The 72,089-nt window shown below is 41.1% G+C and overlaps 2 protein-coding genes across 5 annotated transcripts; both read right to left on the bottom strand.

Moving 5' to 3' along the window:
- Positions 1-306: 306 nt before the first annotated feature.
- RAB4A (RAB4A, member RAS oncogene family) lies at positions 307-25,728 on the bottom strand. 2 transcript variants are annotated; one of them, XM_072141259.1, is made up of 8 exons: positions 25,483-25,728; positions 9,672-9,752; positions 9,237-9,374; positions 7,449-7,511; positions 6,141-6,295; positions 5,409-5,504; positions 4,834-4,971; positions 307-963 (listed from the first exon to the last, which is right to left on the bottom strand). In XM_072141259.1, the coding sequence occupies exons 1-7, from the start codon at positions 25,506-25,508 to the stop codon at positions 4,856-4,858; spliced, it is 675 nt and encodes a 224-aa protein (XP_071997360.1). In that variant the 5' UTR covers positions 25,509-25,728; the 3' UTR covers positions 307-963; positions 4,834-4,855. The 2 variants fall into 2 exon arrangements, with proteins under 2 accessions (XP_071997360.1, XP_071997361.1); XM_072141260.1 differs by having other exon boundaries at positions 9,237-9,351; positions 25,478-25,719.
- Positions 25,729-39,593: 13,865 nt separating this feature from the next.
- On the bottom strand, positions 39,594-71,610 carry TBCE (tubulin folding cofactor E). 3 transcript variants are annotated; one of them, XM_072141252.1, is made up of 17 exons: positions 71,453-71,610; positions 69,936-70,055; positions 66,874-66,958; positions 66,044-66,214; positions 64,927-65,015; positions 62,976-63,075; positions 60,757-60,859; positions 59,874-59,950; positions 55,849-55,944; positions 54,765-54,826; positions 54,615-54,679; positions 46,802-46,954; positions 45,751-45,904; positions 44,966-45,034; positions 44,458-44,517; positions 42,045-42,136; positions 39,594-40,682 (listed from the first exon to the last, which is right to left on the bottom strand). In XM_072141252.1, exons 2-17 carry the CDS (start codon positions 70,039-70,041, stop codon positions 40,590-40,592), a joined length of 1,575 nt encoding a protein of 524 aa, XP_071997353.1. In that variant the 5' UTR covers positions 70,042-70,055; positions 71,453-71,610; the 3' UTR covers positions 39,594-40,589. The 3 variants fall into 3 exon arrangements, with proteins under 3 accessions (XP_071997353.1, XP_071997356.1, XP_071997354.1); XM_072141255.1 differs by having other exon boundaries at positions 66,044-66,203; XM_072141253.1 differs by lacking the exon at positions 71,453-71,610 and adding an exon at positions 71,278-71,415.
- Between the last annotated feature and the right edge of the window lie 479 nt (positions 71,611-72,089).

The raw sequence follows: 72,089 nt of genomic DNA, 5'->3' as shown, positions 1-72,089 counted from the left end.
TGCTGTATGTGAATGTTTCTTAAAATTTGCCATCTGTTTATTTTCCTAAACGGTAGATTGTTCACCGCACATTATTTCTTTGGTTGTTAGACCTCCCCTTAATATACCATCTTTTTACAAACTACAAGAAATCTTCAAAAATCCAGGAACATTTATTGAATCGCATGCATGACATGGAACAGCTGTTACAAAAGCCAGACCACGTGTGTGTCACCAGGATTGTGATGTGACCGGCCACATGGCTGTGCCTGCGTTCTCAGTCACCATCTATAACACGAGCGTTGTCCGATAACTGACACAGGAGACTTACAGAGGACATTGATGTTTATTTATACATGCTGCAGGTCCTTCATAATACAGTAATGATTTATCACAAGCATTGACAAGCAAATATTAACAGGTAAAGGTATGTCACCAGAAGAGGGAGGCAAACAGGTTATCTAGCACAAATAAAATCTTAGCACTCTAAGGAATAAGGGAAAGCACGAATGATCCAGCGTATGAGACAACACACCAGTATTAATACTGTGGAAATGAGAATTCCTTTCAATATAAAAATATGGTTCTTGAATTTACTGAACCTACCCTAATGCATAATGTCCTGCAATAAAAACCGGATAGATTCATACTGAAGCTGGCAGGAATCAGAAATACATATAATGCCTATGCCATTATTTCCTGGCCAAGCACAGTTCTTATCAGCAGATGGTTACTTTGTTTAGATATTACAAGTTAGGTACAGATAGAGCAAAATGCAATACAAAAAATGTATAGATACAGTATTCAGTATAATCCAGTAAGTGATATCACTGTATTCTTGCAGTCAGCTGTACATTAGTGTGGACCGCACCACTTTGCTACTCTTGTGCTGTTCCTCAACAAGTCCTTTCTCATTCTGCAGAACAAGCAGCAGAGAGAACTGCAGAAAAGATCTTTAACTTAGTCCAAGATTCATATATACACCTGAAAACAAGACAAAACATGAGCAAAAAAGGTATAGCAAGCCATAGCCATTGAAACAGAATTGACATATCTGCAGAAGGCTGTATTACCCGGATGTGCTGGAAACAGCCAGGAAATATTAAGGCAGTTATGGCAGTTGGTGTGAATAAAACCAGCAACGTGTGCCTGCCGTGCTACGGCATCGGGGAAAGGAGGAGGGGGTGAGCGCCGCTCACCCCCGCCCCTCTCTGTAGAGAATCATGGGACATGTCCTATCTTCCTCCGAGCTACAGAACGGTGCCACACGTACCGCTCCCATACGGCGCCGTGCACCCATTGCCGCCTATGGGGGACGTATATACTCCGTATATACGTCGGCTAGGAAACAGGAGAGTGATCTCGGCACTAATCCGCAGGTTTAAAGGAAGAGACATGAGTTGTGGAGTCTTCTTTATTGAATGTTATAGAGTAACATGGAACACGTATCCAGAGAGAACAACACATGGACCTTCGCGTTTCAGCTATTCAACCTTAATCATGGTCTATATTCTGTGGCAAACAAACACTATTTAAACAGCTTAAAGGGGTATTCTCATCTGGGCATTCACATTCAGTTTCATTAATCTGCCATATATAAACAATTCTTCAATTAGATGTTATTAAAAAAATGTTCCTGTGTGAAGATAATTTCCCATAAATGTAGTCATATGGTCCCTTAGAAACAAGACTGACTCCTTGGGTACGGCCATCTCTGCTGGAGGGATTGCACAAAGCAACAAAAAGCTTTTGTATATGAAATGTCTGTCCCCCAGCCGTCCTGTGGTAATGATTGCTGAATCCAGGAGGTCAGGCAGGGCTCAATAGCGCATGTGTGGCCACTGCTCTCAGAGTGTGAGGTGGTCGTATCCGAGGACGAATCTCATTTCTAAAGGACAACATGGCTACATTTATGAGAAATTACCTTCACACAGGAACATTTTATTTACCAACATCCAATTGAAGAAACGTTTACATATGGCAAATGAAATTAATTAAATGTAAATGCCCAGATGGGAATACCCCTTTAAGACTGAATAGCTGAAACGCGTAGGTCCATGTGTTGTTCTCTCTGGATACGTGTTCCATGTTACTCTTTTACATTCAATAAAGAAGACTCCACAACTCACGTCTCTTCTGTTAAACCTGCAGATTAGTGCCGAGATCACTCTGCTGTTTCCTATCCATTGATGTGTTCAAGCCTCCACATGGACCTGCGAGCACCTACATACGTTTCAAGGGAACCTACCACCACGATTCTACCTATAAAAGGTTGAACAGGTGATAGGTGGATGTATGGGACGTGAGGATAACCCTTTTTAGAGCTAATCCTCACGTCCTGGCTATCTTTTAGAAAACTTTATTAGGCTAATATGTAAATTTTGTTAAGCGGCTACTTGGTTGTGGAGTAACCGGACATGAGGCTACACGTCGCAGCTACCGCCACACATGGGCAGAACACCGCCTATCGGACAAGGGTGCGCAGCTCCTCATAGCTGCGCGTCAAAGATGTGAGGGTAGGAGGAGAAAAGAGGCTACTGGGGCAGGGAGTAGCCGCGACGTGTAGCCTCATGTCCGGCTACTCCACGCCCCAGTGGCTGCTTAAAGGAAACCTACCATTTAGAATGGTAGGGGTAAGCTGTAAGTACCGAGCACCAGCTCAGGGTGAGCTGGTGCCGGTACTTACTTTCGTTAGTGTTATAAACCGCGGTATCGCGGTTTTAACACTTTTTAAACTTTAGAGCAGAAGGGGCTTCGGCGCTGCACAACATCTCCGCTATTTCCTATGGAGGCGTGCGCACGCAGCGCCGAAGCGTCTTCTGCTCTAAAGTTTAAAAAAAGTGTAAAAACCGCGATACCGCGGTTTATAACACTAACGAAAGTAAGTACCGGCACCAGCTCACCCTGAGCTGGTACTCGGTACTTACAGCTTACCCCTACCGTTCTAAATGGTAGGTTTCCTTTAACAAAATTTACATATTAGCCTAATAAAGTTTTCTAAAAGATAGCCAAGACGTGAAGATTAGCTCTAAAAAGGATTATCCTCACGTCCCATACATCCACCCGCCATCGGTTCTACCTTCATAGATAGAATTGTGGTGGTAGGTTCCCTTTAAGGATAGAGCGGCTGAAAGGGTGAGCTGGACGCGCACGTAGTACATTACTTTGCTTTTTGTATGTACGTCCCCATATGGCAGTGCGAATGTAGTCTTGCATGAGACGTATATACAGTCGCAAATTTGTGACCGGATATACGTCCCCCATAGGAGTCTATGGCGTCCTGGCTCAGTAAGGTGAGGACAAAGTGTGCCATGGCCACAAAAAAAAGATAGAGCATGCTCAATTTTCAGCCGCAAGAACGGCCGAGTGGCTCCATTTTCTATGGGGAAAGGAGGGGTGAGCAGCGCTCACCTTTCCTCCACTCCAGCGCGCCTGACCTATGCATGCTGCCATGCGGTGTATATTTAATAAGAAATATTTACTGCAATTTTCACTTTGTCCACTATGCTTCATAATTGACTAACACTTGCTTATTCTGTAGCGATATCTGTAAAGCAGTTACCTAAATTACATCATAGAGCGGACAACAGACCAAAAGAAAATGTCTTTGTAGAAAGCACCATTATTGCCTTATTATTGTGGAAATTGATGTCACAGGGCATTTACACCTCTCCATAGACCTCAGTGTGTTGGCTCCAAAATCATTGCTGCCTATGGCTATGAGGCTGTTTATATAGTAGATGATTTGATGGTGGTTCTGTACCTCTGGTTTACAAAAGCAAATGCCCTCAAGAAATATATAAAACTTAGCATTTAATTAAATCAAATTAAAAAGTGGTCTCAGCATGTACATGAACAAACAAACAAACATAATTGTAATGTATGTTGAACCTAGTCGGGGACAGTCAACATAAACCAGGACAGTTTATCATGAAAAGATGCATAGTGGCCCGCCTCCCGTAATATCTATGGACCGATGTCCATTTCAGACTCAAGCTTAGTTCCGCAACCAAACTTTTCCCCTCAGGAGTGTACTCTTACCGGTACACGAAATGCGTAGGGAATTGATCTTTTCATGCATCCTCTAGTTTGAGGGCATAATAGCCGCATTTAGGGGCAGACTGGGGACCGCCCTTGTAAGGGCCGGGAGCTTTACATCTGCCATTGTACATGCTTTAAGCACTTGTATGCCCTCAAACACTATGCATCTGTCCAGGATAAACTGTCCTGGTTTATGTTGACTGTCCCCGACTAGGTTCAACATACATTACAATTATGTTTGTTCGTTCATGTACATGCGGAGACAACTTTTTAATTTGAATTAAATGCTAAGTTTTATATATTTCTTGAGGGCATTTGCTTTTGTAAACTTGACTACTATTTGTGCCTGCTCAAAAGACTGGTTCCCTGTGATTGACCAATCATTTAGTGTGGACTGGTTACTGCTTGGTACTGTACCTCAGACAAGATAGTAGCCTCAGTAATGAAAATGGAAGAAAAATCTACAATTCATAAATAAAAATTGGTGACACATTCCCTTTACGGTGACCAATCAGCTCTATACACGGATATTGGGCCAGAATTAACAAAAGTGTTTTAAAAGGTAGTGAACCAGTTTTCACAGATCACTCAGACTATAGTTTATGAGAATCCATTAAAAACAGGTGCCAAACTGATGTAAATCAGCCACAAAAGTCTGAAGAAAACATCTATGTTTCACCACCTATCATTGGCTCTTTTGTAGACCGTGTCCAATTTTGTGGACTGACAACACTGGGGGAACAGGACTCCTTTTTTAAACCAATGATTTCTAAAGATTAGAACAAATCATATTTTCCATCTGGTACATTTTACCTTGAGTCTTTGAGAACAAATTCTAGCAGCCACATTCTTGAGCACTTTGGGCTTGTGCGCGCCGTGGTGATCTCAGCTGTCGCAAAGCAGCGTCTCCATATTGAATACCTGATCCCATTCTTTCAGGATCAAGCTCACCTTATAAGAAATAATCACACATGAAATCCTTATATGCAGCAAACACATCACATTATTGCATAGCAAAGTGTTGCATTTACATGTTGCCTGTACCATTTGCTCAGCTACATGTGAGGAGAGGTGTAACACGTGGGGAGCTACCCGTGTGAGAGGAGGTGAAACCATGGGAGGCTATCCGGGTAAGGAGAGGTGTAACACATGGGGGTTACTTGTGTAAGAAGAGTTGTAAACATGGCAGGCTACCTGGGTGAAGAAAGGTGTAATTTTATTTTAAAGGTGTTAAAACATAAAAAACCTCTATAATTTATATGACAGAACTGGCCCAGAGAATAAAGGGGATGTGAAATTTGGACTTCACCGTAAAATCCATAAATACAAATTAAAATTTGGAAACTTTTTCCTGCTTCCCAGTACATTGCAATTGGTTTCATTATTACCGGATTCAATCTTGTTTAGTATTTTCCTAGCACATTGTACAAATGCTTCCTCTACGTTCTCTCCTGTAAGTGCACTTGTCTCCAAAAACATCAGTTCTGAAAAAAGAAGAGAAACACATGAATCAGAGTAAAGACTGGGAAAGGCTATATACATTTTCCATATCCTTGCCCTAATAATAATTTGGATGAAAAGTACAATGACAGCCTCCATAATCCTGCGAAGACTGGTTGTAGAAGAAAATCTCCAATGAAATGGATTTTCATGCCAAAGTCATAGGGCCAATGGGTAGCACTGACAAATATGCTCAGGTGTGTCCTGAATTATCATCTCCAGGATGTTCATGATCCATGTAACGCTACTGTTATCCAGCCACCTATTCACCCCTACAGGCAATGGGTAGGAATTTAAAGGGCCAATGTTACTCGATTCTACACCATTCATCTACTTGCATCCTCAGGTAAGGAAAAAAATGCCCTCTTACACAATATCTCTCCCATTTACCTATTCACACAACATTGGTGGAGAATTATTTTGCCTGAGATAAGTCACTTATAGAGGCTGAAGGAGCAGATGCTCAGAGGCAGTTAATTACCTCGTTGGAAATGCAAGCTGCAGATTACAATCCAGTTCCTATTTCTTAAAATCAGAAAACATGAACGCAGGGAGTCATTGTACTGTAGTGATTTTCTTCACAGCCTTCAAATATATTAAACTAATATACTGATATTTACCGTTTTCCTGTGCAAATCGAGAAGCTTCCAAAAATGTAACTTCACGATCAGCATCCAAGTCTTTTTTGTTCCCACAGAGGATTATAACGATGTTCTGACTAGCCAGCATTCGGGCATCTGTAAGCCAGTTGGTGAGGGCATTGTACGTTTCTCGACTGTATTGGAAAAAGAAAAGTTATGTCTTAAAGGTGAAATGAGATTAACCTGCTAATATTATCAATTTCAGGCTATATAGAGCACCATTAATTCCATGATGTTCACATACATTACATAAACAATAGAACAATTAAGTAAAACACATACAAAATTAGATGGAACTGGCACAAGTGGAAGAAGGACCCCATCCTTGGGGGCTCACTATCTATATAGTGTGATCTAAAAACCTTTATATGCAGAAACCTTTGCACCTCTGCAGAATAATCTGGAAAGAAGGATACCTGTTGGCCATCTATGGTTAGGCCTTCCATATCTCTGGCTTTGCGCAGCAGAATGTCCCGGCCACAGTAGTGTAACACTTTAACCAACACTGATCCTGGTGCATTTCCTGGCCAGAGTGGTCTGGTGGGGAGCCTATGAGCTCTTTCCACCGCAAAGAGTGGGTGAGTAAGATTGTCCCTGCCAAATTTCTCAAACTGCCAGGCCTCAAAGAATTCAGTGGGTTGAGCGCCCTCTACCTTCTCAGGCTCTCATAATAGGCTGACATTATTTCATCGTAGACAAAGTTTATTTTCCAGATGATGCCATCATATACTGGCCATAAAAGAAACATTAACTAAATAGGTGTTAGTACTGGCAGTGCTTCTTTAGGCAAATACATTTTTGCTGAAGAATTCAGGGGTTAAGGACCACATAATGGTTATTTAGTGTTGCATTTATCACAATTGTAAAAGCTGAATGTAAATGATGGAGAAGAACAGTTATAAAATAGTTTATGATTAAAGGAAACCTACCAGTTAGAATGGTAGGGGTAAGCGCCGAAGCGTCTCCTGCTCTAAAGTTTAAAAAGTGTTAAAACCGCGATACCGCAGTTTATAACACTAACGAAAGTAAGTACCGGCACCAGCTCACCCTGAGCTGGTGCTCGGTACTTACAGCTTACCCCTGCCATTCTAAATGGTAGGTTTCCTTTAATCTTAATTGACTACATCATTGCCATAAAATACATAGATTTACATAGATACACTTGTAGGAACATTTGGACAGTGTACTGGATCTCACAGAGGTGCACATCTTGATATAAAATGAAAATACAACAAAGGGTTCTTTTTTACCTGGCTAAGAGCCCAACAAAATGATTTAAGATATTACCTTGTGATGTCATAAACAAGTAAAGCCCCAGCAGCTCCTCTGTAATAGCTTCGTGTAACAGACCTATCAAACAAAAACTGAATTTAGGGAACATCTATATTGTGTGGCTGCATCTCATGTTATAGGTGGCACTCCAAACCCTCCTGTGGCACCTAAACAACCTCCCCAACACAAAGTACGCCAGATAGGACTTCAGGCATCTTCCAGCAGTCCAAGGAAGTCCAGGACATTACAAGCTAAATGCCATTTTAAATTATGACATCCTTGTCTGCCTGGGACTGTAGGAGGAGGGTGAAGGTGTGGACAGAGCTGCATTATTGGAGGTCCTGCAATTCTTCCTGTTCAGGGGACCCAGGATGAAATCTCAATTGCCCCTCCTCCTTTCTACTGTATTGGTGTCCCTAGGGAGGGGATACAAAGGAAAGCTCTGAGCATCAAGTTACTCCTTAAAATGTCATGTTGGCACTTTGCTATAAATAAGTGGGTTTTCATTGTAGTTTGGGCACCACATACAACAGTTGTAAACTATGTGGTCCAGTCTAGGCATCAATTCCTTTAGTATTTTACTGTTGCCCCATATGCCACCTGGATCTGTCAAAAGAACACCTCCTTCTATAATAGAGCGAGGGCCTTACAGAAGTGATATGATAATAGCACTGCCATTCAGGGGTTTTATGAATAATATAGTATATATAGAAACTTGCTGGTAAAGGTGTTTGATATGAGTAGGCTTCCTAGACTGCATTTTCATAGAAATCCGTTTTGTAAGCGGTAACATGAAATCAAAAAAGCAAATCCATTGCTTCTCTCTCTCTGTTGGCTCTTAGAAAACTGTCTGAAGACCAAAGCTGTTGCCAAGTAGAACTAAAAGGTAGACCCTGCCCCACCACCTCTAGCGGAAGTAATAACAATAAATGAAAACTGCCTGTATGAAAAAAAACATTGCCCACTGCTTGCATAGGATACCCAACTTTTTAAACAACCGGGACATATGGCTCAGTTCTTCATACAACACTATTAATGTCTAACTGTAAAATTCCCAGATTAATTAGATCTTACTCTTGTATATTCAATGAAGTCGCTATTATATATATATATATATATATATATATATATATATATATATATATATATATATATATATATATATATATATTTTACAAGATTCCTTATGTTTCCTTACAATAGAGGGCAGCAGCATATCCCACTCTCTGCTCATATAGTGGAAAACTTCCTCCATTTTTGTAATTGTAGCTCCACACAAAAAAAAGATATTGTCCCAGTGACAAATGTATTTTCAAAATTTTGGGCTGTAATGGGACCAAAGATTATCAATAAAACTTAGTTACAGATACTTTACAGCTGATGATTGCAGCCTGGGACTAAAGTAATAGCATTCAGAGATCTTTACCAAGAGTCATAGTGGGCAGAGAGGTCCGTCTGTAACTAGGGGTCGTCTGTAAGTGTCCTTAGGTAGGGGACCGCCTGTACAGTTGCATCCATCACCTATGCCCTATGCTGCACATACACTGGGCTCCCCAGCAGGATGATATAGTGCAGACTGCTACACTTTTTCCATTCAACAATTGGATGGGAAGAATTCTGATCCAAAAGAGGAAAAAAAAAAAAAAAAAAGAAAAAAAAAAGAGGCCTCCATCTGCCAGTCTAAATTTGTGGAGAAATTTTGAACACAGTCTAAGCAGCTCCTAGCCACATGAAATGTTTTACATTTTGATGGGTCACATAAAAAAAAAAGTATGATAAATAGAATGATACAAGTATTAGTACCTAAATCTCTCTTGTCCTGCGGTATCCCAGATTTGTAGCTTCACATATTTACCACCAACATTTATGATCTTGGAGCCAAATTCTACTCCTATAGTGTGATTGGAATCTTCTTTAACTAAAAACAAAATGAAAAGCATCCTATAGACAAAATGATCAGCCATAAGTCATCATGAATATGAACCTCCGGGCACCACATCTATAAATCTACACAGTACCCAGGTGCCCTAGAGAAGTATACAGGACAGTATGTAGGACAATCCCCTCATTGCTGGATTTTTTTACTCCACTTTACCAACAAGACCAGACACAAGGACACAGGTAACATGATGTAACATATACAAGCAAGTTAGATACATACCCCAGGGGGATTGCAAGTACAGGCACCACACATGAACACAACCAATGTAACAGGACAGAGGTTATGTATGGACTTACATTTCTTCTCTATAAACTGGTGCAGGAGGCAGGATTTTCCAGTACCAGCATTTCCAATAACCAGGAATTTGAAAAGAAAATCTGAAATGTAGGAAAAGCAGAGTTATTTATGAGAGACTTGTCACAACAAGCCAACATTGTAGGTACAAGATAATCGTGTAGGGAACCGGTCACTAAGAGACTACTGTCCATGTGCTTCAGCAGGTCCTACTGCATCATTGGAGACCTGCTATATTACACTACCGTATATATTCCACAGAACTGCTTCCTTATAGGAAAAATACTCAAAACACTGCACAACCTATAAATAAATATCTTCACAAGTTTTTTTTAGAAAGTTGTTACAGGGAAAGTAGAAGGCAAAATGTCAGATAAAAAGGAACCTGTCTTTATGATTAGGGCCAATAAGCTGTCAGCAGACATTTATGACGGTAAGAAGACCACAATGATGTCCTTCTATATTCTGGGAGATTCCGCATTACAGAGAAATATAGCATTGAAAAATGTAACATAAGGCAAGTATATCATCACAAGCTTTCTTCAGCCGCTGCCCCAGACATGTCAGGATATAGGGCATTATCTAAGCCAGAAGGGGACACACCGACATGACTCTTCACTGGCCCATGACTCCTTACAGGTCATGTGAATTCAAGACAAAGATTATTTCTGTTTAAAGGAAATCTACCATTTGCTGTGAATGCTGTTGCTACACTGATGCAGAAACATAACTTGTTTAATCCCTGAACTTCAGGACATTGGTAAAGCTGGGTGCCGTACATAAACACATTACTTCCATATTCATAGGAGCTGCCTGAACTGTCCAGACAGCACTAATCAACCTTAGCTGAATGACTCATACACAGCAGCTTGGGAATGGTGCAGCGATTGATTACTTCTCCCTATCAGGGACAACACAGTGATGACGTATTCACAGCTTGTGCTGGGCACAAGGCTGGAGCAGTGCATAATTAGGGTAAGAGGAGATGCACTGGGGGAGCGACAGAGCCTCATTATCATAATTTTATAATAGTTTTTTTCAGTAAAACCACTCAGTTCAGTGATTAAACAAGATATGTTTCTGCATCAGTGTAGCTACAGCATTTTCAAGGCATGTTTGGTTCATAATGCATATAGTGACCCTGGCACTATACTGAACAGCAGGGTGGTAGTGGATTTTGGGTCCAAATCCTCCAGTCAATTTCTACTTTAAAAGGGACACCAGCTTTTACCAGTCCCCACCTGATAGGGTATGAAATAGCCAAACATTCCTTCTTTAATGTAAAAACAGGTCAGTTTATCTATAAAAAATATAGCTTCCAAAGTCATGTGCAAATGAGCTGAGAACAGTCTTTTAGAGGCTGCAAGAGAAACATCACTTTAGATGCCCCTATTTTGGGTTCTCTAGTACCTAAAACCATGTCTTTGCTATCATATCCAAGTTACACAGCTCATCAAGCTTGGTCTGATTTATATAATGAGGAGGGCTTTACAGAGATGGGCTTTGCTGCATATCGCAGTGAAGACCCATTGCTAACACCCGTGGTCGCGGGTCGCACTGATCGCGGGTGTTAACCTCTTCTTTGCCGCCGGCAAAGTCACGGGCCACACATAAAACGTGGCGCGCCATGTTTCCTCCTATCGTCCCTCCCCTGAACATCATCAAGGGGGACGGGGGGCAGCGACGATCGGTTGCCATGACAGCCTCGAGTCTTCGTCTGACCCAAGGCTGAATGGTTTCTGCATATTTATTACAATGAGCCAGTGGCTCATTGTAACGTATACTGTGCAGAAATACCATATACTGCCATACAGTAGTACAGGCGGTCCCCTACTTAAGGACACCCGACTTACAGACAACCCATAGTTACAGACGGACCCCTCTGACCTCTGGTGAAGCTCTCTGGATGTTTTACTATAGTCCCAGACTGCAATGATCAGCTGTAAGGTGTCTGTAGTGAAGCTTTATTGATAATTCTTGGTCCCATTACAGCAAAAATTTTGAAACTATAATTGTCACTGGGGCAAAAGAAAAATAAAATTGTCTAGAACTTCCATTATAAAATATACAGTTTCGACTTACATAAAAATTCAACTTAAGAACAAACCTCCGGACCCTATCTTGTACGTAACCCGGGGACTGCCTGTATTGCAGTATATGGTAGGAATGATCTGACTATCTAGGGTTAACATACCCTAGAGCAGTGATGGCTAACCTATGGCACTGGTGCCAGAGGTGGCACTCGGAGCCCTTTCTGTGGGCACTCAGGCCACCACCAGAGATGACTCCAGGTATCTTCCTGCAGTCCCAGACAGCCCAGGACTTGCTGTGCACAGAGGTATTTTAAAGTGACAGCTTTACCTGGGACTATTTCCTGCTTTATTGGTGTCCTCAGAGTGCTGGTATCAATGAAAGCTGTGACAAAAAGGGAGTATAAATCACAAATTAAATTTCTGTGTTGGCACTTTGCGATAAATAAGCGGGTCTTTGTTGTAGTTTGGGCACTCAGTCTCTAAAAGGTTCGCCATCACTGCCCTAGAGGGTCTAAGAAATAGTGAAAAAAAAGTTTAAAAAATTTATAAAATATTAAAAATTGAAATCATCCCCCTTTCCCTAGAACTGGTATAAAATAAAATAAACAGTAAAAATCACAAACACATTAGATATCGCCGCGTCCCAAAATGCCCGATCTATCAAAATATAAAAACGGTTACGGCTGGCGGTGACCTCTGAGACGGGAAATGGTGCCTCAAATGTCTGAAATGTGACTTTTACACCTTTTTACATGACAAAAAAAATGTAATGAAAAGTGATCAAAATGTCGCACAGACCTCAAAATGGTAGCAATGAAAATGTCGGTTCATTTCACAAAAAATTACCTCTCCCGCAGCTCTGTACACCAAAGTATGAAAAAGTTATTAGTGTCAGAAGATGGCAAATTTTTTTTCCTTTTTCGTACATATTCGTTTAATTTTTGAAAATGTATTAAAACGCAATAAAACCTGTATAAATTTGGTATCACCGCAATTGTACTGAACCAAAGAATAAAGTAGACGTGTTATTTGGACGCAGAGTGAAAGTCGTAAAAACTGAGCCCACAAGAACGTGACGCACATGTGGGTTTTTTTTCAATTTTTCCATTTTTGGAATTTTTTTCCCCGCTTCCCAGTACACGGCATGTTATAATAAATAACATCACGGGAAAGTAAAATTTGTTACACACAAAATAAGCCCTCACACAGGTGTGTACACGGTAAAATGAAAACCTGTGTCCTTAAGGGGTTTTCCCACAAAGGAAAGTTAAGCCCTATCCCATGGAGCTGTGAGCAGACTCTGTGCACTCTGTAGGATGTTTTTTTACATGTCTGTGCACTGATAAATAGGAAGGACCTGTAGCATGCAGATGAGAGCTTAAAAGGGTTGTCCGAGAGTTGTCAAAAAAAAAAAAAAACTAAAAGGTGGCCGGAGGGGGCTGCTTCAAAAAATAAAGATCCACTTACCATTCAGCTTTCGGCCGGACCCGACAGCCTACCGGCCCCCATACACAATGCTGTGAATAGGGATGGATAGGCGTGGCCAGCCAGAGCTGGCCGGAAGCCGAATCCAGCACAGCTCCGGAGGCCGTGTTTGTTTACATGGCGCATGGGCTGGAGCGACGGAAGCGCGGGACACCGGAGGGTGCCAGAAGGTAAGTAGATTTTTATTTTTTTAACCCCTTAACGACTTGGCCTTTTTTTTCACTTCCATTTTTCACGCTCGACCTTCAAAAATCTATAACTTTTTTATTTTTCCACATAAAGAGCTGTGTTATGGCTTATTTTCTGCGTAACAAATTGCACTTCATAGTGACGGTATTTAATATTCCATGGCGTATACTGGGAAGCGGGGAAAAAAATTCCAACTGCAGTGAAAATGGTGAAAAACCACATTTGCGACGTTTTCTTGTGGGCCTGGATTTTACAGCTTTTACTGTGCGCTCCAAATGACAGGTCTACTTTATTCTTTGGGTTGGTATGATCACGTGGATACCAAATTTGTATAGGTTTTATAATGTTTTCATACATTTACAAAAATGAAAACCTCCAGTACAATTTTTTTTTTCATTTTGCCATCTTCTGGCGCCAATAACTTTTTCATACTTTGATGTACGCAGCTGTCATTTTTTTGCAAATTTCATTGCTATAATTTTTGGGACTGTGCAACCTTTTGATCACTTTTTATTAATTTTTATATATTTTTCAAAATGGCTAAAAAATGCCATTTTCGACTTTGGACACTATTTTCTGTTACGGGGTTAAACACAGTGAAAAACCGTTATTATATTTTGATAGATCGGACATTTTCGGATGCGGCGATACCTAATGTGTTTATGATTTTTACTGCTAGCACCGATCGCGGGTGTTACCGGTAAGCCTTTGCTGCAATATGCGAGCCCTCTCCATGCACCGGGACCCGGCGCGCGCCGTACTAGTGTCGGGAAGGGGTTAAGCAGCCCCCTACGGCCACCTTTAGCTTTTTCACAACTCTCAGACAACCCCTTTAGATGTTATACCAAGTAAATTCCTCAGACAAACTATTTTTTATGACATTCTCCATTAAACAAGCGTTCCATGTGTACACATTGTTTGTTCAGCTAAGGCTACATTCACACACATGTATGGGGGACGTATATACGGCCGACGTATATACGGCCGATATACGTCCCCCATACACTCCTATGGGCTCACGGCCCTGTACACGTGCACCGTACCGCTCCGTAGCACGGGAAAAGATAGGACGCGCTGTATCTCCCTATGGAGAGGGGCGGGGGTGAGCAGTGCTCATCCCCTGCTCCTCTCCGCAGCGCCGATGTATGCCCCTCGTACTACGGCATACATCGTGTGAATGTACATTAAAGCTGGATTATCCCATGACAGTTTGGAGAAGGTACGAAACACAGGAGACAGACTTGTAAAACACACCTCAAAATCTGCAAGGTGTGGACACGGCCTGGATAGGAAACAAGGAGTAAATCTAGAGGCCATGAGCCATGTCCTAGGCCCCTAGGGGCTCTGGCTGTATCCTCTGCTCACCTGGTCAGCATTGTCGAAAAATGGTAACTGTGCTAATGCTTGTGGTCCGCAGCCAACAGGCGAGACACCCTACACCTACAGGGACAAGGATAATGAAGCCCCTGTAGTAGGTTGGGAATATTCAGCTACAGTGACTACAATCTGCTAGACCTGATGACCTGATCTGATAGGGATCTCAACATCCACTGCTAAATGTCTAATGGCCTGTGGTTTCATCTGACCAGCAGAGACTGATCCATGGATGTCAGATTCCAGCTGCTCCGCATTGATCTGTGTCTGCAGAGATGGCAGATGATAAGGGGCTACTAATACATAGAGGAGACACTACTATACTCAAGGCATAGTGATAATTGCCGTATATACTCAAGTATAAGCCACAAAAAAAAAAAAAACTGGGAAAACTTAAAGGGGTATTCCTTTAGGGGTATGTCTGATACAAAAACCCATAATTATATAAATAAAGGAATAAAAAAACTCAATGTCATTAGTCCCAAAATGGAGCTTAAATAGTTTGATTTTATGGTCTCTCTAAAGTACGTAGAGTTATCACCAAGATGGCTGTTATCTACAACTACAAGTCCCATGATCCTTTAGTTGTCAGTAACTACTCCTCCCTCTTATACTCTGCTCCCAGTGATGATGTAACAGACTGCCCTACTCTGTTACCATAGTAATGATGTGTGTAACTGCTATCACTGCACATTACCTCACTGAGATGACGTCTCACCACAACACTGGTCACACTGGACGCACTGCAACCAACCGACTACAGCTAAACATAGTGATGATCACATGACCCTGCCCAGGCAGGTACAGGACATGTGATGTGGACATGTGACCAGCGGCCATCTTCTGTCCTGTGTCTTCTCCGCACGGAGGAAATTATCCAACTGAGTAAAGGGCCAGTAGCATTTTAATTCTCCATTACAGTGTATGACAACAGCATTTTCAGCTAAAGGGAGCAAAATTTTACATAACAACTAACTACATATTAGCTTATATTTTAAGGACCCATTTGTATATGAATTATGCCGATTCCTGGAATATCCCATTAAGACTCGGTGGGAAATGCAGTAACTACATTTTAATAAAATGTCATCAATAAAATGTCCAGCAAAGCATAATTTTAATAATTAAATGTCCAGCAGAGCTCTCCTTAACCCCTTAAGGACCAGGCCCTTTTTCGTTTTTGCGTTTTTATTTTTCACTCCCCACCTTCAAAAATCTATAACTTTTTTATTTTTCCGTGTACAGAGCTATGTGATGGCTTATTTTCTGCGTAAGAAATTGCACTTCGTAGTGATGGTATTAAATATTCCATGCCGTGTACTGGGAAGCGGGAAAAAAATTCTAAATGCAGTGAAAATGATGAAAAAACACATTTGCGCCATTTCTTGTGGGCTTGGTTTTTACAGCTTACACTGTGCGCCCCAAATGACAGGTCTATTTCATTCATTAGGTCAATACGATCACGGGGATACCAAATTTGTATAGGTTTTATAATGTTTTCATACATTTACAAAAATTAAAACCTCCTGTACAGAAAAAAAATTCTTCATTTTGCCGTGTTCTTGCGCTAATAACTTTTTCATACTTCGGTGTATGGAGCTGTGAGTGGTGTCATTTTTTGCGACTTCTGATGACGTTTTCAATGCTTCTATTTTTAGGACTGTGCGACCTTTTGATCACTTTTTATAGAATTTTTTCTATTTTTCAAAATGGCAAAAAAATGCCATTTGCGACTTCGGGCGCTATTTTCCGCTACGGGGTTAAACGCAGTGAAAAACGGTTATTATATTTTGATAGATCGGGCATTTTCAGACGCGGCGATACCTAATGTGTTTATGATTTTTACGGTTTATTTATATTTATATCAGTTCTAGGGAAAGGGGGGTGATTTGAATTTTTATGTTTTTTTAATATAATTTTTTTTTTTTTACTTTTTTTTATTTTTTTTTTTCACTATTTTTCAGACTCCCTAGGGTACTTTAACCCTAGGTTGTCTGATTGATCCTACCATATACTGCCATACTACAGTATGGCAGTATATGGGGATTTTGCATACCATCTATTACAATGTGCAGATCGCACATTGTAATAGATGGCCTAAAACATGATAGCCTCGGATCATTGTGTGATCCGAGGCTGTCATGGCAACGGATCGCCGCTCCCCGGTGACGTCACGGGGAGTGACGATCGGAGCCAAGATGGCGGCGCCCACGCGCCGCCGGCTCTTTAATGCCGCCGGCAGCTTTGCCGGCGGCGATCAAAGGGTTAACACCCGCGATCGGTGCAAGCACCGATCGCGGGTGTTAGCGACGGGCATTTGCTTCATTATGAAGCAAATGCCCGGTGAGTATGAAGAGGGCTCAGCCCGTGAGCCCTCTTCATACTCCCCCATGCGCAGTAAGACGTAAGGGTACGTCTTATTGCGCTATGGGGTTAAAGATTAAAGGGGGCGCTGCTGGAAATTTTAAGACAAAATGTCCAGCAAAACCCTGCATTGTAAAATAATAAACTTAGGCCCCTTCCACACTTGCGTTGCAGATAACGTCAGAGTTTGATCAGGGTGCGATCAGGGTTTGGTCAGTGAAAAACGCACATTTTGCATCAGAGTGCAATCAGTTTTCAGTCAGAGTTTGTTCAGTGTCTCAGTTTTTCACGCACGTTTTCAATGCAATTTCAATGCGTTTTTCAGGCGCAGATAATGCACGTGAAATGGACTCAGGACTGAGCTCTATCTTTTCTATGGCAATTGATGCGTGAAAAACGCATTGCACTTGCATGCGTCTCAGAGTGCAATGCGTTTTTGATGCATCTCCATAGACTTGTATGGTGCGTTTTTCATGCGCGTGACTTGCAAAAGTAGAGCATGTCGAGATTTAAATGCGAGTTAAAAAAAAACGCACGTGTGTGCGTAAAAAAAAAATGCAAGTCTGAAAAGACCCATTGGTTACAATGGGTCAGAGTGCAATGCAAGTTCTGCGCGTCAAAAGCACGCGCAGAAAACGCGCGTGAAAGACGCAAGTGTGAAAGGGGCCTTAGTAGTCACCTCTGGCGCTCAGCCCTGGCGTCCTCTTCTCCCTGCATCTTCTGGATTCCCATCAGTGCGGGCAGAGGCAAGTTTATGCTGGCTGTGCACACATTATGACGTGGCATGTCACCACCTGATGATGTCACGTCACGTCATAAACGTGCCTCTGCCCGCACTGGTGGGAAGCAAAGTACTGTAATTCTTTATTAGAATGACAGGTATGCAATGCTTCAAGTAAGATTGTACTGTTATTTTTATGATTGTTAGTGTGTAATCTCTAGAGCCCTGCAGCTATAAGTGTGCATGTTCTATCCATAGGATAGCGAAGCAAGACAATTCCTTAGTGAGACTCTCTAGGTTAGCCAATTAACCCCTTAAGGACGGAGGGTTTTTCGGCTCATTTCTCGCTCTCCAACTTCAAAAATCCATAACTTTTTCATTTTTCCGAGTACAGACCTGTGTGAGGGCTTATTTTGTGCGTAACAAATTTTATTTTCCCGTAATGTTACTTATTTTAACATGCCCTGTACTGCGAAGCTGAAAAAAAATTCCAAATGTGGAAAAATTGAAAAAAAACTGCACGTGCGTCACGTTCTTGTGGGCTCAGTTTTTACGACTTTCACTCTTCGCTCCAAATAACACGCCTACTTTATTCTTTGGTTCGGTTGCCATCTTCTGACGCTAATAACTTTTTCATACTTTGGCGCACGGAAATGTGTGAGGGGTCATTTTTTGCGAAAAAAAAAGTCGCATTTCGGACATTTGGGCGCCATTTTCCGCCTCGGAGGTCACCGCCGCCCGTAACCGTTTTTATATTTTCATAGATCGGGCATTTTGGGAAGCGGCGATACCTAATATGTTTGTGATTTTTACTGTTTATTATGTTTTATATCAGTTCTAGGGAAAGGGGGTGATTTGAATTTTTAATATTTTATTAATTTTTTTTATTTTTTAAACTTTTTTTTTTCACTATCTTTTAGACCAGGGGTCTCAAACTCAATTTACCTGGGGGCCGCTGGAGGTAGATTCTGGGTAAGGCTGGGCCGCATCAAGTTTTCCACACAAAATGCGCTTACAAAATATCATTATTCAGATTCAAATGTCATGGCGTCTCCCAGCGCAAGGAAAGCCCCATGCTGGGAGACGTGTTCTCTCTATGAACGCGTCCTGTGCACCGAGGGGTCCCAAGCTCCTACCGCACTGAGCCCAGGACACTCCATCCCCCCCTCCCCCCCGGTACTTGCCTCCCATCGAAGAAGATGAAGTCGCCGCTCTGACCTGCACCAAGTGCGTTCAGAGCGGCGACTTCATCTTCTTCAAATACCGGAGGGAAGGGGATTCACCGGTTACGGGCCTTTTCCTGTTTTTTCATGTCCATTTTTCACTCCCCACCTTCAAAAATCTATAACTTTTTTATTTTTACACGTAAAGAGCTGTGTGACGGCTTGTTTTCTGCATAACAAATTGCACTTCATAGTGATGGTATTTAATATTCCATGCCATGTACTTGGAAGCGGGAAAAAAATTCCAAATGCAATGAAAATGATGAAAAAAACGCATTTGCGCCATTTTCTTGTGGGCTTGGATATTACGTCTTTCACTGAGCGCCCCAAATGACATGTCTACTTTATTCTTTGGGTCGGTACGATTAAGGGGATACCAAATTTGTTATAGGTTTATAATGTTTTTTACAAAAATTAAAACCTCCTGTACAAAAATTATTTTTTTGATTTTGCCAACTTCTGGCGCTAATAACTTTTTCATACTATGGTGCACGGAGCTGTGGGTGGTGTCATTTTTTGCGAAATTTGATAATATTTTCAATGATATCATTTTTAGGACTGTACGACCTTTTGATCACTTTTTATAGATTTTTTATATTTTTCAAAACGGCAAAAAAGTGCCATTTTCGACTTTGGGCGCTATTTTCCGTTACGGGGTTAAACACATTGAAAAAACGTTATCATATTTTGATAGATCGGGCATTTTCGGACGCGGCGATACCTGATGTGTTTATGATTTTTACTGTTTATTTATATTTATGTCAGTTCTAGGGAAAGGGGGGTGATTTGAAATTTTAGGTTTTTTTATTATCTTTTTTTTTTTTTAACTTTTTTGTATTTTTATTTATACTATTTTTCAGACTCCCTAGGGTACTTTAACCCTAGGTTGTCTGATCGATCCTATCATATACTGCCATACTACAGTATGGCAATATATGGGGATTTTCCTCCTCATTCATTACAATGTGCTATCAGCACATTGTAATGAAGGGGTTAAAACGAAATAGCCTCGGGTCTTCGGAAGACCCGAGGCTACCATGGAGACGGATCGCCGCCCCCCGATGACGTCACGGGGAGCGGCGATCCCAGGCAAGATGGCGGCGCCCAAGATGGCAGCTTTGCCGGCAGCCATCGCTGTGAAAACACCCGCGATCGGTACTAGCACCGATCGCGGGTGTTACCGGTAAGCCTTTGCTGCAATATGCAGCAAAGACTTACCGGCTATGGAGAGGGCTCGGCCCGTGAGCCCTCTCCATGCAGCGCGACCTGCCCTCTCCATGCAGGTGGGGGCCGCAAAATATTGTCCCGCGGGCCGCAGTTGGCCCGCGGGCCGCGAGTTTGAGACCCCTGTTTTAGACCATCTAGGGTACATTAACCCTAGATGGTCAGATCGCTGCTACCATATACTGCAATACTTATGTATTGCAATATATGGCATTTTTGCAGCACATTCATTACAATGAGCCACTGGCTCATTGTAACGAATCTGCAGATGCCAGATAGCCTCGTGTCAAAAGAAGACCCGAGGCTACCATGGCAACCGATCGCCGCCCCCCCCCCCCCAATGACGTTCGGGGGCGTGGCGATCGAAAAAAATATGCCGCCGGCAACGGGGGGGGGGGGGGGGGGGGTTGGGGGGTTAATAACCGAGATCGGGTTTTATGCATTATGCGAAAAACCCCCACCTTTGTATGAAGAGGACTCAGCCCATGAGCCCTCTTCATACATCCCTTATACCTCTGCGCCGTAGAGCTACGGCGCAGAGCGTTAAGGGGTTAAAGGAGCATTCCAGTCAAAGCCTTATTCATTGAATGTCTGCAGCAGGGCCTGAACTGAGGAGCCTGACTCATTTTTTAAATTGAATTTCTAGAACCATGCTCCTCCTTTCAGGTCCTGCACAAGTTATAATGCAGGCTTTTGGAGACTTACAGTCACCAATTCCACAGGGGGTTTATGGGTAATATGCAAATACGACTTCCAGGATAGGACGAAGAAAACATTGCCTCTTCACTTTGTTTTCCTTGCCCCATCATGGAAGACTTATTTGCATATTTACCCAAATCACCCAGTTCAGCAAAAATGTAAGTCTCCACAGGCCTGCAGAGGCTTAAAGGAAATCAACCACTTTCATACTATTCTTTTAAGCAGAGCTCGCTTACATTTCAGGGTCTTCATGCTGATCAAGGTTCATTAGCCCCACAACGGAGCCATGGCTGAGAAATCACAGTGTGCAAGTGGTTAATTTCCATCATAAGCAGTTTTCTAATCATAAGCCTCTCACTCAGATAAACCAGTTCCCTCCACTGTACTGACAAGATGCAAAGACATCGAAACAGTGCTGTGTACAGCTGGGAATCTGTTCTTTCTGGAATAGATACACTTGTTTGACTTTAATCCCACATTATGTCATTAGGCTCCCTGAAAGTCATGCTTGAAGTTAAGGGAACTGCCTTACAAACTAGTAAAGAGGCATGGTTTTCAGTATCCCGTCCTGGGAAACATATTTGCTCATTTCCCATGTTCTATCCAGTCTTATAGTATGACCTAATAATATAATTTTACTCTGTGTGAGAAATGATTCTATAGTCTGGTGGAAAATAAAACATGCTCTAGTATTACCCCGTGTGTAGGGTACTCTCACACACATAAAATTGTGTTTTCCAGTCTACAGAGAAACAGACCATCTTCATATACTGATATACTTTTGTTTGGTCTCTTACCCTTCAATCCCACACCAAGGTTGTGGGCTATGAAGCTTCCGCTGCTTTTAATAACATCATCTGTATGACTACGTCTCAACTATTAAAGGTACCGTCTCCTATTTTATTATTAAAAAGCTTCAGTGAAAAAGATTGATTTGTTCATATGTTTTTCTGCTGAAACATAATAACGAGCCTTTGGCGAGTGATGTTGAATCTACAGCACTGTATACAATTTTATTAAATTAACTAATTATGTACGAAATATTTTCTTCCTACAATGAGGGGAAAAAAAGCAAGGCTGTTTGAAAGAGAAACCGGATCACGTGCTCGCTGCGCACAATCAACTCACTCCTCTTGTTGCTGTTTTCATTGGCCTAATGAAGACACCAATCCAGGGTCAAGCGAGTAATAATAATAGCCTTCAACAAAATAATCGTGCTTTCAACAAAATTGATTCATTTTGTGCAAGTCTTCAAACAGCCACAATTTTCCTCCGCATTTTAGGCTCATATAGCTACTGGGTACATCCCAGTCCAGGGGTCAGATGCAGCAACCTACCAAATCTGTCTCCAAGCTATACCCCACTCCCAATCTACTAACATACACATCATATGCACCAAGCTCACCCGTCCCTCTATACACTTTTTACATACTCTCAGTTCATATTTTCTTCCTCTCAAACATGCTACACACTAGTGATTCCCAACCTTGCTGTAACCCGGGTGCCGTTCCCCCCTCCATGGTCCCCTGGGGGGAAAAAAATGTGCGCATCTGCAATTATCCTTTACTGAACTACAACCTCTACAATGCCATCTGCACTGTAGCCCCCTGTAGTACCGCTTCCTTATAGTTCTCCTTTTCCCGTAGCCACCTCCTTACACAGGTCCCTTTTCTGTAGCAACCACTTTAGAATGCCCCCCTTTCTGTGGTTTGTCTTTAGAGAAGGGGGCCTTATAATAACCCCCCCCCCCCCCCAAAAAAAAACAAAAAACAAAAAAAACACATACTTATATGGCCCCCCTGGTCTATAACTCTTTCCATCTCTAACATTGTTGCTGTGAAAAAGAAATGATAAAATTACACATATACTCCCCTTTCTCTGCTCCCCTAAAGCGGCAGAAGTCCAAAAAAACTTCCCAAGAAAGAAAAGAAAGAAGTCCTGAAATTCACCTTACCTCGCTCTACTGAAGCAGCAGCAGTGTGAACACAGTCTTAGGGTATCTGCACAAATTGGGGAAGATTTATCATAGAAAACTGGCGCTGAATCACTGATGGATCACCTGAGGATCTGCAGTGCAGCAGCTCCATTGCAGTAAATGTACCGCAGCAGTTTAGTGTATGGAATCTATGAGAATCCTATACACACATTGCTGAAAGAATCCACATTTATGATTCATGACCAGCAGCATGGTGCCTAAATCCAGCTTTGCAATCCAAAGGTTGAGCTCCAGCCCCCTACCACGGAAAAAGCGCAGGATAAAACACATCGGAAACAAAGTGATTTCAGTAATGACCAAGGAAATACCAATGTATCACTCTACATGTACAGGTACCCGGATAAATGGGTTGTCTGGTGGATGGAAAACATGATTGCTTTCTTCCAAACACAGTCCCACATCGGGCACTGCAGCTCAGCTGTATAGAAAAAAATACAATACCACACGCTGCCCATGGTCAAGAGAGGAGCTGTTTTTGGAAGAAAGCAGTCATATTTTTCAACCTTTGGACAACTCCTTTAAGCCACCCATACACATCTTACCCAACCCAACAAGTACCATGAATGGAAACAAATACGCTGCAAGAAAAAAAAAAAACGATAAAGCCCTTACTCGTCTCCAATGACATTTCCACGACGGGAGGTCATAAAACACACAGCAGAAACAATATACAAACGTACTGCAAGGTAATGTAAAATAGGCTGAAATGTTAGAAATACACAAACTCTGTATTTTTATCCATTCACACTTTACAGTAGTTGGGTTAGTTCCCATTTCATGTAGCCCTACCTGCACACAAGCCATAAAGGATCAGAGGACCACTGATTGACACCTATGAGGTCTGCTCACACACCACTAACAGCTGAAAAGACCTGTTCTGAGTTTTATGGGCAAGCCGTGGGCATGACTGAAATGAATGCATCCGTGTGCCGTCCGTCAACAGATAACACATGGACAAAAACAACAGCTGCATCCATAGAGGGGACTACATGAAATCACAGATTAATAACCTATATGGGAAAATCACTATTTTTCATGAACAGTTAAGGGTTTGGGAAAGAAAAAAAACTTCCCTCTCAAAACACAACTTTGACGACACACAATTCCAACACAATGATTTAAAAAAATCATCGTGAACCAAAAGGATTCCCGAGACCGGGGAACACAATGGGCTGTATAAAAACCTGCAGCACAAAGTGGCAATTGATGCTAGGGGTCTCCTCCTCTTTGTAATGGAAGGATGAAAGCCACCAAGAGGCTACTACACCTATAAAACCTGCAGATAAGCTGCAGCACAGAAAACGTTAAGTCCTTTCCCTATATAGGTCATACTCCCTACTGAAGCCATGTACACAGATCTCAATAAGGAAACCTGGAGTTTGACATCAGTTTCCTACATGACAGAAAAATAATTTTCTTCTGCAACAGATTTAAAAAAAAAAAAAACATTCTAGCATATTCCTACAGCTATCTCAACCTGTAAAAATCCTAAGGTCTGTTGTAGGCCAAGAAAATGAATAAAGAAAATAAATAACTCTGAAAAATGTTTTTTGTTTTATAGGAGAGTATTGCAGAGTCTTTACTTTTTAGTGGCTTGGAATTTGCATGCATGAGCTATAAACGGGTTATGTGATAAATAAAGGTGACATCACTGGCCGGGGAAGTGGAGTCCAGTCACAGCTAAGGATATGTGACAAAGGGGCAATGCTTGGCAGAGGCTGCAGCGGTCACATGATCTCACCAGTGCAGCCTACGATTAATAATAATTCATTTATTTATATAGCGCACACAGATTACGCAGCGCTGCACAGAGCTTGTCAAATCAGTCCCTGTCCCCAATGGGGCTCACAATCTAATCCACCTACCAGTATGTTTTGGAGTGTGGGAGGAAACCAGAAGACACGGCAGAAACCCAAACAAACACAGAGAGAACATACAAACTCTTTGCATGTATACAAAGAGAGAGGCAGGACTAAAGACACAGGAGTATTTCTTTATTTTCCTAGTCTCCTGAATTCCGTCCATGACGTATTGATCCTATATAGGAGTATCCTGGGTCTAGCTCTGTTTATAACATAAGCTCCTCCTACAATAACAGGGTCACCTCAGGGTCTGTTATGTTGTATTTGTCTACAGAGGCTGATCTTATGGCTGTCCATTTATCATCTATATAGATGGACCTTGTATGACCCGGGTACTGCTGTATAGGGTCATCAGTGGTCTAGGGCAGGACCGGACCACCACAGGTACAGCAGAAGACCTCCTCAGACTGGTACATGGGATGATAACATCACACTCCTTGGTGCGGGCCCACACGGGTCATACCAGGACCACCAGGGCAGCGCAATAGCGGGCAATGTACGGAGCTGGCAGCACATTCCGCACATGTCGCCACTTCCCCTGTGTAGTAACGGAGAGATAAATGGCCGCTGCCCCACACAAACACCTGCCCCGGCCGCGCACTGCACCTATCACCACAGCCCAGGCCCCGCCTCCATACCGTACGTTTCTGACATGGCTGTCTGCGACATTCTGCAATCACCGCTCGGGTTCTGTGTGCGCAGTCAGTGCGGTGCCGGTACTGCCCGGGAGATCACTGGGTCATGGACCTGCGCCGCTCCCCACACACCAGTCCGCGCATTATTCCGCCTACTTCCCAGCTGACAGCACTGCGCCTGCGCACTGCAATGCCGCTCTCACGTCCGGCTCCGACCCTCACAGACGCTTCAAAACAATGCGCACGTGTACGGTGCGGCGTCACATGTCTCTGCGTCTTACGTGCCCCGTGTGAATGAGGGTGTCAGAGGAATTTATTTCCCTATAAATCCCTAATAATTGTTGCAGACTTTAGTTACCTTTCGCTTTATCAGGACGGTGTGTATTTTATTTTATAATGATCTCTAATAATGTATAGTATACAGTAGTGGATAATAATATTGGGGGGCCAAAGCTTTTTAGGGGGCCCAAACTAGCCACCAAATGTTATGCTGAGAAGTGCCTTCACCAATGAAATCCATGTTCATGCTCTCAATACACATGTCCATAAGAGCCATTCCAGGACCTCCAAAGTGGTCCAAAAAGATTGAAGTCAGGAAGTAACAGTTCTCACATAGACTGTCAATTAAGACCGCCGTATGGATGCTCCACTAGGGGAATTCTGGGAAAATATGCAAAGTTTTCCAGGATGGGATAAGGAAAACCACGCCTCTTTTAGCTACCCTGTAAGGCAGCTCCCTTGACATCAAGCATGAACTACAAGACGCCTTATGACATGATGTGGGATTAAAACCAAACTTTGCATATTTTCCCAGAATCCCCCTAGTGGAGCGCCATGGCTATAAGTCCCCACATGCCTACATGGTGGCCTTAATTGACACTTTCTGTAAGAAGAACTCTTACTTCCTGACCCTAGTCACAAGCCTTTCATTCAGCCAAACCAGTTGCCTATGCTGTACTGAGGAGACCCAATCAGGTCGAAACAGTGGTGTCTACAGTTGGGAATCTGTTCCTTCTGGAATAGATATACTGGTTTTCCTTATCCCATCTTGGAAAACTTTGCATATTTTCCCAAAAAGATTAAACTTAGGCAGAAAGGATGCTTCCTCCATGGTGACACAAATCCCATTCTAATAATAATGTACTTAAAGCCAAAATAATAAATAAAGACAAATATTGAATGGAAGAAAAATGTCCCAACGTTTTATTATTGGGTAACCAAAAAATAAACATTTGAATAAATAATTTTTTTAATAATAAATATTATATCATTAAAACGGCTAAATTTAATATTAAAAAACATTTAATATATATAAACTGAGTCTCCCCAATGTGAGCTGGGAGACAAAACCCCCACTAACAACCGTTACAAAGTTAAATTAAGGGTGGCCTGGACGAGCCACTGCTCTCTGAAGGTCTTGAAGAACCAGCCCCAAACCCCAGCTGACGGCTCCTTATATCTGTGAGTAGAAGCGATCAGCGGTCCGTGTGCACAGCGTATTATAATGTCCCCGCCAACGTGCCACAGCAGATACTTCAAGAGGTTAAGACTGGGCTGCGCTGACTGGCACAACTACACCAGACCATACCTGTTATTTTGTGTAAAAACCTGTAAACATTCAGAGGTTAATGTTCACAGGCTTTAGCGAGTGCGCTCTGTGCTGGCACGCTCCACGCCTATATAGCTTGGAGGTGATGTAGTCACAAACATAATCACAATTGCTTGCAGTGCGCCAGAAATTGTGATTATTTCAGTGCTTCTTAGCCAGAAAACTGACTTGAAAGTACTGATAAGTGTACCCTGGTGTTTCCAAACTGTGTGGCCACAAAAGATAGAGATGGTCTTCTTTCTGTCTGTCTTTGTGATCGCACGGTTCCTTATGGAGAGGGGAGGGGTACGCAGCGCTCAATGTGCCGGCATATAATAAAGCCCCACCCAGACTTAGACCTCATGATGTGTCTGCCTGCTGTGTTGGCAGACAAAACGATGCCAGGTCTGACCTGTTGTAGTTTTGCGTAAAAGCCTGTAAACATTTAAAACGTGCGCAAGCACAGGGCACTCTGCCTGCACCCCTTTGCTCAACCTACATGGCGTGGAGGTGGCGTGGTCACGAGAACAATAAAAATTTATTGCAGAGCACAAGAAGAGCACCGCTTGTATAAAAGGGAGACGCAGGCCAGTCAATCACCCCACACCACTCCACTTTTAACCTGATTGTATCAGGTTAAATGGGCGTGTTGAGCCAGTTAGGGGCAGGGGTTAAGTGAGCCATCTCTCAATGAGGGGAGCCGGCTTATGTCATTCACGAATTTGCGAACGACACATCACTACTCCCCTGTTCCCTATCAGTCCCTCCGTTCCAGTCTGTGATTCTACAGAACTTTCTCTTTCTCTCTCTGCAACTCATGCTGCGGCCCTTCCGCCACCTTGTCATTGGCACTATCAGCTCTGTGCAGATAAGCGACTAACCCTTAGTGCTCACACAGCACAGGCTGTAGACTTCATGTAACCTAGTCACTAATGATTTCTATCACTTATTACATGTTCCCTGCTCCTCCATGTGATAGAAGCTGCCAGCCTGTTACCATATACATCCTGTATGTGCACTGTACATGTCCCCTGCTCCTCTATGTGATGGAAGCTTCCAGACCATATACATACTGTAAGTGCACTATGCAATGGTCAGTGGATTTACTAGTGGGAAACTAAATGGATTTACTGCTAAATTACTTTGAGTGAGAACACAAGGCATCATGGGATCTGTGGGAAAGATAACTGGCCGCATCTTGGTGGCATAGGGTGATGCCACACATGGCTTTTTGAACCTGTTTTTGGTCCATTTTTTGAAAATGCATCCGTTTTTGACAGGTTTTACCAATTATCTTAATTAAAAATGGTCAAAAACTGATGTTTTTTTAACGGACTGCTTAAAAACGGACCAAAACGGGTTCAAAACGCCATGTGTGGCATCACCCATTGACTGCCAGACATTAGTCTCCGCCCACTTCACCTATGGTAAGAAAGATTTTTGTCAAATACTTTAAGAACAGAAAATGCCTTGTTCTGTTTGTATTTAAAGAAGAATCACCTAATAATTTAGTATAATCGTTATAACTTTACAGTTATGCTTTAATTGCATTGCGTTTATGCCACTTGTGAACCCTCAGTTGTTGAAGAAGTGTCACTGTTGCAATGTTTTTTCTTGATGTAAACTGCAATTTATTTTTTGTTAGCCTAAAAAGTAGCATTGATAGGAAAAAGAAAAATACGATCCAGCACTTGTGTATGATAACATTTCTTGCTTCTTTATTGAATCAGCCATGATGAAGAGTGTTTGTACTCAAAATGCGTAGCTGTTTGTGGATACCACTACATGCTGACTAATTTTATATGATGATTCAATAAAGAAGCAAGAAATTTTATCATACACAAGTGCTGGATCGTATTTTTCTTCCTATCATTGCTTATGGAAACCTGCAACCAGAGGGTGTATCCTGTGCACTTTCAAACAGAACGGGGAGGATCACTGGTGCTCACAGGTGCAGCAAATTCCTTTATAACAAACTTGCCGCTTGGACTTTTTGTTTTCTAAAAAGTAGCATATCTGTCCTGTAAATATAAACGAAAATGAATAATATTCTTCAACTTTTACTCAGTACTCTTGGATTAAAAAGTGCACCTACATAAAAAGTATATATGCAAATTGGATACTCAAACTTCTGGGTCACGTAAATACACCCTGAAGCTGGTGCTACAACATGCAAAGAAAGTTTTACCAATGCGTTTCGACTACAGATAGTCTTAATCAATCAAAACATGTTGGTCTAAGCGGGCCATATATATGTGAATACTTTGTGCACTTGTATGATTATGGAATAAAAGAAGATTTTAATCGTCCATCTGAGTGCTGGAAAAATTTTCTTTGCATATACGTAAAATTTGGGCCAAATCCGTTTGTTATAACTTCAATGCATTATACTAATGTCTTTTAAAGAATGAAAAAAATGCTTTTACTGGTTGATTCTGGAATATCAAATCTCCTAGAGTGTTCTGCATTCTCATTAATATTTTATGGAATATTGATTTAGAGGCCTATCAAATTTCCTTTCTTAACCCTTCTCTGTTAAACCCCTCTATATTCACAAGCTGATCCTTCTATCTAACACTTAATCCTATGCTTGATGCACTGAAATGCAATTCATATAGCTTTTTCATATATATCAGTGGTGTTTAGTTTGTTTTGTTTTTTTTTTCTTTCAGTAAATACCATTTGTGTCACCTATATTTTCCGACTTGTCATTTCACGACATCAGAGTTATTCTTCTGGCTTTAAACCCTTTATAACCCATGACATGACATTATGAAAATTATGCAGGGGCAGGGCCGGTTTAAGGTTGGTGAAGGCCCCCGCTAAATGTGGCATTCTAGAAAATACATGCTACATCTATACATACAGCCCCCCAGAAATACATCTATATACAGCCTTCCCCCAGTAATACCTCGTCTTCTTTCAGGATGTCAGCACAAAGGTGGTGCAGTGTGTGATATCACAGCACTGTCTGCGCTAAGATGCCAACGTCTTGTGCGCTCCGTGGACTATGGCAAAGCTGAGAATGTATTGTTCCCTTGATCAGCCATAGCAACAAGTGTACCAGCTACGGGCAGAGACCTGGACCTGGAGCTGAACCCGAACGTATAGTGGGCGATTTGGACGCTGACACCCCCTGAGACCTGCTGCAACTTCCCTAATCAGAGGTGGCATGAATAATAATAGTCTAACATCTTAGTACACTATCCCCGACTGCTTCATGATTCATAAAACAGATCTAACATAGATCGCGAGGACTGAAACATTGTACAAATTTTGATCTGCTTCCTATATGATACTATTTGTCCATGTACTATGGCGAAGGCTCATTGTTTTTCATTATCATGTAAATGTTTTCTGTTAATAAAAGAAGAAAAAGAAACATCATCTATTGATGTGTGCCATGCTCTTTGATAGATGCAACCAGAAGTGAGAACCCTACAGTACATGAGCACCACTTGTAATTTATATGCTGTCTTAATCCCATTTCTAAAAGCAACCCTCCCTCGACTCATCCAGTGCAGTTAACTGCCATCCAGTCTCTAATCCCCTTCATCTACAAACTCCTGGAACACATGGTGAGTTCTCGTGCTTTTCTCTGCTAAATCTCTTTCTCTGCTAAATCTGGTTTCCTCACAATATATTCCATTGAAGCTACTCTTACTAAAGAATCCAATGATCTCTGTGATACTGTGGATCACCAGCCCCATCTCAGGATGTTTTACTCCATTGGCCTGAAGGACACTGTTCTCGCTTGGTTTCCTTCCAGTCTCTTAGACTGCACTTTCAATGGGGCACATTTACTAAGCGTCCGAACGCATCTTAGTAAATCGCGGCAGACCCGAATCCTCGTCGGACAACGCACCGCGGGATCGTGACAGGACCGGGTAAGTAAATCTGCCCCAATGTCTCCATTTCTGGATTTCTCTTTTCTACTCTTCCTGTCAGGGTTCCTCAGTGTTCAGTCATAGGTCCTCTACTCTTTTCCCTCTACATTTCCCCCAACACAGATTCGCCATGACAAGTCCAAGGTGACGCATCCCAAGGAGCATATTCCCCATGACTTTTATCTTTACATTGAGGTAAGCATCCTCATTTTGTTCACGGTTTTGTACATGCTATGTTGTCATTGATGCCTGACCTGTTTTTTAACTGTGGTGGTTCAGCAATTAACTATATCAACTATTTGCATTTTTAATCACAAGTCAAATTAAATTTTTAACTAATCACGTGATAAAAGTTACGTTTTAAACACATCACCATTTTTGGGTTTTCTTACATTTCCTCCACTAGACAAACCATCAGCAGCTTTGGTTTTTGGTTCAAACCTTATACTGATGATACTCAAATATATAACCCCTACCCAGGGGTGCGATTCAAATTTTTAACAACTGGCTCTCTACAATTGAAGTAAAAAGTCAGTCAGGTAGCACGGCATGTAAAATAATGATAACTTCTGTAATCAATAATTACAATATTTAAAATGCAATTACACAGTGGGTTTATATCCTGCTCTGGTTTGAATGACGTTCCATGTGCTATACAGTCTGTTTACATCCTGGTATGGTTTGTCCATTTATTGATCTCTATTTAAGTGCATGCACTAATTTTTTAATCAGTGTTTTCATTTTAATCAGTGTGTTCATGTTCATGTAATTCAGTCGCCACATACCATGGCAATATAAATTGTTTTTTATACATTAAAACACAGAATGCTTTCATATGTGGTATAACGATACCATTTTTATTTTTATGGAATAAACACATGAAACAAAATTCATTATTAAACGGGAGTCTTTGATTAGTGGCAATTTTCCCACTAGCAGACATCCCATCAAGGGGGTATCTTATGGGTTTAGTATGGTCTCGAGTATATAATACAAAATGCTATTTAAATCAATATTTTTGTATCTAAAAGTGATTCCGATTTGGCGAGCTCTGTGTAGCGCTGCATAATCTGTGCACGCTATATAAATAAAGGAATTATTATTTATGTTAGAATGTTAATCAGCCTTATCTATGGGAGCTCACAGAGGCTATTACATGACCCAAGTTGTCTCTGCAGGTAATTTACACATTACTAAAATAAATATTTAAAACCAAGAGGGTGCATTCCAAGAAATAACAAAATAATTACAGGGATGAGGCATGGGAAATCTACCTCTAGATTTTCTAAGGTAAGTAGATTCCAGATAGTAGATTTCCTTTAATAGTGTTCTTTTGTTCCCCTTGAGATCACTATTATGTCCCCACAGTTGCCAATACAGTAACGGTGCCCTCACATAGTATCCGAATTGCCATTAGACACAGCACCAGCCAAGAGTAGCCAGTAGCCACAGTGCCTGTACCCACTAGGCATAGTGATGCCCCTAATAGTCACAGTACCTTCCCCCAGCAGTTACAGTGATGACCCCAGTAGTTACAGTGATGCTCACAGTAGTCCCAGTGCCTGTACCCCCTAGGCATAGTGATGCCCCTAATAGTCACAGTACCTTCCCCCAGCAGTTACAGTGATGACCACAGTAGTTACAGTGATGCTCACAGTAGTCACAGCACTTGCCCCAAGTAACCAGTAGTCACAGTGATCCCACAGTAGCTGGTGGTCAAAGTTATGCCCCCAGTAGCCAGTGGTCACAGTAGCCTGAGGAATTCACCCAGCTACTGTAGGAGCCGGAACTCCTCCCTGGCTTCATGAGACAGCAATGACTTTGACAACCGGCTCGGCCGAGTCCCACCTCTACCCTACTGCAGAACACCAGTGATTGCTTGCTGTCTATAACAACATGTCCTCCTTCTGCCTGAAACAATCTAAAATCTTAAAGAAAATCTACCATTTGATTTCACGCATTATGAACCAAACAAATCTTGACAATGCTGTAGCTACAATGATGCAGAAGCATATCTTGTTCAATCTCTGAGCTGAGTAGTTTTGCTGAAAAAAAACAATTATAAAATTCAGGACCTTGGGAATGCTGGATGCCTACATAAACACATAACACACTGAGCTTCCTGAACTGTGCAGACAGAACTAATCAACCTGAGCTGGATCGCTCATACACAGCAGCTGGGGGATGGTGCAGCTCTGCTGTGCCTCCCTCCCCCTCCCATGGATAAAGAGCTTATCTGTCTGTAGCTTGTAGAGTAAGTCTCCTCACACTGCATTCTTGTAATGCAAGGGGAGGGGAGAGGAGCTCCCTGCAGTGTCAGATAGGAGAATAATCTGTTGTGCTTGACCCTAGACCTCCAATTTATGGTTTGATCCTGGGGCAACCAAAATTGTATAAACCAGGACTGATAGAGACAAGTTGGAATTATATCTGTAAAATGCTGTATTTTTGTTAACAGCGAATTAAAGAATGTGTTATAATGAAGAATCTTGTCTTCGTTGGATTACCCCTATAGGGTCATGATGGACTCTGACCACTCATTTGTATTGTATATCAATCACTCACACACCAATTTAATACAATGGAAACCTCTTAAACCCTGATTGTTCTTCAATAGTTTGACCTCTCTACTGACAAATAAGTTGTGCCATGCTGTCTGCTTCCGTCCTGGACCACCAGTCTGACAATAGCATAGTTTAAGGGTAGTTTCAATACCTAATATGGTAAATAGTATGGTATGGTAATAAAAATAATCTCATGGATTACTCTAGAATGGTTAGGGCTAGAGAGAAAATGTCAACTACAGCAAAATCAGTGTAGCAGCATATATAAAAGGATGCCTGGTTTTTGAGTTGATGGTGAGAGGTCCTCTTTATTGACATATTACAATCAACCAATAGTCACCTAGCACTGAAACCAAAAATCGATGTAAATAGTTACTATATAACCTTTTATTCATAGGATAATTAAGGATTAAGAAGAACAGACTGAATTAATAGTGCTGGTAGATGGGAGCTAGAGAGTTCTATCATCTACACAACACTGTATCAGTAAACAGAGAGGCTTTATCACAGTCTTAATACACTAAAATGTGCATCATCAGATACTATAAATGGTACACTAGTATATGGGTACTGGAGGAGTTTGGACATTTTCTCATCAATAAATCTACTTCATAATTTCACAGTAGAAATGAGGTTGTTGGATAAACCCAACACCCATAGCTGCTCCCATGTATATTTCTTGCTCACTATCAGTCCATCTCAAGTCTGCTGCAGCAGTCAGCCCTAAATCTCTGAATCCCTGATGATGGGTGGGCTTAACTGAGCAGCAAAAATCTTTTTCATTTGCAGCAGACTGAATCTAGGTTGAGCTAACGCTGTATACAAAATAAAGCCTTAAAGAGAACCCGCAAATTAACCCCCTAAACTTAATATATTTGTATAAACTGCCATTAGAAAGCATTGCCTCTATCCCTTCATTGTCCCTCTACATGCCTGTAAACCTAAGCAATGAGGCCCTAAAGCTGTATGCAAATGACCTGTGAGGTGTCCAATAAGTCATTATCATATTCAAGCTGTCCAGCTTATTCATGAGTGGTAGGCACAGCCACACCCCCAGTGCATGACTGACAGCCTTTGTAATGGTGGAGGCTGTATAATAATGTGCTTCCTGGTGATGGCGCCCCCTGCAGCCTGTGTATGCATAGGAGAGATACAACAGCTCCAGGCAGCCATGTAACAGCAGTACGTGTCAGGTACTAGTGTAGCTGATGTCTGTGTCTCACATATGTGTATTAGGAGAGAGAGCATGTCAGCAGATAAAGCACAGACACTAGAAATGTTTTACTATACATTACACACAGACGAGAGGGGAGGGGTAACAGCGGTGACATCACTGCCTCTGACCATGTGACCAGCCTCATTTACATAATAAAGAAAAGTTGATTTTAGAATGATTAATGTATGAATTGACTAGATAAAGGCTGTGATGGATCCTTGTGAGCTGCTCCAACAGGTAGTGGTGACAGAAATAGTGACAGAGACCTGATGACAGGTATCCTTTAATATATTCTGCAAGTGCAAAATAGCACCAAGACTTGAGTTGGACTAATACTCAGCAAGAAATATACATAATGGGAGCAGCTAGGCAAAGGGTTTATCCAACAACCTCAATTCTACTGTGAAATTGTGAATTTAACCAAAGAATACAAATGACGAATTTCCAGTATAAAAATCTTTAAACTTTTATTAATTACGATATTAAAACATTTCATTTACAGTTAAAAACAAAGAAGGTGACTGAGAGCATCGCTCATCCCCTGCTCCTCTCCCCGGCGCCGATGTATGCCCGCCGTACTACGGTATGGCATGCATACATTGTGTGAATGTAGCCTAACTGTTCAAAAACTAGTGAATACTTTAGAGGCGTATAGAGAGAGTTAAAAGGCCAGGAGCACTTCTCTGACTTCACTAGGTTATGACACTATATCCCGAATCATTCCTCAAAGCTGCAATATGAAAAGAGCCCTTTTGAGCAGTCGCCAGAACAGCCAAGAGATGCCCCGCTCTTTACTCTGTGTTAGATCAGTGGGAGAAGCCATGTATTTTTCTTCTGCCGGATCAACTTCCCTACATAAGGATTCTCTGAAAGCTCTGGAATTATTCTTAATACAGGCAGTCCCCCGGTTGCGTGCAAGATTTCTGTAGGTTTGTTCTTAAGTTGTATGTAAGTCGGAATTGTATACACTCACCGGCCACTTTATTAGGTACACCTGTCCAACTGCTCGTTAACACTTAATTTCTAAACAGCCAATCACATGGCGGCAACTCAGTGCTTCTAGGCATGTAGACATGGTCAAGACAATCTCCTGCAGTTCAAACCGAGCATCAGTATGGGGAAGAAAGGTGATTTGAGTGCCTTTGAACGTGGCATGGTTGTTGGTGCCAGAAGGGCTGGTCTGACTATTTCAGAAACTGCTGATCTACTGGGATTTTCACGCACAACCATCTCTAGGGTTTACAGAGAATGGTCCGAAAAAGAAAAAACATCCAGTGAGCGGCAGTTCTGTGGGCGGAAATGCCTTGTTGATGCCAGAGGTCAGAGGAGAATGGGCAGACTGGTTCGAGCTGATAGAAAGGCAACATTGACTCAAATCGCCACCCGTTACAGCCAAGGTAGACAGAAGAGCATCTCTGAACGCACAGTACGTGGAACTTTGAGGCAGATGGGCTACAGCAGCAGAAGACCACACCGGGTGCCACTCCTTTCAGCTAAGAACAGGAAACTGAGGCTACAATTTGCACAAGCTCATCGAAATTGGACAGTAGAAGATTGGAAAAACGTTGCCTGGTCTGATGAGTCTCGATTTCTGCTGCGACATTCGGATGGTAGGGTCAGAATTTGGCGTCAACAACATAAAAGCATGGATCCATCCTGCCTTGTATCAACGGTTCAGGCTGGTGGTGGTGGTGTCATGGTGTGGGGAATATTTTCTTGGCACTCTCTGGGCCCTTTGGTACCAATTGAGCATCGTTGCAACACCACAGCCTACCTGAGTATTGTTGCTGACCATGTCCATCCCTTTATGACCACAATGTACCCAACATCTGATGGCTACTTTCAGCAGGATAATGCGCCATGTCATAAAGCTGGAATCATCTCCGACTGGTTTCTTGAACATGACAATGAGTTCACTGTACTCAAATGGCCTCCACAGTCACCAGATCTCAATCCAATAGAGCATCTTTGGGATGTGGTGGAACGGGAGATTCGCATCATGGATGTGCAGACGACAAATCTGTGTGATGCCATCATGTCAATATGGACCAAAATCTCTGAGGAATGATTCCAGCACCTTGTTGAATCTATGCCACGAAGAATTGAGGCAGTTCTGAAGGCAAAAGGGGGTCCAACCCGTTACTAGCATGGTGTACCTAATAAAGTTGCCCGGTGAGTGTACTTTATCATAGTAACCCCCAGCCAAATTTTTTTTGGTCTCTGGGACAATTGGATTTTAAAAATGTTGGATTCTCATGAGAACCAGGATTAACAATAAAGCTTCATTGTAGACACCTGTGGTAACTGTTATAGCTGTTTATTGTAGCCTAAGATTAAAGTACAGTAATTTAACAATATCCAGAGGTCCGTTTGTAACTAGAGGTCATCTGTAAGTTGGTTGTTTCTTAAGTAAGGGGCCGTCTGTATTGGAGATTTTCCTAATAAAGATGCCTCTAAGGAACATCTTCATAGAAACCCAGGCTGCCAACATGGGAATTGTCTAATTATTGTTATAAAAGTAATTAATATCCTCCAACAATCTAGAGAGACAACCTTTTTCTGTTAGGACTGGTAGCCAACCTGATGACTGCTTATTGGTGGCCAGAAACAGCTCAAGAATTAAGGGGCAGTACAAATAGCAGGAATAGGGAGAAGGGGAGCTTGCAGTGGAGGGGTACCTGAAGGATGCAGAAGATCTTTCCCGTGGCAGGGCACTGCTATATGTCTGTGGCCCAATGACAGTGAAGGATGTTGATGCAGGCTCCCAGTGAAACAGTCCTCCTATGTAGCAGCAAGTCGCAGGGTACACTACAAGCCTCCTTATAGGCAGAAGAGGCTCCTACAGCCTCCTACAGGAGGAATGCATTTCCGGTCGGTCGCTTCTTAAACTTAGGTCCTGGTTTGTATTTTATGCAGGCCGCAAGTATGCCCCATCCCCCGGAGCCGCCCCATGATTTCCTAGGGCCCCAAATTCTGCTGTGAAGCTTCCGATCGCCCAGCAGGGTAGTCAGGTATAGGGAATGGAGCCCAATGCTTTCTCTGGACTGGTTATGGTGACAGATTGCACTGTACTGCACAGTTGGTGGCAAGTGACGGGATGGGCACCCTGGATGAAGTGAGTTTATTTTGCCCCCAACTTAGAAAAAGCAGGATAAAATCTTCAGATTTTGCAGGAGCTCTCTACAACCCACATTTGCACAAATTCCCTGCTTAAGCCCTGCCCACCGTTAAAGTTTCTTTAATAAGCAGCAAAGTTTAATAAACTTTTACTGTACATATTGTTAAGATATCTTGGTAAAGTGTCAATCGAATGTCCTTCCCCAGGTTGAGCTACACATGCAGAGTGCCCATGTATCTGCAAACTGTAAGCTTTGTCTACAAGCAGACACTTCCCCATTCTGCCTTCAGCTGACAGGAGGGGGTAGGGCGCCACTTCAAACATATATATATATATATATATATATATATATATATATATCTTCTAAACCGTAGCACGTAGAGTGGAGAGTTGTATTTGAAAAACCACATTTTCTATTGGTTTTCTTTAATATGACACACTATTAAGTTGCTATATGTTAGGATGTATGTAGCCCTATAGCTGGTTGAAAGGGTTAAAAGACAGACTATAAACCATAACACACAAATTCACGAGATAATTGTGCCTCTCAGGCCCTGCACTGTTCCCTTGAGTAATATGATTAGTAATCGATATTGTCAACTATGGTTACAGAAAATTAAAATGGAGCTAAATGCGTTTTTGTCCATTTGCCCAAATATTTTGTTTCCAGCATTGACAATTGTCTTCAATTGTGTTTTTCAGAGAGGAGCAAGCTTAGAAAACCTAAAACAACAGTTATGATGAAAATAAATTGCAGTAAATATTGCCCTCTATGACACACCTGCACCATCAGGGGCACAACTAGGAGAGCTTGGGTCCCATAGCAGATTTCTGCATGGGGCACCCCTTCCCCTTAAAAAATATATACATATTTGTACAGACATGATTATAAAATCACTTGCATTTATACACACATTTATATATTGTACACACACATAGGGGCAAATTTACTAAGAACAGTGCAATCTGTACTATGTGCAGTTTGCTTGTGTAGTGTGCAGGGGGCACCAGATTCATAATTTGTGGCGCCTGTTCTTCATGCACTGCTCTGACAGAGTGCACCACTTTTTTTGGTGCACCTTTAACCTGGGGCATGCAACACAATTCTTCTGGACTCTGCATGTTAAATCAGGCACACTGTCCGACTGAGCACCGAACGCTCACTTCAGTGCAGAAATTTGTGTCGCATGATGACTAGTGCAGCCGCGACACAAAGGGATCGCGTGTGACACATGTGGCGCGGACTATTCTTAAATTCCTGTGCAAGCGGTTTGCACCTAAAAGAACGTGCAAAGTCCGACAGAAAAGTGGCGTATGGACCTTAGTAAATGTGCCCTATAAAGTTCTACACTCCCTTTTATATACTATTACACACATACATACATACATACACCTATACGCACACATTTACATGTACATTCAGAATAAACACACCATATATACATACATATAGCAAATACACACACTTACAATATATACAGCATACACACCACATACACTCACACAGTATAAGTATATATTATATATATATATATTTTTTAATGCATAAATATTATATGAACACCGAATCCAGGTGGATAGGCGCGTCAATAATGCATGTCTGGCCACTGCTGGAAGAGTTGTGGTGGTGGCCGTATCGAAGGACGACAATCTCATTTCTATAGGACCGTATGGCTATATTTATGGGAAATTATCTTCACAAAGGTAATTTTTTGTCTAATAACATGCAATTGGAAAAATTAGGCATTTAGATTAATTAAATTAAATGCCTATGTCTAGAGGAGAGTACTCATGCAAGAGACTAAACTAGAATATAATGACAAGTTACGAAACTTGGGGTTATTCAGCTTAGGAAAAAAAATATGGCTGAGGGGAGACCTCATTACAAATATATGAATCTTTCCAAAAATCTTTTTATACCTATGCCTGTGACCAGGTCTACGCCTGGACAAAGCTTCTTTACTGTGCAATAGCTGATCATTTGAACATATTCACAAGAGGCCTTGTCTGCCTTTTTGGAGAGTAATAATATCACATCTTATGAGTGAAAAACTTTTTGTAAATAGTTTCTGTTGATCCAGGGGTTATTCTGACTGCCATATTGGGGGTTGTGATGGAATTTTTCCCTACATTGAGCCAACTGTTATTGGTATTGCAGGCATTTTCTTCCTCTGGATAAACACTGTATAATGTAGGATTAATAGGTTGGACGTGATACACCAAGGTCTTTTTCCAACCTCATTTAATACTTTTTAAAAAGTTTTACATTTAGGCAGAAATTCATGGCAGCCCCCTCCTGATGTAATAAACACTTAATGATAATACTCAGTTCCGAAAACAATTTGGACTTTTTACCAAAAAGGCTTAAAACCCCAAGCATACATTAACACCTCATATGCCACATTTATCAAGCTTTTAAATCCGGTAAAAAAAAAAAAGCTACCAAGACCTTACACTCATTTACCCCTTTACAATATGTATAAAAGGCAGAGCAAAAAAATATATGGTGCATGGAACACCCATATAATAATATCACGTGTTCACACTGAAGTTTATTTTAAAATACAGAACACCCCACTGATGGGGTAAATAATTTAAATTGCATATCATTGCGTCAATACAAAAACAACTGAATGACACGAGTGAATTCTGCAAGGTAGCAGAACATTAAAATATTATTGTAAAACAATCTGCAAGGCTAGGAGTTGCATGGTTTATAGATTCATATATTCCGTCCTTCTTTTACCATCTGACCAGGACAGAGTCGCCATTTTCCATAGAGTAAAACTGAAGTGTCTTCAGGTCATTTTCTAGTTCAATTTCTTTGCCTTCCATCTGAAAAAGAAAGTTAGAGGATATAAAATAATGTAATTCACAACATTTCAAGGTTTCTGAGAAGGTTTCAGAAAATGATGAAGGGTTTCTGGCTGTAAGGGTCTCACACCAGAACTGCTTCAAAGAATTTATGTCCTGAAGACACATGAAAGAAATGTGTTACCCAAATAAAGCTATCTGTACCACCCCATACACTCTGAGGTGTAGACTGGATGCAAGGAGGTTACTGGGTGCCATAATACCCACCATTTCAACATCCCAAGCACTTATCATTTCATTTTTCATTTTCCATTTTTGATTCCCAAAACATACTACAGTAGGGTCTGGGTCCTTGTTTCCCCCGTTTTACCTCCCCCCTCAAAACCCTGTAAGCCAATGGTCTAGAACAGCACGCTCTTGGCCAGCTCTCATTTTCACAACATTTCAAGGTTGTCATAACAAAATATACACATTTAACACTTTGTTATAATTTGGAAGGGTTTCCAATGTTAAAAAAAATATTAAACCTTTCCTTGAAAATCCCATTTGTTATTTTTCTAACAAATATTTTTACCAGGATGAGTTTTTAGTAACATAATTACTTGTACAAATAAATACAAGAAAGATTGTAATATATCTTATCAGAACAAAGTGCTTCTTTATTTGGAGTGACTCTTACCATGCTCCCTTTTATCTTTTGAATAAGTTTTTCGGTGTAACAGCAAGCCGAAATTTATAAAACTATCAACAAGTTTAGACGCTCTATGGAGGAGGGAATGGGAGCAGTAGTAAAAGTCTCCTCCCAGAAGATTAAAGTGGACTGAAAACTCACAGACAAGGCTGCAGAGATGAGAGCTGATGAAAATCGAGACTATGTGGGAGATTTATAATATGCTGGCCCTATGTTTTCCCCTGGTGACAGTGCAGTTCAACTCGAAGTCCTGCTTGGTGTAGAATTGTGCTGCAGCCTGAGCCTGACCAGGGACAGGCTGTAGCCAGTGCGCAGGAACGCCCAGACACCCGCCACGACCACTTGGAGGGAAGAGTGCACAATTCATGGCTCTGAACACGGAACTGCGCCTATTTAAGGGTTTGTATGCCAGTTTTCAGGAAGTTTTCAAGCCCTGATAAATATTCCCCTTTAAGTCACACAATGACCCGACACTGTGTTATGCCTTATGTTCACAAACAACACTGTTGATTTTGGAAAATTTGTTTTTAAAAATGTGTTTTTTAACTAACAGGCATAGTCTATCACATTTATGTATCCTCTAACAACATAATTTTTACATGATTAGCAAAGGGTTCTGACTACAAAGTGTGTCCATTTCAATTACAAGATCTAAACCCTGTAACCAATCGAGAAAAAAAAATATTTCTTACCTTGGAACTTTCATATGATAGTCTCAGTTCTGAACCAGGCACCTTGAGCAGGCGATAAAGCAAACCCTTTACCTTTTGGACAGTCATAGAATCTTAGGGATGAAAAAAAAAAAAAGATATTTAACCCTTTGGCATCGCAGCCTTTTTTCGTAATTTTTTCGCTCTCAATCTTCAAAGATCTATAACTTTTTAATTTCCCCATGAACAGAGCTGTGTGTGGGTTTATTTTCTGGGTAACAAATTGTACTTGTTAGTGATGATATTTATTATTCCATGCAGTGTACTGGGAAGCGGGAAAAAAATTCCTAATGCAGTGAAATTGGTGAAAAAACGGATTTGTACCATTTTCTTGTAAACTCACTTTTTGCGGCTTTCACTATGTGCTCCAAATAATACATCTCCTTTATTGATTGGCTCGGTATGATCACAGGAATACTAAATTTATAAAGTTTTAAAGTTGTTTTAATACATTAAAAATTAAAACCTTGTGTATGAAAACAAATAATTTAGTTTTGCCATCTTCTGTAGCTAATAGGATTTTCATAGTTCAGTGTACAGAGTTGTGTAAGGTGTCATTTTTTGCAAGATGAACTGACATTTTCATTGCAACCATTTTGACTGTACAACCATTTCATCACTTATTACATTTTTATTATAACGAAAACAAAAAAAAAAGAGAGGCAAAACAAGAGGACGGCACCTCGTGTATTATTGTAGGAAAAATTGGGAAAAAGTAAATTAAATTGAAATTAAAATATCCAAGGGATATGTATAGAGAGGGAGGGTATGGACAGTACCCCCCACCCCCCCTGAGAATCGCGCTCACCTTAAATAGCTTAAATCGAGAGTAGAGATACTCCAAAAGCTGCCCAACAGCTTGCCGGTATTCGCTTTATGCAAAGGCTAAACCGGTGTCACCCAGGGTCGGGCGAGAGCGTGCAGCTGGCGTCCCATATTGGAGTTTTATATGCGCATTTTTATCGCTCTTTTGTAAGTCTACTAAAATCTGCACCAAAAGTCCCAGCATCTCTTTCCGTATTGTTTTCTCTGCTCCTGTCATGTTTATTGGGCGATGGCCGGTGTGATTACTTCATAGCGTCTATGTCCATGGTGCACAGAAGACGCTGGGCTGGAGCTTGTGGCAGGAGAGTAGAAGAGAGCGGGCGCCCTGGTCCTGCATGTTGTGAGAGCTATTTCCATTTGTACTTGAAGAAGGGTGTTCCGCCCGAAACGCGTTTACAGTTTTTGGAATAAACAATTTAAACTTACCAGAAGACTCTCTCCATAATAGCGCTGTGCCAGCCTTTTTCTTGGTTTTCTAACCCCATTTTATGCTTATTACATTTTTAATGTGATATAAAATGGCAAAAAAGAGGCGTTTTTAGACATTTTGGCGCTATTTTCCGTTATGGGGTTCACCGCTGGTAACATTGCCGCGCTGCTGTTGGGCCACCATTGCTGTCTATGGGACCCCAGACGGTCGTGTGAATGAGGCCATAAGGATCAGAATCAGAGCTTTTTCTAATGTACCAAAGCTTTTATGTGCTGTCCTGAGACTAGTGCCATTGGCTTGTTGGTAGGTGAACCTTCTGTCCAATTTAAAGTCCTAATCTATCTAAACCATTCTCTACCATCTAGAGATGTTATTGGGCAAGTGATGAGAAGTCTTGCTTGAAAAAACGTAGAAAGATCCCAGAACCACAATTGAAAATTCTTGATGTATTTAATACATGTTAAAAAACTAGTAGGTTGGTATTGACATCCATACTGGATGACTCATTTCGGGCAACACAAATTGTTTGCCCTAAGTCATCTTTCAAGTGATGAGAAGTATCTGGTTTTCTCCAAACACAATGCTAGAAATTAAAGCAAAAAAGTTTCATATTGTATTCATCAGAACAGAGAAGTGTTTCTCACAGACAGAGTGTTGTTAAGTGCTATTTTGGAAAACGGACTCCTTATAATAGAGTGAGATATACAAAAAATACACATGTACTTTGGTACCACTCAAAGTCTGCATCTAATCTAATGTATCCAGGAGAATTAGGTTATACCTTGAAGTTTGACAATACACTGTTAGGTCCAATCTGCTGAAAACATGTATTTACAATGTTAAGGTAAACCTAGCTGATAGATGAAATTCTGTCATTCCTACTTGTCTTATTTTCCTGCACACGTTCTTTACACGTGTGCAGAAAGAATTGTGATCTCACGGCAACTGCAGCACCTGGTCCAATGCAGTATAAGCACTGGTGAATCCAAATGCAGTCAACCACCATTATCATGCATTCATCCTTCTCAAAGCACTTTTCAGGAGACAAGTCTGATGCAGTGGACAGGCTACTTCTTTGGTAGTAAGACATTATCAGAATGTAATATGTGTGGAGGGAGAGAGAACACATTTTGTACTGACCTGGTAGTTTCTTTTTTATAGGCTTCTGATCTGGTTTATCGGGGCACAGAATAGTCAGAGCTACAAATCAAAATAAGAAAATAACGCCATTTATCAACTGGGAAAACTCTGCCATCTTGTGACACACAGTTTATACTACTGTAAATACAATTAGCAGTTCTTTCCGACAGTACATCATTTTAAAATTTGCTGCAGCCCCTTATGGAGTGTAAATAGTAATAAATTGGAACCCATTTAGACTTTAGAAGATTTTAATGGATTTTTATATTGGGTCAGTATAAAGCATGTAAAACACAAAGCGCCAACAGCCCATCAATCTCTCAACCCTGCTTCACTTTCTTCTGATGCAGGTTCCAACTCTTCAAACAGAAATTGCATATAGGCCACAGACACTAGATAATTGCCATAGGTTTGTATGGACAGATTACGAGTTCACAACATAAACCAGATAAATGAACAATAGAAAATGAAAACAGGAACATAATATGTATTGCAGGCATTAACTTACTAAGCAGTTGATTTTTCAAGGCAAAAGGCTGTTGTTGCCTAAATTCTGCATCATCGGGTGCTCCATATTCTGTAACAAAGAACAAGAAAGTCAAAACTTTTAAACAATTTTTATCAAAGTATTTTAAGAACAATACAAGTTCAAAAAGTGATTTTGTAAAGTACAGAAACGTACATATTGAATACACTGGGAGGACCAATGTAATACCATACTATTGATTTTTTGTGTAAAATTTCATCTAGAAGAATGAAGCTCAGTTGTGATGAAGTTACATCAACAAATTGTCCTGCTGAGGAAAATTTTAATTCCCATTTGCTATTCGGTATTTCAAAAGTTAAAATTAGGATCCGGACATTAAATTCCAAAACAACAAGTCTTTAAAGAGTTACTGATAGGAGGACTGTTACCATGGTGAGTGAGCATGGGAATATAAATTCTAATGTCTGTCTTACAGATTAGTTGTATAATCAACTTTTCAGTTTATTCTATTCCCCAAATGAATCACAAGCTTGCGTAGTCAGCACCTCCTTCTGGACACGATACAGATACAGCGAGGAGAGTCGGCCCGGCTCTACTGCTATCTGCGCATGCGCTACATCACACGCACGGCTTGCAAGGCAATGACCTGGGTACACAACTCACTACAGAGTTTGCGCACGATGCGTATGATGCGGCATGAAGCGTTGCATACACAGATAGCATTGGAAACGAGCTGGTAGTCTCCACTGTATCTGCGCATGTACAGACGGAGGTGTTTCAGAGGATTATGAAAAATTCCAACTTACTCTCTATAAGTTCACTGTATCGTGGATGTTCAAGCAGAAACTCTAGGGATGGTTTATTCAGGTCAGCGTTCTGATTTCCACCCGATTTTAGCCATTCATTCCCAAACATCTTTCGGTAGTCAAGTTCAGCTCCCTTTCTTTCTTGTGGAAGAATCTGTTATGACAGAACAAACTTATTTAATCAAACAGTATTTTTTCCAAATTTTGTATGCAATATAAAATATATAAGCAAGAGCACAGCATAATTTGTGTCCCCATTTATTTATTAAGCCATAATATTTTGAAATTGCCAATAATATAACTGTATATATTTTTAGTTTTGTGTCAAGCAGCTGGAACCCCCCATTGATCCAAATAACAGAAAGTGTCAGTCCCACTGTACCAGCAAAGCTGCTGAAACATTTCCAGGTGCCTTCCAATTAAATAAATAGGAGTGCCAGAAAGGGACAAGTGCTGTGATATATAGCCCCCTCTAAAGTAGCATAACATTATAAAATTGCCTGCTCCGAGGATCCAATAAAAGCCCCCCACTAATAGGTTCCAATAATAATTTGTCACATTTTTAAGGAAATATACCATCAAAATCAAGCATAATAAACCGGGACACTTGCTTAGATCCAGATACTGTGACTGTGGTAATCCTTCCGTCTAAAATCAACTTTAAAAATTATGATAATAACCCTGAAGGGTTCCTTGGAGTTAAAACAGAGCCCCTCTGAGATGTAGCTTCACAGGCTGTCTTCCCCTCCATCTGCCTGATGTAATCTCACTGCCGCAAAGTAAGTTTAAGTGCACAGTGGGAGGGGGAAAGTACACCTGCACTGTTTAACAGCCTGTGAAGCTACAGCAAGAAGCGGCTCGGATAACGCCCCCTATAGTCCTTCTGACTCATTTTCAAAAGTTTAGTTTAGAAGGAGGCCATGTATAACCAATTTAAGAAGATTACCACAGTCACAGTGTCTGGATCTATGAATAAATGTCCCAGGATTATCATTCTTGATTTTAATGGTAGATTTTTATAAAACATTAAAATACAATAATGAACACCTACCTCAGTTTTGTTTAAAACTTTTAGCCTTGCTATCTTTGCAATAATAAGCTGTCTGATTGTTTCAGGATTTTTATCAGAGTCCATGAGAGGGTTATTCTGGCAATTGAAAGACTGTAAATTTCTCAATTTGTTCAGTTCATTGATAAAGGACCACTGCAAAAAATTAAAAAATTAAAGTAAGAGGACATATTCCCGCTAGGCAAAGATTAGACTTTAAGTTATTGAATGCCAGACTCTGTAACTGACAAACGTGACATGGGTCACATGACAAATAATACAATAATTTTAATTAAAAAAAGGATTACCATATATACTTGAGTATAAGCCTAGTTTTTCAGCACAAAAAAAAATGTGCTGAAAACCCAAACTCGGCTTATACGCGAGTAAAAAAATATATATCAAAACTCGCCTTCCCGGCTTCCCCCACTGCTGGCTATATTCTTGGGCAGGGGGCTGCCTATATACTGGGGGATATGGTCTGGCAGGCTACATACTATTGGGCAGGATCCGGCAGGCTATATACTGGGGAGGCTGTGACCAATGCATTTCCCACCCTCGGCTTATACTCGAGTCAATAGGTTTTCCCAGGTTTTTGTGGTAAAATTAGGAGCCTCGGCTTATACTCAAGTATATACGGTAATTTGAAACAATGCCACTAATAAATCTTTGGAAAATGTTAGAATGAAACACTCTTTGAAAATATGTTGTATATTTAGACCAAAAAACTCAAATCTTCATTTATGTTGAAGGAAATGCACTGCCAGTTCCTGCCAGTATCCGTCTCAGGTACTCCCATTCCAGTGACTGTCCATCTCGGGCACTCCCATTCCAGTGACTGTCTCTGTCTCAGACTGTCATTTTGTCTATGGAGAGATTTATCAGAAGTGTCTGAGAGCAAAATTGTTCTAGTTGCCCATGGCTACCAACCACAGGTGAAGTTTCATTTTCCCACAGCTGTTAATAAATTTATAGCTGATCTCTGATCTCCATGGGCAACAGGAATAGTTTTACCTCAGACATTTCTGATAATTATGTAAGTACGTAAGTGCCTTATACTCAATGACCTGTGGCAGAACAGCAACCAATCATGTCTCAGCTTCCAACTGCCACAGCAGCAGACAATGGCTCCTTTATATGGTGGGTAATAAGTGGATTTTGGAAAGCATGGGGTGAAAATTTAGGGTCAAAACTTGGTCTATGGTGTTTCCGAGTCACAGAGAGTGACTGTGCAGAGTCAAAACACATACACACACACTTTTAGGCCATATGCACACATCCACTTGAGCAGACGTGTGCCGTGAACCAGTTGGAGAAAGAAGAGTTGAGCGCTGCTCACCTTTTCCATTGGGAAGCTGAGCGGCTTTGCTGGAATAGGACCTGGTTATTTTTTGTGGCGCAGCCTCCTGGCTCATTCACAGTGTGGTGAGACAAATGTGTGCTCACCGCACTGTATATGCACACCAAATGTAATGCATGTCTATGGCAGCCATGAGCTAGCTGCCAGTTTTGGGGCAAGCTCGTGGCTGCCATCATGCGGACATGGGCATGGGGCCTTTAATGGGTTTGCCCACGAAAGAAAATTCTCAAAATTCAATCCCCAACGAGTTTACAGAATAAAGATAATTTTTAACCCCTTACTTTATAATTTTACTCAGTATGGGCGGGGACTCTCTAAGCAGACACTTCATGATTCCTCTAGTCCCGTGTGCTGACAATGTGGTCAGAGTATCAGAGTACAGGTTTATATACACTTTTATTTAGTTCCTGAACATTCATGACACTTGAAAAGAGAGATGAGACCGATCAGATATGAGAGAGGATGAGATCCATGAGGTGCAGATTACACATGACATTCTTCCCTCTGCTATCACAGCCATTACATACTGTCAGCTGTGCTTTATACCTCCTTCCTTCTCCCCTGGATAAAGATCATATCTTCCTGTAGCTTTATTTTCCTAACGCTGTGCTGTTTGCAGGAAGGAAGTCAGTGTGTGTGAGCTTGTCCTGCAATACATGGGGGCTAGAGGCAAAGAGGAGTTAAGCTCAGTGCAGCATCAGACAGAAGAACACCATGTCTGCCGACCCAAAGTCAGAAGATACAGTTCAGAAACCAGGGGCAACTGAAAGAGGACCTGTCATCCGCAAAATCCCCTAGGAGCTGCTTACTAAAGTAAGCAGCTCCCTAGTCCTACCCCAGTACTAGCAGTTTTAAATAGCTAGCTTTATCGGAACATACCGATAAAGCTAGCAAACACTGCAGTACATAGCCATCTGAACGCCGGACTAAGCTCATTGCCGGTAGTGATTGCAAACAGTGATTGCAATGGCTCAGCTTCTGAGCCCGAGCAATCACATACCAAACATACCTTGAAAATGCTGTAGCAACAGTGATGCAGAAAGATATCTTGTTTAATCCCTGATCAGAGTGGTTTTGCTCAAAATACAATTATAAAATTCAGGACCTTGGGAAAGATGGGTTGCATGCAGGCTGACTACATAAACACATTACATGGAGCTTCCTGAACTGTCCAGACAGGACTAATCAATCTGAGCTGGATGACTCATACACAGCAGCTGGGGGATGGTGCAGGGATTCACTAATTATGCCCATCAGGGAAAACAGAATGATGAGTATTCTCAGCTTATGCTGGGCAGGACAAGGCTGAGGGTGCAGCCACACGTTTAATTTTTCTGATGCAGGTGTGGATCATAATGGCTGAGGATTTATCCTTAACCCCTTACCGGCGCGCTCTGGGTCCCGGTGCATGGAGAGGGCTCGCGGGACGAGCCCTCTCCATAGCCGGTAAGTCTTTGCTGCATATTGCAGCAAAGGCTTACATGTAACACCCCCGATCGGTGCTAGCACTGATCACGGGTGCTTTCACCTCGATCGCATGGGCGACGCCATCTTGCTGCGGATCGTCGCTCCCCGATGACGTCACGGGGAGCGGCGATCCGTTGCCATGACAGCTTCGGGTCTCACGAAGGCCCGAAGCTGCCTGGTTTTAACCTATTCATTACAATGTGCTATCAGCACATTGCAGTATGGCAGTATATGGTAGGATCGATCAGACAACCTAGGGTTAAAGTACCCTAGGGAGTCTGAAAAATAGTAAAAGTAATAATAAAAAAAAGTTAAAAAAAAAAAATTAGAATAAAAAAATCTAAAAATTCAAATCACCCCTCTTTCCCTAGAACTGATATAAATATTAATAAACAGTAAAAATCATAAACACTTTGGGGGTCATTTACTAAGGGCCCGATTCGCGTTTTCCCAACGTGTTACCCGAATATTTCCGATTTGCGCCGATTTTTCCTGTATTGCCCCGGGATTTTGCCGCACGCGATCGGATTGTGCCGCATCGGCGCTGGCATGCACGCGACGGAAATTGGGGGGCATGGCCGAACGAAAACCGTACGGATTCGGAAAAACCGCCGCATTTAATTTAAAAAAAAAAAAGTGTTGCGGAACTCGCACTTACCTTCACCAAGCCGGTGAACTTCAGTGCATTCCGGCGGGCCTCGGCGGACTTCAGCGCAGCAGCGCCACCTAGTGGACGTCGGAGGAACTACCTTAGTGAATCCTGGACGGACCCGAATCCACCGCAGAGAGCGCACGGCTGGATCGCGAATGGACCGGGTAAGTAAATCTGCCCCATTATGTATTGCCGCGTCTGAAAATGCCCGATCTATCAAAATATAATAACGGGTTTTCACTGCATTTAATCCCGTAACGGAAAATAGCGTCCAAAGTCGAAAATGGAATTTTTTTGCCATTTTGAAACATATATATAAAAAAATTAATAAAAAGTGATCAAAAGGTCGTACAGCCCTAAAAATTATAGCAATTAAAACGCCATCAAAAGTCGCAAAAAATGACACCGCCCACAGCTCCGTACACCAAAGTATGAAAAAGTTATTAGCGCCACAAAATGGCAGAATAAAAAAAATTTTGGGGTACATGGGGTTTTAATTTTTGTAAATATATGAAAACACTATAAAACCTATACAAAACCTATACAAAGAATAAAGTAGACATGTCATTTGGGGCGTACAGTGAAAGCTGTAAGATCCAAGCCCACAAGAAAACATCGCAAATGTGTTTTTTCACCATTTTCACTGCATTTGGAATTTTGTTCCCGCTTCCCAGTACACGGCATGGAATATTAAATACCGTCAGTACGAAGTGCAATTTGTTACGTAGAAAATAAGCTGTCACAGAGCACTTTATGTGGAAAAATAAAAAAGTTATAGATTTTTGAAGCTGGTGAGTGAAAAATGGAAGTGAAAAAACTAAAAAAAGGCCAAGTCGTTAAGAGGTTAAAAAGTGCTGCTCCTCCTGCCGCACCTGAAAAATGGAACGTGTAGACGCACCCTGAAGCAGTGCATAGTTAGGGTGAGGAGATGCGCCGAGGCAGCCACAGAGCCTCATTATCATAATTTTATATTTGTTTTTTCAGCAAAACCACCGGGATTAAACAAGATATGCTTCTGCATCAGTGTAGCTACAGCATTCTCAAGGTATGTTTGGTTCATAATGCATCAAATCAAATGGTAAGTTTTCTTTAAGACAATCTTGATAAATCTTCCCAATGATCACAAAAATTTAATCATCCTGTTATGAAACTTGCCAGTTTTCACCTTGTTAATTTTACTACACATGCAGCATGCAGGACAACAGTCCAAATTTTAGCTGTGGAGAGTCAAGGTTTTGATGTTCCACCTTATGTGGATCTGTTAATCTATGATTATTTTCATATAGGAGGAAAAAGATTAAATAATACTTAACAAAAACTTTTATGGGTCCCAAAAGTTCTGTAACATGCCCCACATGAAAATCAAAAAGTTAAGGCTTTTAGAACACAAAAAGCTAAATATTCCCGGAGGCTGCTTTTTCAGAACGCAATTTAACCGCCTAAAATTCTTAATACGGAAGGATAGATGCTGCATCTCTAGGACTCAAAGCCATGTTACAAGTGAAAGAATAAAGAAGATGTAAAGAAGAAAAAAAAAAAAAAGAAAATAAACAAAATGTGAATAGAAAATGCGTAAACAAGGAATATATAGGATATTTTTATTAAGTTATGGAGATTTGTACATTCACGAACTCCTTAATCTAAATTTATCTTATATGTATGTTAGGTGTTAGGAAATGGTTCGATGTACAGGCATACTTACAAACGACCCCTAGTTACAAACGAACCACTGAGTCTGCTATATTGTTAACCCCTTAACGACTTGGCCTTTTTTAGTTTTTTCACTTCCATTTTTCACTCACCACCTTCAAAATATAACTTTTTTATTTTTCCATGTACAGAGCTGTGGGAGGGCTTATTTTCTGTGTAACAAATTGCACTTCCTAGTGACGGTATTTAATATTCCATGGCGTGTACTGGGAAGCATGAAAAAAAATTCCAAATGCAGTGAAAATGGTGAAAAAACACATTTTAAATGTTTTCTTGTGGGCTTGGAATTTTACAGCTTTCACTATACGCCTCAAATGACATGTCTACTTTATTGAAAAGAAATCTTTTTCCAGCTCACCTCCAGCCTCTGCGTACTCCAGAAACGGCACGGGCTTCACCTCGTTTGTTGAGGTCACAATTGCATACAGAAAAACTCTCGACAGTCCAGCCAAATTCCAGAAAAAACTTCAAGACTTTATTTGGTCAGAATTCAAACATCCACAGCATTGTTTTTCGATGTTCCCTTTCTCAATCCAACGCGTTTCGAACGGGTTAACCGTTCTTAATCATGGTGTGACACCATGATTAAGAACGGTTAACCCGTTCGAAACGCGTTGGATTGAGAAAGGGAACATCGAAAAACAATGCTGTGGATGTTTGAATTCTGACCAAATAAAGTCTTGAAGTTTTTTCTGGAATTTGGCTGGACTGTCGAGAGTTTTTCTGTATGTCTACTTTATACTTTGGGTCGGTGCAATCACGTGGATACCAAATTTGTATAGGTTTTATAATGTTTTCATACATTTAAAAAATTTAAAAACCTCTTGTACAAAATTTTTTTGGGGGATTTTGCCATCTTCTGGCGCCAATAACTTTTTCATACTTTGGTGTACGGAGCTGTGGGTGGTGCCATTTTTTGTGAATTTTGATGGTGTTTTCATTGCTATAATTTTGGGGACTGTGTGACCTTTTGATGACTTTTTATGAATTTTTTTATATTTTTCAAAATGGCAAAAAAATGCCATTCTCGACTTTTGACGCTATTTTCCGTTACGGGGTTAAACGCAGTGAAAAACCGTTATTATATTTTGATAGAATGGACATTTTTGGACGCGCCAATACCTAATGTGTTTATGATTTTTACTGTTTATTTATATTTATATCAGTTCTAGGGAAAGGGGGGTGATTTGAATTTTTAGGTTTTTTTATTATAATTTTTTTTTTTTAAACTTTTTTTTATTTTTACTTTTACTATTTTTCAGACTTTCTAGGGTACTTTAACCCTAGGTTGTCTGATCGATCCCTCCATATACTGCAATACTGTATATGTGGATTTTACTGCCCATGCATTACAATGTGCAAAAACGAAGTAGCCTCGGGTATTCGGAACACCCGAGGCTACCATAGCGATGGATCGCCGCTCCCTGTGACGTCATCGGGGAGCGACGATCTGCGGCAAGATGGCGGTGCCTGTGCTAGCACCAATTGCGGGGCTTACCGGTTATGAAGAGGGCTCAGCCCGCGAGTACTAGTACGGCGCGCGTCAGGAAGGGGTTAATCTACATCAGACATACTATTTGGAATATGGGTCTAGGAATATGCACATTTATGTAGGTGTCCCTAGAAATGAAAACCTCTTGCGCAGCCATACGGCTCTCCTTTCCCGACACATAGGGAAGGATTGCCGTATGCAGTAGTGCGGTGCTGCAGATGCATTGGGGCAGATGGAGGAAGGAGACGTAGTGCTCACGCCGGCAGAGATACACAGGTGAGACCAGGTTACATTTATGTGGGTATACTTTAAAAGGGAGATGACACGATACACAATGTTGCCTGAGGAAGCCATCTGCGAAATGCGCATTTTGGGGTAGTCACAGCAGCGTGTTGATCCAAGTATCAGAAATGGGTAAGACACAAATGGATTTTCTGACATGTTTGTTATTATGAACCCTTAGGAGGGGTTATAATTAAATAATGTATATTTATACACCAGCCACTTTTCAATAAACCAGTTCCATTAGACATATCTCAGCATGTGTATGTACCTGTACCTGTATGTACCTTTTGCCTCCTGTGAGAGCTTCAGGCTTTCCCTGTTTCCCACATGCTGCACTTTTCTTCTCTACACAACTTTCTGTTTCTCACTCCTTCAGTCCGTCATGGCCGTCTCACTGACACACACAGGGAGGTGGGAGAGCAGGATAAATCATTATCTCCTGCTACAGGTCCCTCCTATTTATCGGTGTAGGATCTTTGTTTACATATCCATACAGAGTGCACGGAAAGTCTGCACACACCAATAAAGGAACCATCAGGGGTGATAAATGAATTGATGAACATTCAGGGAATATTATTACTGCAGTAAAGGCACATAGGCAATTTATGTCGCCCATGCATTACAATGTGCAAAAACAAAGTAGCCTCGGGTATTCGGAACACCCGAGGCTACAATGGCGATGGATCGCCGCTCCCCGTGACGTCATCAAAAACCTTTGATGTAATATTGATAAAACATTGTGAATTGTACATTTTATGTATTTTTTATAGCGATTTAAATAAAAGAGTGAGTTTATCTTTTTGGTGATTTAGCTTTGCCTTTGTTTTAAATAAAATCTCTTAGGACTCACCTGTGAAATATTATTTCCATCAACTGACAAACTATTTAAGGATGCAAAGCTGTTTGTGCAGCCACCTGATAAAAGAAGCAAAAAGTAAACTTTTAAAAACAATGTGTTGCTTTTAGAGTATCATAAAAGATTTAAAAAAAAAACACTTACCATGCTGAACAGTAAAGTTGAATATTGAAATCCTATTACAGGAAAGGATCAACTGCTTTAATCTGCAAGGAACAAAAGTCAAGCTATTTTAAGTTTTCCCTTAGGTGGCGGTTGAGACTGTAACTAGTTGTGGTCATTCCTCCTCCACTTAAAAAATAAAAAATATGGGGGGGGGGGCATGTATACTACATGGGGGCAGGCCGGCTGTATACTACATGGGGGCTGGCCGGCTGTATACTACATGGGGGCTGACTCTATACTACTAGGGGTTGGCTGGCTGTAAACTACTGGGGGCTGGCAGCCTGTATACTACTGGGAGCTGGCTGACTATATACTACTGGGGGCGGGCTTGATCAATGCATTTCCCACCCTCAGCTTATACTCGAGTCAATAGTTTTTCCCAGTTTTTGGTGGTAAAATTAGGGGTCTCGGCTTATACTCGGGTCAGCTTATACTCGAGTATATACGGTAAGCTGAAACTTTAGGGTGACTCAGGGAAGGAGGGAACATGAGAGGTGTTAAGTGAATACAGAAAGAAGATGACACAGTATTTGACAGAGTTTCTTATATTAAAAGTGGTTGGCAACTAATAAACTTTACTAGAATAAGAACTAGTCTCCCATATACTTACCCCTTGGTTTGTCTGTAGCTGCTGGGAGCTGCAGGTCACGTGACTCTCAGGCAACAGGACCCGAAACTTCCTGGGACGTCCGTGTCCCGTTGTGCAGTCTTTACTGCAAACACTTTGTAATATAACCACTCCAGCATTGGTATTTGGAGCGGTGTGCAAAGAAAATCCGCACACCTCTCCAACCACTGATATGGTTATCACGGGGCAGCCTGCAAATAGTAATGACTACAGAGCCTCCTCTATCCTCCTGAAGCCAACAGGAAGTCCCAAGTCCTGCTGTTCTGGTGGCGGTGTAGGGGGTGGGATGGGGTGTGATCCATGACTTCCACCAGCAATGGGATATCCCATTTACTTAACTTGGTAAATATTGTTCTTATAGGCCAACCCCTTTAACTTGTACAATGTTATCAGTGACCCACATTGTAGCCCTTTCAAGATAACTCTAAGTATTACCGTGGCAAGTCTGCAATTGCATGAAGTTGATTTCCATCAATAATGTGATTATTTGCAATATCAAGTAGTGTCAGAGACTGAAGACAATTCACAGGTCTACAAAACATAAAAACAATGCCAAGCTATAAGCAACATACAAACCAACAGGGCAGTATTAAAGGATATTAGGGTAAGGGTATTTTACATTGTAATCCCTGTGGAAAATATCACAAATCTAAATTTTGTTGATTTTAATGAGTTAGTAACAGAAGCATTTGTCATGTCCCATTAATAAGCAGAAGGTCTTCTCACAAAGGGAAAGCTTCCATAAGGAATGAAGGAAAAAATAAGGCTCTAAAAAATAATTGTATGGTCAATTGAATATCTAGTATCTGTAGGTTTGTTCTTAAGTTGAATTTGTATGCAAGTCGGAACTGTATATTTTATCATTGTAATCCCAGCCAGAATTTTTATGGTCTCTGCGACAATTGGATTTTAAAAATGTTGGGTTGTCATAAGAATCAATATTAACACTAAAGCTTCATTACAGACGCCTGTGATAACTGTTACAGCTGTTTATTGTAGCCTAGGACTAAAGTACAATAAACTACCAATATCCAGAAGTCTGTTTGTAACTAGGGGTCGTATGTAAGTTGAGTGTTCTTAAGTAGGGGACCGCCTGTACATTTTAAAAAACTAGTCTTTGTGGAAATATCCCTTTCAGAGGTGTATTTCCACGAAGACAAGTTTCATATATCAAGTTTCTTATATGTACTCAGGATAACAAAATAACACATTCTCCAATTCCATGCAGGTATAAGGGAGTGCACCTGCGGACACTGACCAAAGTAGATAAAAGCTTGAATCCAACAAGTAGAAAAACACTTGTTAAAATTCCTTCATACTTAATTCTTCATTGATAAAAACAATACATGGTGCAGGGCAGTAGAGGCGATGATGGAAAAAAACACATATTATGGAAGATAACAGGGTGACCTGGTGCTGGAGCACATCTTCGTTATGTTCATAAATCTTTGTAATGCTTTTAAACACTTTTGTAATTTTTATATTGGAAGCAGCTTCGGCGCACGGTGGTACATGCTCGGCAAACAATGCGCGTGACGTCACCGGCTCTCCGCCACTTCCTATTCAGGAAGCTGAAGTTGCTTCCAATATAAAGATTACAAAAGTGTTTAAAAGCATTACAAAGGTTTATGAACATAACAAAGATATGTTCCAGCACCAGCTTTCCCTTAAGGACGCTAGGCTTTTCACTCATTTTTTTTGCTCTCCACCTTCAAAAATCCATAACTTTTTAATTTTTTCGTGTACAGAGCTGTGTGAGGGCATATTTTGTGCGTAACAAATTTTACTTCTCTGTCATATTATTTATTATTCCATGCCGTGTACTGAGAAGCTGGAAAAAAATTCAAAAGTGGAAAAATTGGGAAAAAAACCATGTTCGTGTCACGTTCGTGTGGGCTCAGTTTTTACGACTTTCACCCTGCACTCCCCATAACACCTCAGCTTTATTCTTTGGTTCGGTACAAAATGATACAAAATTGATACAGGTTCTATTGTGTTTTAATACATTTTTAAAGGTTAAACGATTGTGTACGTAAAAGAAAGAAATAATTTTGCCATCTCCGCTAATACCTTTTTCATGCTGTACAGGGATGTGAGATATGTCATTTTTTTGCGAAATGAGCCGTGTTTTCATTGCTACCATTTTGGGGTCTGTGTGACATTTTGGTCACTTTTTATTCCATTGTTTATATGATGTAAACTGGTGTAAAAGTCGCGTTTCGGACATATTTTCCGTTATGTGACTGCCCACCAGCAATAACCGTTTTTATATTTTGATAGATTATCATTTTACTGATTATTACGTTTTATATATACATTTTATATATGTTCTACGGAAATAAGGCGATTTGAAATTTTAGGTTATTTACTATTTTAATTTAGTTTTGAAACTTTTTTTTTTTAAATATTTTTTAGACTCTCTAGGTTACATTAACCCTAGAGGGTCTGATCGTTCCTACCATATACTGCACTACTACTGTATACGGCACTTTTGCTATTGGCTCCGCCGTCTTTTATGTGTGTTTTTTTTTTTTTTTTAACATTAATTGAGGGGTACCAACAATTTTGTCCATGTATATATGTTGTGCAATAATCCAAATGTGAAATCTTGGTGACCATAGCTACAAAGACTTTTGTTTTTACATATATCACATCACAATGTGACAATACATTAAAATTTTTATTATGACGGAAATATTTTTCTAAAAAGCCAATAACTATTGTCTATTCCAGTTTTTTTATAAGTATGATTGCCTCTCCACCAATATTATATATGTGTGGAAAAAACACTGGAATTGCACAACATGCTAAATAACCTACCAGGCCAGTGTCATAAACCAAAACCAATCAATAAACTAGGATAAAAAACTGAAATTTTTATTGGTATGCTCTAAAAACACATAAAAATGGACACTTCCTAATGTGCCACTCTGCCACTGTAAAAATATATAACAGTGTGCTCCTCCTCACCAATGCCTAACAATCTGGCACTGTTATATATTTTTACAGTGGCACATTAGGAAGTGTCCATTTTTATGTGTTTTTAGAGCATACCAATAAAAATTTCTGTATTTTATCCTAGTCTATAGATTGGTTTTGGTTTAAGACACTGGCCTGGTAGGTTATTTAGCATATTGTTCATTCCATACACTATGATTTAATTTTATTGACAAAATATATTAGTTATATACACCGATCCAATCTAAAACATTACAAGCGCCTAATATCAACTAATGTAGACTTTCTACACAGGGCGATGCAAAGCTGACTAGAAATGTAGACAGTTATCAAAATGGCCCACATTTATTAAAGTGTTTACACCAGTTTTCTGTCTGACTTTGCAATGAAAAGAACGTGAAAACTGCTTGCACCTGTATTTATAACTCCTTAACGACACGCGCCGTGCTATTGAGCCCTCTCAATAGTTGGTAAGTCTTTGCTGCATATTGTAGCAGAGACTTACCGGTAACACCCACGATCGGTGCTAACACTGATCGCAGGTGTTATCCCGCAGATCGGTAGCCTTAGCTCCAGCTACTCCACGCCCCAGTAGCCTCTTTAGAAAATTTACATATTACCCTGATTAAATATTAGAAAAGATAGAGTGGAGTAAAGGATTAGGTCTAAAAAGGGCTATCCTTACATACGTTAGATGCACCTACCACTGGATCTACCTTAAAGGAAACCTACTACCACGGATCAACCTATAAAGTTAGATCGGGTGGTAGGTGCATCTATTGGACGTGAGGATAGCCCTTTTAAGGGCTAATCCTCACGTTCCGCAATCTTTTTAAAACTTTTATTTATGTTCCGAATATGCAGGTTTTCTACTACTGGGGCATGGGTTAGCCGCAGCTGGGGCTACACGGCTCGGCTACTCCATGCCCCAGTAGCCTCTTTGATCCTACCAGAAATCTCCCCTTGTCCGCCAAGCCTGCCGTCTGCACATGCGCAGTAGCTCCGGCTTCGGAGCAGTGACCGTGCAGCCGTGGGCCTGCTGCTCTGCGCATGCGCAGACGGCAGGCTTCACGGACGAGGGCGCGCAGCTATGAGGAGATTTCTGGTAGGAGGATCAAAGAGGCTACTGGGGCGTGGAGTAGCCGTGCCATGTAGCCTCAACTCCAGCGACTCCCTGCCCCAATAGCCTCTTTAGAAAATATGCATATTAGGGAAATAAAATGTTTAAAAAGATTGCAGGAATGTGAGGATTAGCCCTTAAGAGGGCTATACTCACATACAATAGATGCACCTACCACCCGATTTACCTTTATAGGTAGATCCATGGTTGTAGGTTTCCTTTAATAGGTAGATCCGAAGTGGTAGGTTTCCTTTAAGGAAAAAAACCTCAAAGATATAAAGTGGATGATTCGATAGATATTGGTTCTATAAAACAAAGCTTACAGTATAACCATGCTTCATCCTTACAAATTCTCATCAGAAGTTTTATCAAGAGTCTTTACCTTTCTAAAGAAGTGATGTTATTTGAAGCCAGATGCAGCTCTTCAAGTGCAGGCCACATAACAGCACAATGTAAAACCTTACACATACAAAAAAACATAGGTTATACAATAATACGTGGATTAAAAACACTCTACTTTATTTACTAAACAAATGTTTATAGTGCTGGAAAAGCAGCTGGGAATACTGTGCAGCCAGAAATGGTATGAAAAATTCTAAGGATTCTAAGATGGGACAAATTAGTACACTTGCATGCCTCTCATCCATGCCTACATGCAGAAACATTGCTCTAGACCAGACAGGCACAACCTACACCCTATAATGCAGTATTGTGCAGTCCATAATCATCAGAACACACAAGGGCTGTCTTACACGGGACAACTGCCAGGTCGCATATAAACTGAACGTGTGGCCTTGTAGGCGAGGAACCCTGCATTTTATACATTGCTTTCTTACAAAAGAGTAAAAACACTTAAATTGGTATTCCATGATTTGTTTCTTTGAGGAATATCAGAAATTTGGTACCTCCACTTAGATGTTTGAGGCAGTAGCAGCCCTGCTCCGTCCTTCACTGTCCTGTAGTACCCTGTCTATATGTAGCCCTCTCAGGATTTAGGTGAAGGTCAGACCACAGCCAATCAACCACAAGACAAACAGTGTAGGGCCAACCTCTTTGGGGTTGAGCATGGGTCCTGCCAATCTATTCATTAGTATGGGAGTGTCAAAAGCTGCAGGGTACAGCGCTCAGCTGTCTACACCACTCACATAGAGAATCAATGGACGTGATTGAGATAGAAATTAATTAGATAGCCTTTAATACCCTGAAATAGGGTAGCCTCGTATCCAAAGTAGGAAATATTCACTCCATTCACATCCCAAGATTACCTCATTCCATGTTACTCCTGTTCTGTTTAGGGAAAGCACGGTCAGTTTTTCAAAAGAAGTTGCCAAGGAAGATGGATTTGATGGAACTGAAATCTTGTTCTCACTGCAAGGAAGAAAATAAGATTGGCATATGGTCATGTTCACATTTCTTTAGTCATACATGGCTAAGTCTTTTATTACTTTTACACAAAGTTTTAGAACCGCTATAATATAACAAAATAGATGCATGCAGATTTATTATAAACTAGGAAGTGTGGCTTGTTTGCTGAGCAGATATCGGCAGGCCAAGGAGTATCAAAAAAACAATGTGCCGTATTATTATGGCACAGTGTCTTTAAAGGGAACCTGTCATCAGGATCACGCATTATCATCTAATGACCACTTCCCATAGCCTTTTTAATACTAATTCCCAATTTACTTTTACAAAGAGGAACGGGACAAGAGGGAATCTGTTCTAAGGCTGCAGCCATTATCGTTGTATCTTCTGCTAGATCTTCCCGACTCCTCCTCCCTCATGTAGCTGACCATGTGCTCAGAGCAGCTCACATCTACAGTACGGAGGAGGAGGGACAGAGTTAGCAGCGCAGAGAGGAGATGAGATGATGACACAGGGACTCCCCCATGACTCAAAGTAGTTTGTTGGCAGGGAACCAGGTTAACATTTATTAACTTTTAAAAACCATTAACCCTTTCCTGCACCATGACATTGAGGAGCATTATGGTGAGCTTGTACTTAGCACACCACGACGTTCCCCAACATCATGGAGAGAAGCAGAACCTGTGCAATCCGTGCATTCCAGCTGTATTTGCAGGAACAGCCAGGATCGCAATAGTCGCAATCCCGGCTGCTTAACCCTTTAGGCGCCAAGGTCATACATGACCACACCACCTAAAGGGGTCACCCACCTCTCCACCTGGCAATCGGCACCCCCCTGCTGGTACAGGAGTGCCGATCGTCTCAATGACAACCATAGGGGCCTTGTCTGAGTGACAGCTGGGTCCTGCCAAGGGTAGTGTGTGTCCTGATTTGCTGAGCTGCTAGTATTAATGCATAAGAGGAGAACTTAGCCTTATGGGAAGGGAAGGAAAGCTTTGCCTCAGTGCCCTTAGCTGATGTCACAACCAGGAAGTGTCCGCCCACTTCAGGAGAAGCTGAAAAGAATTTTACAAAAAGTGCTTATAGAAGGCTGCATCTTAGGCTAGTGAGAGACGAGTAGGATGATATAGGTTTCATTGGCTCGCTCTAGCTGTGCTAAAACTATTTTTGGCAATGTAACCTTAAAGAAGTTATGCTTTATTGTTTCCATTATCGATTATTGGGCGACTTAGAAACTAACTCTTCTATTTACACAGTGTGCTTACAGTATTATTTGAATCTACTATGGGGCCATGGCATCTAAAGAGCTGGGGCGCATGCGTACTGGATTAGCAAGCACAGAGGTATTTGTACCTAAAAACCTCAATAATCATAAGGCTTATAGTTATACTAGATACAGTGCTAGTATTGTTATCTGCAATGGTACTATTACTTTCACAGAGAAAATTGCTGATAGGTTCCCTTTAAACCTGTTGGCTTGTTCACTTAAAATTAAAAGTTTCTTTAATACATTTCTGTGTTATAAATAATTTTATAAAAATTGCTGCCTCACCTCCCATAGAGATGTGCTTCTTAAAAAGCATATCCCCTGTGAAGACATGGCATTGACTGACCTCCCTAATCCTATATTCTGAGCTTTTTAAAAGTTAGAAAAAAAAGAAAGTCTTTATTGAAACTCTCAGTTTTAGAGGGGGAATCAATGAATATTTTTTGTTAACTGCTCTCAACGTAGACTTTACTTCACAAAATTATCCCCCCCCCCCCCCCGATATTCTAGAAATGCTTGACCAAGTTGAGATTTGGAGAGTTTAGAGGCCAAGTCTACACTGTTTTCCAACATGAAAAGTCATGCTACAGTAGCTCTCCTGTGGGGCTACACCAAATGGTATTCTTTCCTCACACACCTCAAGAGCCTTTAGTACACCTATAACCCTGGTTCACAGGTTGTTCACTACTAGGAACACCACAATCCATTTATTTGTACTTGGCCCTATAGGCACAGAACTGAACCTTGCACACATTTGTTTCAACTACGGTAACCAAGTTCTAGGAAATCTGGGAACATAGCTTCCATTATCCATGCATGTTTTGTAACCAGTTGAAATTTCACTTTATTTCATACCTGAGGTCCAGGGTTTTCAGTTTCTCAAGCTGAGAAACTATGTCTGCTACATAATCCCAGGAAGACAGAAGATTTTTTGATACATTTAAGGTAGAAATATCTAATTAATTCATTTAAGGATAACACGCTAATTAAATAAAATAGTGCAAAAGCAACCGTTTGTATTTGCAATAATAATAGTAATAATAATAGAGGAATAAAGCTTCATTCACACGAGAGTCTTGGGGACGTATATCCAGCCGCAGATGCTTTATCTTTCCCTGTGTGTGTGGCCACGTGGCGCTGTTTTCTATTTTTTTGTGCCCACAAACATGCTGACAAAACTAAGTAGGGCAGGGGACAGAAAATAGAATTTTTTTTCCCACAAAGCAATGGCTCTTGGAATGTAAAACAACTTTGCCTATTATCTTTGCTACCTATATCCAGTAGTTTCTTTGCTTTCCCCCTCAGATTACCTCATTGCTCCGTCGCTGCGAGTCCGTAGTTTATCGGACTTTCTTGGGAGGGGAGGGGCTGCTTCTCCCTGCTCACAGAGGAAGAGGTCATGTGAAAGAGCTCTCTGTGTATGTAGCAGAGCTGGATGTGTTCAGAACAGTGGATACAGATGTCTCCTACACAGAATAGTGAGGTACAAGATCTCCCCTATTCCCTATCATTCCCTCCATCCCAGTCTGATTCTACAGAACTTGCTCTGTCTCTCTCTGCACCTCATGCTGCAGCCCTTCCCTCACCTTTTCCTTGGTACTACCGTATTAGCTTTGTGCAGATAAGCTATTAACTCTTAGTGCTCACACAGCACAGGCTATAGACTTCATGTAACTGGTTTACTTATGATTTCTCTCACTTATTACAGGTTCCCTGCTCCTCCAAATGATGGAAGCTGCCAGGCTAGTCACCATAAACATCCTGTATGTGTACTGTGCAGTTTGGGAAAATAAATTGATTTAAAGCTAAATTACTTTGAAAGAGAACACAAGGCATCATGGGATCTGTGGGCAAGCTACCTGGCCTCAACTTGAGGGCATAGACTTACAGATATTAGTTAAGTCCACTTCACCTCTGGTAAGAAAGAATTTTGTAAAACACTTTCAAAACAGAAAATGCCATTACTTTGGAAAGAAAAGGAGCAGCACAAAGTAGGTATTGTTCTGTTTGTTTTAAAAGGTTGAATCACATATAATAATTTTGTAAAATCATTTTAACAGTATGGTTACGCTTTAAGCAGACTTTGATCCCCCCAGGCTCATCTTCTATAAGTACAAGTGCACATCCTAATCATCTGGCCATTCACATTGGGATTTTCCCCAGCTACTCCATACTGCTGAATGAATGATAAAGCATCCAACTAGGGGACTACTACACTCATTACAGAACGGATAGGAGAAGATGTTTAGGAGTGTCAAGGGTAAACATTGCCTTGTAGTTAAAGGGGTTGGCTGTTCCTTTGCTTAAATTGCCCAAGTGTCTTTACTGCTGTGTGCATAACCCCTGAATGTTCCTCTGTGCATGGGCATAGCCAGCTTCTTGTCTCTGCGGCAGGAGTGAGACAGAGGACGGGCAGGCCCATAGAGAGTGAAGTCACATGGACGTCTAGCAGTGCCTCTGCAGATATGAGCTGTCTATTTATGCCAAGGGCAGCTTGTGGAGTACAAGGAATGGCCGCAGCTTTTAAAGCTTTCTGACATGTCTAATAGAATATATTAATTGAAAAGTGGCCAACTCCTTTAGACCATTTACAGAGTTGCTGTTCCGCTGTATCTGTAACATGGCAGACAACATTATGAGGAGCTAAGGGTATAGAGAGTAAAGAGAAACATTTTAAGGCTCCAAAAAGTGTGTCAAAGTTATCATTTAACATTGGAGAAATTCTTTAACATGTTACTGAAGTTTTCAGATTTATGCACACACATACAAATCGGAACAAAGGAACTGAATATGTCATAAAGGATACTGGGACAAGAACTGTGTATCTCTCCTTTTTGACCAGCATGACTGACCGTGCATTCTCGTACAGAAATGTCAAACAACATGTCCAACTGGCTGAAAGATAAAAAAAAATATATATTTTAATAACACTGTAACCCATATTTTAAAGAGAACTTAACTAATTCATCCTATGAATCTCCTGCTGTCAGTTATGTAACAAACACCAGGTATACACCAAGCTCCACACTTCTCTGCAGTCGCTTTTACCTTAAACTCTGTGTATAAGAGGGCGGCTGATGGCTGGTTCAAGCAGCATAATTTTTATTTATTAAATTATTTTATACTGCTACCTTATAAAGAATGGCTGGACCATTATACATGCTCCTATACCTCTTGTCTCCTCAAAGTCTGTAAGCTCTTGTGAGCAGGGCCCTCAATCCAATCCTCCCTGTAGCATACAGCCAGCCAGCTCCCTGTAGCATACAGCCAGCCAGCTCCCTGTAGCATACAGCCAGCCAGCCCCCAGTTTGCCCAGCACATAAGAAAAAATTTACTTACATACTCACCTTCCCGTGGCTCCAATGCTCCCGTCCCCGCGGCTCCTCTTCTTTCTTCTCTATACTGTAACAGCCGGCAGAGCCATGGCCATGCGCTCTGCCGGGCAGCGCACACTGCCGCACACAAGCGACACCACCACATTATAGTCTGTGCCGGCAGAGCGCATGGCCCCGCCTCTGTCGGCTAAAACAGCAGAGAGAAGATAAAAATGGCGCCCCCCACAAGTCTTCTCTTCTTCCATCGGCAGGTTTAGCTGTCAGACAGGGGGTTGGCAGGCTATATACCACTGGGGGCTGACTGGCTATATACCACTGGGGGCTGACTGGCTATATACCACAGGTGGCTGACTGGCTATATACCACTGGGGGCTGACTGGCTATATACCACTGGGGGCTGGCTATATACTGGGACGCTGTGACCAATGCATTTTCCACCCTCGATAAAATTAGGGGTCTCGGCTTTTACTCGAATGTATACATTATATGACTATGTGGCTCTGCAGTCACTTATGAGCCAGAAGATGGAACTTCTTTGCAGCTTGTAACATGAGGGTAAAACTATTTTGAAGGCAATAAACCTCTAACCTTTGTTCCTCTTGAACCGATTCAAATCCAACAAGTTCCACTGTCTTCTTCCCAATCACCAGTGTCTCATTCCAGTCATCGCTCAACCCATAACGCTTTTTCACGGCAGTCAAGAAATTGACACCAAAATTTGCTTTTTTAGGTCTTATAAAGGATCCACCTGTAGGATGGCTAAAAGTTTTATAATGAGAAAAGTTTCCATTGCATTGTAAGAAAATCATTCAAATACTATTTTCTATTCATATATTTTGAGCATGCACAAAGTTTGAAACATATCACTGTATAGTGGTAATCTAAAATAGTAAATACATTATACATAACTAAAATATGACTTCAAGAACAGTACCACCATTAACCTTGTTTTTTTATTGAAACATTGAATTAAATATGTAGGTTAAATGTCCATTATCCTTTAGACAAGCTGTAAAGCAGTCTAAGCAGTCTGGCTTTTAGAAACAAAATACAGGCAGTCTCCGACTCCGACAACTGGCTTACAGACGACCCCTAGTTACAGACGAACCTCTCTGCCCACTGTGATCTCTGGTGAAGCTCTCTGGTTACTTTACTTTAGTCCCAGGCTGCAATGATCAGCTGTAATGGTCTGTAATGAAGATTTATTAGAAATTCGTGTTCCCATGACAGCAGAAAATTTAGAAAATCCAATTGTCACTGGCAAAAAATTTTTTGTCTGGAGTTACACTAATAAAATATAGCAGTTGTGTCTTACATACAAATTAAACTTAAGTACAAACCTAAAGACTCTATCAGTGCATAACCTGGGGACTGCCTGTACATAGATTGCAAATTGAATTAAATTATACTGTAATTACCTGCATGGAAAATATCTAGTTCCTTCATGGGACCCATCATGCTTTCCTCTTGAAGGATTGTCCCATTCTACTCCAAGCCAAATGCCTAAACATTAATCACAACCATATATTAGTAAGATATATATTAGGCGGTTTTGTCAACTTTTCCCATAAATTGTAAATTATCTATGGTTCTTCAGGAAATGGCACACAATAGTACACACACGCTGAAGCACAAATGTGTAACAAATTGCAGTGCCAAGTCCTCCAAAGTAAGAACCAATTTTTCCTACAGGCTGTCTTCTAAGACAGATAGCAAAAGACGCAGGGAAGTATGCAAAAACGTTTTCCAAGGTGTTAAATGGAAAACAATGCCTTCTTTTGCATACTTCCCAAAATTCCATAGTGGAGCATCTATGGCAGTGGTGGCAAACCTATGGCACGGGTGCCAGAGGCGGCACTCAGCGCCATTTCTGTGGGCACTCAGGTTCTCACCCCAGGACAGAGTTCACCAGACAGGAACAAATCCATCAAATCTTCCTGTAGTCCCAGGAAAATTAAGAGATGCTGCTCTCAGCACTATTTTAAAGAAACACTCCATTGGCTCTTTGGAACTGCGACAAAAGTAAGAAGGTGTGGAAGGGGCTGCATTATCTTTGGAGGTCATCCTGCTGGACCCTTCATTCATTCTCTGGAGAAAAGCTACAATGAGAGTCTGAATTTTCCCCCTTCTTTCAACTGTATTGGTGGCCTTAGGGGCTGATACGATTGAAATATGTGGAAGAACTAGTAGGAAATAAGTTACTGCTTAAAATTCCACACTAGCACTTCACAGTAAATAAGTGGATTTTAGTTGTAGCTTGGGCACTCGGTCTCTAAAAGGTTCACCATCACTGATCTATGGCTTTAAGTCTCCACATGCCTTTAAGGTGGCCTTAATTGGCAATCAATCCATAACGAGAACACCTACTGTCTGACCCTAGCAAAATACACAAAAAGACAAAATAAAGAAATGGCATCCAGAGTATATAAGTATAAGCAAGCCATTACCATATAGCACTTAAATATCGCTATGCTGTGGACGCAACAGCCGTCTGATACATAAAGTGGCCAAATGCGATTACTTCCCCTGTCAAACAACAAAATCTACATATCAGACGAGAAAGGCCCAGTTACCAAATATACACCTGGGTAAGTGATACAATATGAATGCTAGGGCACATAAAATATATATTTAGAAAGCCGTCATCTAAAGGCTGCATTACCTACGGTTCAAGCAATATAGATGCTTGCACAATCAGTTTTACTCTTTAAAAAAAATTATTGGGCATATAAACAATCATGAGACTTTTCACCCCTCTCCCCCTGATGTAGCCGCGAGCTGCAGCAACTTCATGTCCCTTTTTTGCTGCAACTCATAACCCCCATAGGGAGGCCACCGATGCTCTAGTCACATAGCTTCCAATAGTGACTGCTAGGTGCAGCGTTGAATAGCTCTTCCTCTCCAAATGGCACTATACACTCCTGCACACAATGCTAGCAGCAAGATTGGATTGTCACACTGATAGATCAATCTTATACTGTGACAGCGGACCAATGTGATCAATCCCCTGTCTTTATAGCCCTCCTCCCAAAAATAGTACTCACAATGATATCTGTTTCCACAGGGGAAACTCATGTCACTGATAATGTAACAAGGAAGATGCATGTCTTTATGTACAGATCACTGGCTGTCACCATTAGTTCACAGTTATATGTGATAACTTAAGGACATCAGGGAACACATATATAATATGCGCCCTGCTAACTGGTGCCTCAGATAAAAATTAAAAGTGAAAAGAATACAATTAAAAATACATTAAAAAATGAAAGTCAGTCATTGCCTGTTCTGTAGGTTATAATTTCTGACATGAGTATTTTTAGTCTTGTGAAAAAATAGGTAGCGCAACCTCTGCCACCAACTATTTACATAGATTCTCAGAAACAGAGCCTTACTTTTCTGTCAATAATACTTAAAGGGAGTATTCCCACAAAGACAAGATTCTTAAATATACTCAGGATAACAAAATAACACAATCTTTAATTAACTGTTACCGTATATACTCGAGTTTATGCCAAGTTTTTCAGCACAAAAGATGCAGTTTATGCTCGAGGCAAGAAAATAAACAAAAAGTGTACTCATCTTCCGACGCCCCCTGGCAGGTCCTCTTCTATCCATCGATGCTCCAGCATCGGCTCCGGGTCCCCGTGCAGTTCGTTACAGGCATCATGACGCCAGCCGCTCACAGACATCACAGTGTGTGCACTGGCATCGGCGCACACTATGGTGTCAGCGAGATTTTGATGTCATGGTGCCTGCAACGGACCGCGCGGGGACCCGGAGCCGATGTTGGATCATCGATCGATAGAAAAAGATCTGCCGTGGGGTGGGGGGTTGTGCGGAAGGGGAGTACACATTTAGTTTTTTTTCCTACAGGCTTTATATTGGGGGCAGGGGTTGCAGGCTATATACTGGGGGGAGGGGAGGGGGCAGGGTCTGCAGAGTGTCATTGTGTGTTGTATTTATCTCATGCATCTAACATCAGCACACCGCATCTGAGTTATAGGATCTAAAACAGCAATACAATGAAGTAAAATTGTAAAGTAAGAGGTTGAAAATTATCTTTATTGAGTAAACATCACTCTGAGATTAAAAATTTGAGAACTTTCTTTCATGGGCAAACCCCTTTAACCAGTTTGTTGAACACAGCAGTAGACCCCCCCTTTACAGAGTAATGAAATTCTAAACCTAACTTATTGAGTTATTATGCAGGAAACAAAAATAATTTTTAAGCAAGGACAACTCTCATCAAGAAGTTGTGGTGTGGCAGAAAGTATAAGAAAGGAGTTTGTCATAAGGAGACCCCACCTTCAAAATATGGCATACAGAGGGCAGCACGCAGTGAATAATAACACTAAACATGGAGTATATTGATTTCTCCTTATGTATATTCTATTTCTATTAGGTATGCAACAACCTTCTTGTAAAAAATTATATTTGCAATTAATAACAAATCTTTTTAGGGTAGGATAATCGTATTTACCTGGTGTAGGTGGCACCATTCCGACGTAATGCACTGTTGCATATTCCCCATCACAAATTATACGCCGCCCAATGGGATCACTGGGAAGAACTTCTGTCATAGTCATGAAGATGTTTACAACTGAAAAAGAAGTCAACAAAATACCTGATGTTTTAGGGGTGTTAAGAACTTGCCATGAGCAAAGCACAAGACCCATGTCCAGTTAAGATTACTGCAGATTGCTTATGAATGCCTCCATTGGAACATATGGATCACATTTTCAGGAACAATTATATATAAAATAATATGAGATATTCTTTCATGTGAATAGAACAGGGACATTTATATATGTACTTTGCCCAAGAAAACTTAGTTTGTCCAAGGGTCTAATGATGCGACAAGTGGAGAGTGCTAACCAGAAAAGCAAGTATTGGAAAACCCCCAAATTAGTGGGGAAGGGGTTTAGAAAAAAAAGAACACATGCACTCTTTGATACATAAGGTTTCCTATTGTGTTTCCATCTTGTGCCACAGCTGTTGTTCTTGGACAGTCATTTAAAGGGGAACACTGCTATGTGCAACTTGCAACCCAGATACTGTTTCTCTAGATAAGCAAAACAGAGATCCAGGGACAACACAGAGAGAAGTGTTCTGCTCATTGTGAAGGAACTTGCGGAGTTAGCGCAGCGGAGACAGGTACAATAGAGCTAGCGGAGTGACATTTAAAAATTGGGGGAAGTGGGAGGAGTCGCAGGGAGATAGTTACTATGGGGCAAACAACTTTGACAACTTGGCAGACGTTTTTGTATAGGAAGGTGAATAACCTGGGAATAAGTGATGTGACTGGGGGTGCAAAAGGTGTGGGGCAAGATCAGTCAAAAGAACGGGAAAAAAACTCCAGGAGCCTCAAGAGAGAAATATGACAAAGTGGTACATGGCTGGATGGAAGCTATGGCTACACAAGCCCCATCACCTACATTGCAGAATCATAGTCATCATTATAGTTCCATCATGTTGCACCTATAACCCTACAGTGCGGATCCAGGGAAGGCAGAATACCTCATTCACAGGATGCACTTCCATAAGGAGTCTACTTTCCCAGAGCGGCATTGTCCACTTTTGGCAAAAAGCAACATCATGTCCTCTACTGCAATGGTCCCCAATTAGATTATATGAGAATTTGGTCAAATTACATTTTAAATTTCTGAAGCAGAATCTGACCAATACTGATAACAGTTAGGAGTTAAAGCTCTATATACTGTATAAACAGTATATACAGCTAAACCTCTGGCACTCATGCAGAATATTAACAGGCAAACATTAGTCTAGGTAACACAATAAGGCAATATGATTGTATATTGTACCGAGCACGGCAAGGGTAGCATGCTGATGTTCTTATGTACGAGTTGTCATGTACACATAAAGCTTTGTTCAATTAAAAAAAGAGAGAAACAGAGAGTGACTGCTAAGTGATTGTGATCCCCAGGTGATTGTGTTCCCCGGTATAAAACTAATACGGCGCCATTGCTGTACACCCACCAGTTACAGAGTTACTCGGTTCAACACTTTCTTGCGATAAGAGTAATCACTGGTCCCACATTTTGATTTCCGGGTTCAGCGTCATTACGTCACGAGCGTCGCTGACGCCGTTGTCTTATTTACTACCGAGATATGTGCTGTAGAGCATCGAATTCTAGAACCATCGAGACTGAGGAATTAATGTTAATAATCTCCTGCCACCTGGTGGCCACATTATGTATGGCAGCTTCGTAGATACCCGAACAAAGGATAGGGCTTTACTTTACACTGTGGAGAAGCTGTTTTGCATCTTTCATCAGCCCAGTGACCCGATACACATAATGCAAAGCCCTATTTAACCCCTAGGGGACACAGCCTATTTTGGCCTTAAGGAAGCGGTCCCATTTTTCAAATCTGACCTGTGTCACTATAAGTGGTTATAGCTTTGGAACGCTATGAGATATCCAGGGGATTTTGAGATTGTTTTCTCGTGACACATTGTACTTCAAATTAGTTTAAAAATTTGGATGAAATCTTTTGCGTTTAGTTATGAAAAAAAACAAAATTTGGCAAAAATTTTGAAAAATTCTTTATTTTCAACGTTCTAAATTCTCTACTTTTGATGCAGACAGTCATAGCACCCAAATAAATTCATAAC

This window comes from Engystomops pustulosus, chromosome 3, assembly GCF_040894005.1.
Source record: "Engystomops pustulosus chromosome 3, aEngPut4.maternal, whole genome shotgun sequence".
In the NCBI taxonomy this organism is placed as follows: Eukaryota; Metazoa; Chordata; class Amphibia; order Anura; family Leptodactylidae; genus Engystomops; species Engystomops pustulosus.
Note: the sequence above shows the minus strand (reverse complement) of the source record. Positions and strands in the feature narration are given on the sequence as shown.

Bases quoted from the DNA above. Each gene is read 5' to 3' on its own strand.
- RAB4A (XM_072141259.1), bottom strand. From the start codon at position 25,508: ATGTCGCAGACAGCCATGTCAGAAAC. The intron at 6,296-7,448 runs GTAATATCTTAA...TTTCCAATACAG, and splicing joins CTTGTTTATGACATCACAAG to TCGAGAAACGTACAATGCCC. The intron at 4,972-5,408 runs GTAATAATGAAA...ATTTCTTATAAG, and splicing joins ACTAAACAAGATTGAATCCG to GTGAGCTTGATCCTGAAAGA.
- TBCE (XM_072141252.1), bottom strand. From the start codon at position 70,041: ATGACTATGACAGAAGTTCTTCCCAGTGATCCCATTGGGCGGCGTATA. The intron at 54,680-54,764 runs GTAAGTGTTTTT...TTCTTTTATCAG, and splicing joins CAACTTTACTGTTCAGCATG to GTGGCTGCACAAACAGCTTT. The intron at 40,683-42,044 runs GTAAGAAATATT...TTTCTTTTTCAG, and splicing joins TATCATATGAAAGTTCCAAG to ATGGAAGGCAAAGAAATTGA.